This window comes from Trematomus bernacchii, unplaced genomic scaffold (assembly GCF_902827165.1).
Source record: "Trematomus bernacchii unplaced genomic scaffold, fTreBer1.1, whole genome shotgun sequence".
Classification (NCBI taxonomy): Eukaryota; Metazoa; Chordata; class Actinopteri; order Perciformes; family Nototheniidae; genus Trematomus; species Trematomus bernacchii.
Window position 1 is genome coordinate 6060899 of NW_022987342.1, and position 72089 is coordinate 6132987.

Below are 72089 nucleotides of genomic sequence, written 5' to 3' on the forward strand. Positions count from 1 at the left end.
ACCCTTCCTTTCGGTATTTCATGCCAAAGCCCATGATTTCAAATGCGAGGTAAGGAAACATTACAAATTGCTAAAAAAAAATGTTGAACACCTAACCTTTTTTTTGTTGATTTGAAAAGCATATATATTTGTTTTTAACCAGGTGAAATGGAGTGGGGCGTATCTGGAGGGGGCTGGCTTAACACTCGGAGAGGAGGTGGAACAGTGCAATGCCTTTCTCTCTAGGATTGCTGTAACAACCAAACACATGACAAAAGCAGGTGAGATGACAACATAATGCTCTTATAACATCCTAAGCACAATAGGTAATTGGAATCATGTAAAAATCATATTGTATGTGTTTGCAGGACGCACAGACATGCTTACTCTCATGGTCATGCGCTGGAACCAGCAAAAATTCAGAAACTTGGCAACCTCACTGTGTCACCGATATCAGAAGGTAAGGACATCAGCAATGTGTTTTAAGATGCTATATGTTTTGGCATTATTCGAAGCTGTGGGCTGAAATAATTGTTCTTGTTGGCTCTGATTGTTTGTCATTGTAGACCACCAAAGTTCTGCAAAACCAGTTGCAGAACCTGGAGACCATGAAAGTGCAAATGGTAGTGACAGAGAGCAAATTGGAAGACTGGGTCAATGATGTCAAGGAGTGGGCAGAAGGTAAGGGAGGCATGAGGCGCAGTGGACTAGTGCGTTGGTGTTGGGATCAGGGGAGCACAGGTTCAAACCCCACTGCAGTCAGCATGTCGTGGTGTCCCTGGGCAAGACACTTCACCCCAAATTGCTCCTGTGGGGATTGCCCACAGTATTGAGTATGTAAGTCGCTTTGGATAAAAGTGTCTAACAAGTAACATGTCATGTACTGAGGAAATGATTAACATATATCACTTTAGAAAAAGTAAAGCCCTTCTGCAATTTTGATTGAGGCTCTATACCTAGACCAGTTTGGTTGAAGTCAAGGTATTTCAGAAACGTTCTAATATTAAATCTTATTAACTCACTTATTTCTTTCTTAGCCGCAAAAACAACAACCACCTCAAATGATGCTGATGCCTTGGCCAGCAGAATTGAGGTGCTGGTGGCTAGTATCAAGAGACGATCCCAGCGTCTTTATAAAGACACAGATGGCAGCAAAGGTCGTGTCAGGATCCAACGCAAGATCAGGACAGAGAAGGGGATCCTGACTTCTGTTGTGGAAACTTACAACCGAATGGTTGTAAGTACAGAAACTCTGTGCTTGGAAACCATTCTGTCTGGCGAGACAGCTTGGCCATGGCAGGAACCACACAGTGGTATGTACATTAGTCTGTTGACTACTTCCAACAAATCTGACACATAACCCATAATGTATCAAATGTCAATCTGTAACCCCATAGGACTCTATTCATTTTAATTTCACATACACATGACTTAAGTCTTTCATTAAAGAATATAAATAATAACTAAAGAATAACAATCTGTGTTCAGGCTTACAAATTCAAAGACCTGGTGATGCGATGAAGACTGGTTTTACTACCCGATAAATGCAACAAGTCAAATTTGTCAGGAAGCGAATGTATTAATATTGTGTGCAGTAATATTTCCAATGCAAAACTTACCAACTGTTTTCTTTTTCTTTTTTTGTGGCCCCTCCTTTTTGGGTGAAGATGTCTGTGGTGGTGGCATGTTTGTTGAGGCTGAGGATGGAGAAGAAGAGGGCAAGGTGGGGCAAGTCATGAGATTCAGAACAATGAACTCTGGCTGCTCTGCTCTGCACTGAAGCTCTGTGGCTGCTCTGCGCTGGAGCTCTGTGGCTGCTCTGCGCTGGAGCTCTGTGGCTGCTCTGCGCTGGAGCTCTGTGGCTGCTCTGCGCTGGAGCTCTGTGGCTGCTCAGCGGTCTGTGATTGTTCTGCTGGGGGAGTGTCAGGTACAGACATCAGAAATATTTATTAAATAAAAACGGATAGGCACACACAAGTGGGGTCTAAAATAAACAAGAAAATACTCTTACCCTTAGTTAAAAGGATTTCATACACCCTCCGCATCTTATCCAAAATGGCTTTGGTCACAAAAGAAGCAGCGAAATGGGTCATGACATCTGCTACCCACTTATTTGGAGATTTCTTGTCTCTATGCCCATAAAATAAAATTGGCTTGAAGCCCAGAGCCTCAAGTTTCAACACCTGAAATGAAAAGAAAACAGTTGCAACACATTAGTTCAAACCACTACATTAGTACTGTAGAAAGCTACTTAAAAGGTAGGGTAGGTAAGTTTGAGAAACCGGCTCGAGATCGCTAGAATTTGAAAATACATAACCGGAGAAAATCTGCCGCTTCCTTATAGAGCCCCTCCTCCAACACACACAAACGCGCACATGACCAATGAGGGCACGAGATAAGTTTGTGCACAGATGGAAGGCTGACAGGCAGGTAGGCCATCCAGTTATTTTAGCCGGGCCGGCTAAAATGATTGGTCGTACTTTTTACAGTATTACGGCTTCCACAGATGACATTTTTTTATGGATTTTTTGTCAAAGCACTTAAGATATTCATTGCTATCGGGATGTTAAAGGTAGGGTAGGTAAGTTTGAGAAACCGGCTCGAGATACACTTTTTGTTATATTCCATGGAATGCTCTATAAGGAAGTGGCAGATTTTCTCCGGTTGTGTATTTTCAAATTCTAGCGATCTCGAGCCGGTTTCTCAAACTTACTTACCCTACTTTTAAGAGCATTCCATGGAATATAACAAAAAGTGTATCTCGAGCCGGTTTCTCAAACTTACCTACCCTACCTTTAATTTCAAGGACAGCTAATTTAGTGGGAATGCTGATACAGCATTCCAACTATATGTTATGCTACGGACAAAATTCTTCTTATTATTATTCCGTCCAATTATTTTGTCCGTCTTCTCCTCCCACATTCAACATCGCAGAAACTCCGTTCAAACATCAAAACGTTCAGTTCGGTCGGGAATCAACTGCTATTACTTTTATCATTCATAACTTTCATAATTCCAGAGATACAGCCCATAATTCATCAAATTTTCATCAAATTTTTAACATTGAAGTCAATGGAGAAATTCTTCAGACTTCAACAAATCTTCATGCGAATTCAACTGCTAACTGTTCATTCATACTTTCACTCAGAAACCTCATTCCAACTTTAAAATGTTACACATCTTTCTGACATTATTCGTGTAACACAACTTTTAAATCTGATTCTTACTTTTAGAGATATTAAACATTGTTCAGACCTTGTTAAAGAGGTTTTCTTCAGATTTTAACATTAACTAGAGTGCGTGATGTCACAGCTAGAGGGTAAGAAATCTTGAAATGTGCCTTCATATATTTTTTTAAAACTGCCATAATTCCCAAACCCTACATTCTTGAGACATAATTTTTCATGATAAACGTAGGAAAACATCTCGTAGCTTGAAAAATGACAAATAATTAAGCAAAATAATTAAACAAAAGGCCTCTTGAGGGCATGAAGTGACAAAAACGTTCAACATGTCTCCATTAAAGCCCATTGTAATTTCAGGCAGATATTTCCTCACAGCAGCAGCCGCACACCTTTCTTAAACTGCCAAAAAGGCCACATTATTAACCCGAAAGTACACAAAAATTACACTTCAGATACTCAACTTCCTTGACATGCTTCACGATTTGAAATTTCACAGATATCTGTTATCGTTCTTCCACAAAACGTTCACATGTAAGAGGTTCATCTCTCATTCAGAACAATGAAACCTTTGAAGTCTAGGCACCTCGTTAGCTCAACGATGAACACCTGTGCAATGGAACACGATGATGTCATCACTCCAACTGACAGCAGTCAGTTCTAACTGTTCATTTCATACTCACACACACACACTCTCTCTCTCTCTCTGTTAAAAAAGTGCTCAAAATTCACATGTGTGCTAACAGTCCAGCCGTGAAGACATCTACGAGACAGTTTTGAGATTTCTTCAAATGCCGTTGCCATGGCAACACACTGCTCGCCATGAAGCATGATGTCGCTGTAAGTCCAATGGACACGGTCCGATCGTCCCCCAATCTTCACTTGTATATCACCGGTCCATGCCTCAACAGCTCTACGCCAAATCTGAGATCTTACCATATGCCGTTTCCATGGAAACGCATCCCTCGCCATAAGAGACGATGTCGCTATAACTCCTATGAAGATGTTCAAAAAGTGCTAAAACTTCCCATGTGTGCTAACAGTCCAGCCGTGAAGACATCTACGGGACAGTTTTGAGATTTCTTCAAATGCCGTTGCCATAGCGACAGACCACTCGCCATGAAGCACGATGTCGCTGTAAGTCCAATGGACACGGTCCGATCGCCCCCCAATCTTCACTTGTATATCACCGGTCCATGCCTCAACAGCTCTACGCCAAATCTGAGATCTCACCATATGCCGTTTCCATGTTCGCCATAAAAGACGATGTCGCTATAACTCCTATGAAAATGTTCAAAAAGTGCTAAAACTTCACATGTGTACTAACAGTCCAGCCCTGAAGACATCTACGGGACAGTTTTGAGATTTCTTCAAATGCCGTTGGCATGGCGACAGATCATTCACCATCAAGTTAGTTCAAAGGTTTGCAGTTCAAATATTCTGCTGCTTTTCCAAGCCTTTTTACTTTCTTTTCTTCTCTCATCACACATTCAAGCCCCCAGTGTTCATGTATCATTTCAATCTAAATTCTTCACTTTCTTCTTACACATTACTTTTCAGCATAAAGCATTCCCACTAGCAATTTCTTCAGGAATTGCATTCTCTAGTTGAATATGATGTTAGATATTTAGCGACAAATTGTTTGATTTCGATAAACCATAGAAACAACAACATTTGATCTTGCATTGTATAAGACCAATGGTCATAAAGATGTAAGGGAAGAGGTGCCTCTGCTGTTCCTGCCATCGCCATCCGGACTCAGGACTAAGGATTATTATTTGATAGGAAACACTGACTATTGTTGCTCTTTAACATAATACATAGGTAGAAATGGCTTCTACCTGGGGTTGGACTTTTGACTAAAAACCCTGATATCAATATTGTAGGAGCCGAAATGCTTATTTAGACGGAGTTAATTATTTAAATAATATTTATTTGTTCAAATCAAGTCAAAGATGTAAAAAGTATCCCTGCAGGATGACAGAAACTGATGAAAATGAGACTGTGTTTTTATTGAAAAGCCTGATCATATTGTCTTATGATATGTTAAACAAATAAAGCTTCATTTCAGTTAGCAGACATTAATGAGCTATGAGCATTTTTGACTTACTGCAATACGGGCAGAATCAATGATGCGGTTAACGTTTCGATTTCTAACCACTCCTTGCCCCCATTTGCCGTCCAGGGTCGCTGCCTTTTTTATGATTTTCGTCTTTGTTGACAGGGTCCCGTAACAGACAGTGCACGTTTTGATGCTTGCCTTATTAAGAGTCTGGCAAGTAGGGCACGGCCGTAACTTCGGTCGAGTCATATCTCCAAGACAGACAAACAGTAATATATACAAAAACAGAAAAGCAAAAGTGGACAAAGAGATTGACAAAACAGGAGTAAGCACAGATAGCGAGAGAGAATATGCAAAAGTGAGAGAGAGAGGGACAGAGAGAGATACACAGACAGCAACACAGGTAAGGACAAGGCACACTGAAAAGGATGGTTTGACAAAACAAATGTCGCTCTTAAAAGTGCCCTTGGGTGGGTGATTGAATGGCAGATCACAGGGGTATATCAACTTCAAAAGACCTGTGTGGAAAGAAGAGAAACAATATTTAGAAAATTAGCCAAGGTACCTTTTACACTATCTTTTGTGTTCAACCTGGATGTGTAGTTTCATAAATTGTCATTTATTTTTGTATCTTAAATGTATGCATGCCTCTTAATTAAAGTTAAATGTCTGTAAATGTCCCCTCTGTGGGATAAGTAAAGGTAAAGTATGATTATATTTGACAAATAAAAGTAACACTATATTTGAAGGGCTGTGCATAAGATACACATCTGTCATAAACATGTAGGAATAATCATTTGGACTGCTCTTATTGGGTGTCATTCAGTCAATTCACTCAGTCATACCATATTAAAATGTAAAATTCTACGAGCTAATAGCTAATGAATAATAGCTAATGGCTAGTAGCCGTTAGCTAGTATAGTCCAGTAAGTTGTATTTTAATGTCTTAAAAGGATTCCCAAACTCACAAAACGACTACCTTGCTCTTCTTAAGGTGCTTACAATACTTGCTGACTGGACTTAATAACAGTTTTGGTGTATATTTAATGGTTTTCGTCGTCTCTGATTATACACAAATGATTAATGAAGCTCTTACATTCATCAATGGACTTTAAGTGCGACGCGACACACACGTTGTTATTAAAGAGAGGCGAAGTCCCTCCCCTTCCGGGTTCCTCCACCTTATTCGGAAAAAGTATGCATTGAAGTCAATGGAGAGAGAAAGATTATCTTTCGATCCCGTTTGAATTGTGCCACGAATTACACATATGTTTGTCAATCTTAAATAATAATTTCCATGTCAAAAAAGTCACAGTTTGTCGTAAAACTGTTGAAATATAAGACTATGAAAAATACGCAACTAGAAAGACTACAAATCCCAGAATCCCGCATGCTGCCTCTTATGAACCGACTGACTCCTGTACAGCTCTCAACATGCCCAGACTTGTAGTGATTTTCACCTCTTTTAATACTTTTAATACCACATTACGTCACACGTTTGATGCGCGCCCGTGATTGAAAATCTCTTTATTTAAAAAATACGGGGAATACGGAGGGGTCTCCCTGCTCCCTGTGCGCAGAGGCGACCTAGTTTCACCTACCGGGGTGGCATGGGGTGGCAACTGCCACCCTAAAAATAGCCTTGCCACCCCAGTTGGCTCATCGGACATTTATGAGAGAAAGTCTCTAATGCAGCACAAGACGCACGTCTTGTAACCCCTGCCCCGGCCCTGGCGCGAGCGTGGAAATATGATTGGCGGCGATTTCATTTGAACGGTACGGCGCAAAACGAGAAGCATTCGGACCCAAGTACTGAAGGAATGAGGTATTTGCGGTCTACAATGACAGAGAAGAGACTGTCAAGTTTGGCTGTACTCAGCATTGAATCAAAACACACTAAAGCTGTTGATCTCAGTTTGTGAGGCGTTTTGCTGAACAAAATGCCGCATTCAGCTGTAATAGACATGTCAACTTGATGCTCTGCTCACGGATGAGCATACAAAACTGTTAAGATGATGACCTTACGTGTGTAAATATATGTTTTTCTTTGTGGGGGTCTGCCCCCAAAAAACTGTTTAAAGTCAAATAAGATGGTGTGTAAAACTACACTGCCCAGCCAAAAAAAAGTAACCACTTTGATTTAACTAGGCCAGTAGGTAAGGACATTCCACTGGATAATAACTGAAGTATAAAATAATGCATGACTGAAGTGATGGAGACCATGTTTGAAGGCAAACAAAAAGAGGAAATAACAGGTCAAATCAAGCAAATCCCCCTCTCAGATTCCACAGCAACCAGAAGAACATAAATACTGGCTGGTGATTTGATTAATCAGTTTTTTGATGGAATAAAAAATGCATAGTGCATTTCCTTAGCTGTGGATGAGTCCACTGACACCACTGACAATGCTCAGTTGCTGGTGTTTGTGAGTTTTTATGATGAGGCAAAGGGGGAGTTTGTTGAATATGTGTTGGGCCTGACGAACATCAGTGGACACACAAGGGGGCAAGACATTTATAAAGCAATAATGGGAATGCTGAATGAAAGAGGGTGCAGCTGCCTTTATTCATAACTGTGCAGCTCACACTGCGACTCTGAGGGATCAAGCACAGACACAATAACAATGAAAACTGCTGCATACAGATTATTTTTGTTTTTGCAACCTCGTGTTAAGAATCTTGTTGCAATTGTTTAAAAGTTTGAATGACCGTAATAAACGGACCTTTGTCTTATTGAAAACATTTTGTTGGACCTTTAAGATTTGTATTTGAGTACCCCTGGTTTAAAGCATAATAAAGACAATATATAGAGAGTATAATGTTATAATGTCCTAAAAAACACATCGTTTTTCTAGAACAGATTACAAATCGCCTGAAAATGGTACAAACAAGTGGCAACATGTTTGACGAAGGTGTTGCGCTGGAAACTTAAGCTCGCTCCATTGCGGAGATATTCCCACGAGAGTGCGGAAAACTTAAATTAATTCACCCCCCGTTGACAGGGGTCGCCAGTCTCTGGCACTGTTATTTTGGGGGTCGCGGGCTGAAAAGTTTGGGAACCCCTGTTCTAGTAGAGCGGAGTGTTTAGGAGAGGCCTAAAATCTCCCTTTAGAGCTCTCTCTGATACACACAAAAACACTGTCTACTAAATGAAAACGTGTTATGCATGTGAGTAATATGTTAGAGTGAAGCGAAATGAGTTTAGATAAGATTAGAGTTAAGATAAGGTAAGTTAAACCTTTAATGGTATATTTAGACGTAAGAGCAGCAATAGCAATGAGCAGTGACGTGCGGTGAGGGTCATGGCTGGTGAGGTACTGACTCTTTCAGAGTCAGATTTACAAATATTATATTTTGACCTTAATCGAAATATTCGGTTATTTTCAAAAGCTTTTTTAGTCTGATGCTTCGATTCATTTTAAACAGACCGTTCAACAAAAGGATACCCAAAATCTAAATATTGGATTCTTCTTTCTTAGTAAGATCCCATGTTCATTACAATTGTGGTCTTACCTTGACTTGAAGATGAAGTCCATGCTATCCTTCTGGACAACAATCTCCATTACTTTTTTGTAAAAGTCCTCCTTATCTTCCTGTAGTTTCAAAACAAAAGTCTAGTTTGTTGTTTGCGGTAGAATAACAGTAGCAACAAGAACCTGTGGGCTCACGTGCGCCCCCTTCAGTGCGGCAGAGGTTATGGCTGCCTCTCCTGGTGCTTTTTTCATTGCCGTTGTATGATGAGACCAGCGAGCCTAAATATCATATATACGTGAAATAAGTTATTTAGAGACTATGGATGACGAGGATAAATGTAATAAAGGGATCTACAAACATTACATTGGTGACCTACAGTGAGATGGTAACAGGCATGCGCTTAGGGCCCGCTTTCCAGCCAGTTTCTGTGGGGTGACGCATTCTGAGGTGAGGCAGAGCTCATCTGTGCCTCACCTCACCCCACAGTAAGCAAATGAGCCTGGCTTGAGCGCGCTCACAAAATAAGTGCTACATTAGTGCCCGCGCTCCAGCCAGTTACTGTGGGCTTACGTGAGGCAGAGCTCGTCCCTGCCTCAATCCTCATCGCTCCCATGTAGTTGTAGCGGAGCTCGGCCAATTTGCTGATTTTGACTATAAAAAGCGATTGGAATCATACAGAAATCACACTTACAACACAGATCAGTGGAGACATTTTATTATTATTACTATTTAATTTTTCTTTAGTTGTTTTTCTGTTACATTGGAGTATGACAGGTGAGGCTCTGCCTCCCCTGACTGCACGTCGCTGGCAATGAGAGACAAAGAAACACCAGTATACATTTCAATAACAACAAAAACCGTCAGGATCTAAAACTGTTAGAACATATACAGATGTGAATACTTATCCATTTGATAACTATATATAATGTGTGAACTGTGAGTCCAGGTGGAATAAACCAACATAATAAAGGGGCATTCTGTGAAGCCAAAACTAGTTGCTAAAAGGTGGTAAAACGGTGTTTGTTTGATTTTTTGACTATGAGAAACGGCTCTATGTTATACAAAATTAACACATGCACCTTTTAAAGATATGACCCTTTGAGGCATAATATTAACTGAAATATTGAAGGTGTGGAAATTAGATTTTGACACATAAAAAACAAAAAATGAATACCCCGATTTTAATTGCATTTTACTAGTGCATTTAAGCATCATGACACAACTGTAACAAACAATTGTAACATTTTTCACAGTACTGCCACTGCAGACCTTGGGGAAATGTCTGATATGCTTTACCCATTCTTGATTAGATAGAAAAAATGATTAAGAATGAATGGCTTTTTTAATGTAATGTAAGTACTCATTACAATTCAAATAATCAAATGAATTAAAACCATATATACCAAATACCATAAACCTTTATCCGGAATCCTCATGTGCAAAGAGAGCCATAACATCTCTCACAGGCGCCCACAAAAACTTTGAAATATCGAAACTTTAATAATAAAATAATTCAAAATGAGAAGCCTTTTTATTAGTGCATAATTCAGGCTCATTGATTATTTATCGAAGCGGCTGGGGGCTGACTGCAGTCTGAAAGGTTATACAGCTATATTCCTGCTACAGAAATAACCCAGAATAAAGAGGGACGGTGGAGCTTTAAATGAATCCACCATGGGTCTGAGCAGGATGGACTCTCTGTCTTTCTATCATGTCTCCTCATTTACAGGCGCCTGTGTTTCCTCTGCGCTGAATACAAACCTTTATAGTTTGTCTTCTCCTGCCTCTACAGCAGTATCGTTGTCCCCTCTACATTTTACTGCACTCCCTGTTCTGCTATCAATTTTGTCTTAGTCGTTTCTATGACTGATCGAACCCACAGAAATGATTTAATTACAGTGCACTGATATTACATTACATTACATGTCACTTGTTATATGCTTCTATCCAAAGTGACTTTCATATATTCAATACTGTGGGCATTCCCCAAAGGAGTAATTTGGGTTGAAGTGTCTCTCCCCTGATCCGAAGATCAGCACACTATTCCACTGAGCCACAGCCTGGAGTTAATATAACAATAAAATTACGCTAAGAACGTAAAATAAAGGGGAAAGTCTCTATTTTAAAGTAATCTTAGATTTCCTTGAAATACATGTAACTAAATGAATACCTTTAAACTAGTGTTTATATTTGTTCTTCATTCATTTATTATTGGAAGCTATATTCATCATCATTGTTTAGTGATTCACATCACTCCAGTTCTGAGGTCTTTACACTGGCTTCCTGTCTGTCAGAGAATTAACTTCAAAATACAGCTGGTGGTCTATAAAGCACTGAATGGTTAATACATTTCTGATCTTCTTGAACCATCCAGAACTCTCAGGTCTTCTGGGAGAGTCAAAACTAAACATGGAGAAGCAGCGTTCAGGAATTATGCTTCATTTATCTGGGGCAAACCCCCCAGAAACTACAGGTCCGCTGCAACTCTTACTGTATTTACCACTGCTTTCGATTAAATCAAACTCTTTTCCATATCTAACACTGCACTGTAACTTTTATTCTTGTCTTTTATACCTGTCTTTTTCTATTTTAGCTTGTTTTATTTTATTCTTTTGACTTTATAATGACTGTTTTAGTATTTAAATGTCATTTTATAATGTGTTTCTGCTGCACTATTTCTTAATGCTCTTAAAGCTATTCAGTTTTTGTAAAGCACTTTGAATTTCCTTATGTCGAGAGGTGCTATATAAATAAACCTGAAGAATAACCTTTTATGCAACTAAAATGATTGTCTTTAAGCTCAACCATCTGTAATGTCACCTCTAAATAAAACCGCAGCCATAGAAAACCAGATGCCATATACAGTAGATGCATTCAAGTCAAGGATCACATTGACATTACTTGCTGCAGGAACCAAAAAGACAAATATTTCGAACACAAAAAAAGCCTTCAGTCACCTTCGTCCCCAAAACCAAAAAGAGACAGCCTTCAGCTACCTCTGTCCTCGCACAATTTTGATCATGTTTGTCCCTGCAGTGTCTCTTTTCAGCAAACACTGAAATGTTGAAAGCAGATTGTACATCGAGAAATCAAATCCACTGCCTGTCCAAGGACGTGATTATGATATTGATCACTATAATTGTTTTGAAATTAGATATGTTTCATATTTCTCTGGTGATTTTAATTTTTGTACATATAAATGATTCATACATGTTTATAATGGATCCACACAGCTGTTATTGCCGGTCAGAGGGTTTCCCTCTCCTGTAAGTTACCTCCAGAGGGAGTTTCTATTCCACCCAAGCACAAAATACAAATATGAACCTTAACATTTGAAACGTCTGCAAAAAATACACCATTCAAAACCCTGGCAGTTTCACACGCCTTTATTTACAGGCTGAACAGTGGTTGTATATATCGTTCTCAGTTTAATCAAATACAAATATTGCAATGATTTGCAATTATTATTTTTTTCCATGCTAGCTGCATGGTTCCATACGGTCTATTAGTCAGTCTGTCTATCCACCCCTTCTGTCCAGGCAAATACTGTACATCTTAGCATCTATTGAATGTTTATTTTTACATTTGACATGTATTGGGTTGAGGTGTGTGGCGCAGTGGGATGTGCGTATGTGTTCGGATCAGGGGGTCACAGGTTCAAACCCCACTGCAGTCAGCATGTCGTTATGTCTGGGCAAGACACTTCACCCCAAATTGCTCCAGTGGGGATTGTCCACAGTATTGAGTATGTAAGTCGCTTTGGATAAAAGCGTCTAACAAGTAACATGTAATGTATGGGCCCTAGAGGAAAAAACCTACTAACTTAGTTTTTTCATCTATTGCCATCACCAGACTTTAGACTTTCACTTTGTCCAATATTTTGTTTATGTCCAAATGTATGCAGAACAAAATATATAACCACCAGCTTTACCCATATATTCCTACCTTCCTTAAATGATAAAATATGTTTTGTACCAATGATGAAGGTAAAGAAAGAGCACGGCTAAGCTTTTTTGGTACTGGGCTTTATAATTAGGACCTCATTTTAAAACTGCAAAATATAAAACTAGTTTTTAGTCAAAGGAAACCATGTTTTTCTCGAAGCAGACAGAACGATAGAGAAGAAAATATGTTCTCTTGTATTAACAACTCGATGGTTCAGCAAAGAGCAGGCTCACACTTCAAAGAGCCAACAGTGGAATCCCTCATGGACACACCATGGAGCTGAGCAACCGTAGTACATTTAATGTTTTCTGCTTTAAAACACAGCAGGCACACTAAAAAGAATAGCAGGTGCCAACTGAGAGATGAAGACGTCTAATTTACCGTAATACAACACATTAACATTTCATTTACACCTGCAGAAATTACAGTACTCAATACTGAAGATACAGTAAGTAACTTAAACTAAGAATCTGGTGAAATGGTCTTATAAGTGCTGTCAATTGACTTATACATTTAATCGCACAATGACAGTCTGTTATTTGTCGTGATTATTCACAAGTTTTAAATACTTATAATTCAGGGGGAAACAAATGTATTATAACATGATTTTTGAAATATTGTCATGAAGCCCAACAGTTTGGCGACACTAAGCTAAGGCATCGTCAAAGCCGCTGTTACTGAGAGCCGCTGTGATGGCCCTCTGTATAATGTTCACTACACCGGGCGTATTATCTCTGCTGCAATTGTACTGCAGGCACTATCATTGGTGAGCTTTCCGGCTTCATCCCACTCCTGTGCAACTCAAGTAGCTAGCGAATGGTTCAAAAATAAATGCAAAATTACTTTCCTCTGTTTTCAGCACACCTAAAGCAAATGAGGGTGGGTCATTTGTCATCTATCAGGTGTGCTGTTACACTGAGTGTAATATTACATGTAGGCTGGAATTGCGGGAGGAAGTAAGGTTCAAATTTCGTAACGTGATCAATTTGACGTTTTTTTTTATGTGCCTGCTGCTCCTGGTACTAGGATGGGTTAAATGCAGAGGTCAAATGTCACTGTGTGCTGTGTGCATGTACCATTAAAGAGAGTTTCATTTTTTTTTTTTTTAAGGTTTCCAGATTGCGATACTAAACGTTCGGATTTTCTTTGTTCTGGACTCTGTCCCGCAGTTCCACAAAAGATAAATAAAAGGTACTGTAGCACAGGCAGTATGAGAAAATAAAGCACTTTATGAACATTAGGCAGAAAATACAAATATGAACATGACATTTATAAATATAAGGTCTAGAGAACTAGAGAACTTCTGCTGTTAAAAAAATCACACATACTACATAGTACGTGATAAAAGACAATAACATATTGTATGTACTTATGTACATATGCACATTTTGCATACACTGATACAAAGACAGCCAACACATTCTCACTCCCAACTCGTCACATATTGACGATCGGTCAGGGCCTTCACGTCACCTTATTACGCACTGGGTACCCCTCGAGCGTCAGTTTTCAACGGGCAGGGCGTCCCGTAGCAACCTGGTCTCACTAAAATACGTGAAATGAACACGACTCCTTAACACTAGTGTTAATTTCGTCAGCTATTTTTTTATTTTGTTTTAGTCTTAGTCCTGTGTTAAATTTCCTTTTTAGTTTTAGTCATATTTAGTCACCTTCATCCTGTTTTTATTTAGTCAAGTTTTAGTCGACTAAAAGTCTGAGCATTTTAGTCTTATTTTAGTCGACTAAAAGTCTGAGCATTTTAGTCTTATTTTAGTCAAAGAAAACTAATTATTTATTATTATTAAGTCTACTTTTTGTCAATGAAAACTGTTGAGTCTTTTTTAGTCATCAGATTATATAGAACATTTCAGTCAAACTAGTCTAGCCAAAACCAATAATTTGTCATTTTAGTCAAATTTATTTCACAATAAGATTATATCTTGTCCTTATTTGATGATAAACACAGGTTGAATGATTAAGAAAGCAGCTTTGCAGAGAGTATCTGGTCAGGTTTGTGGTGTTTTTACCAGCTGTGTTATGGCCACATTGCTTCCCTTCTGATAAAACAATGCATTCGCTTTTTTTCTCCGCCTCATTGTAGCGAAAATGGGCCCAAATATCACATTGTTTCTTTCTCCCAAGCAGTGGTGGCTTTAGACTTTTTCGTTGTCAGTCATTTTGACGGACAGGATCGTAACATTTCCGTCATAATCCATTATTACCCGTCGAGTGCACAATTTATCACTCACTCGCGCTGACGGGGGGGTATTCGGTTAACGCGAGTGCGACCACTGCTCCCAAGCCCTGTTGTTGCCATTTTATTTTCTGTTGAATAAGGTTAGTTAGACCATGAGTTAGACCAGAGTCTTCCTGACAGTTCATATTGTGCCGCTGCCCGGTGTAATTGAAATGTACCGCCGCGTGCAGCACAGACACACAGCTGCTGCCCAGCCGCAGCACCGGAAATGGAACTGCTGGGAGAAAAACTGACTATCAGAGATGTAACGTTATCTTGGATAATATTTAGTCTCCTCATTTTTCGTCAACGAAAGTAAAGAGAGATTTTGGCATAGTTTTTATTTAGTAAACTACAGTCTCGTCATCGTCTCGTTTTCGTCATGGAAAAAAAGGTCGTTGACGAACATATTTCGTCACAGTTTTAGTCAACGAAATTAACACTACTTAACACCGCATTACGTGGTGGGGACACGGAATCTGCTAAATTACGTGTCGGCACCACGGAAACAACCCCAATGTAAAGTGAATGAGGATCCTTTTTCGTGGTTGACACACACATTTCTGCAACGTCCCGCAGTGAGTGTTGTTTTCTACTCTATAAAACGTTTTTAAAATCTACTTTATTATGGAGGTTATTCCCTATCTTTATTCAAGAGCGTGTTCTTTCAATTTGAGAGCATAATGTATTGATTTCACGTTCAGATTTTGTATTTTTTCAGTCAAACCCTGTCCTTGCGCTTAGATTCGCTCTGCTTCTGCTCAAACTGTACGCTTGCACTCAGATATATTGCTGCTTGCACATATTTCCTGTTTTCCAGTTTAAAACCTTCTCCTCGCACTCAGGCTGCTTCTGTGCGCTGACTGCTCTCAGATTTCTGCTCTGCGCCTAGATTTTTTTCGGTGCAAAAACCATTTCAAAATCCCTCAACCAATAGGAGGCCAGGTGAAGTGTCTGGAATCTGTGGAATCTCAGTTTGCTAATCGATATCTTGTTTGTGCAGATACGATAAGTAATAAGGGTATTTTACCTTGAGTTCTGTGCTAATTGCGTTAGCATTTTTTCGCTCATGGCTAATTCAGAGCCTTTGTTATTACCCTTTTGTTTCGTTTAGCTAAACATGGTTAATATTGTCTGAAAGCTGAGTTTCTTCCCGTTAAGTGAGTATGACACATTCATAGTTTATTAAATGTTAAGAAGCCCTCAGACGCTGTTTCTTGCAAGATGTTGCGTTATGCTCCCACCCGCGGGCCGTGGGGTTTAACTGGTTAATGGACATTAGCAGGAATGAGTGTATGTAATGGTCCAGCCTGCTTTGCGGGACCGTTAATCTCCTACCAGAAGGTAAGAGCTGGAACTCTGCAAGTGTTAACGTTGACAGCCTTTGTTATTATATCTATGCATCTCATGTCACACATACCCTTAACAAAACTCAGTAAATATATAATGCCTTGCAAATACATTTAAAAGTGTTTCTGCAATTTGGTGGGATTTGTTTATTGCCTAACTAGTTCCAAGACAATCTATTTTTCCACTCTTTCCAACAGGTTACAGAGGAACTAAAAGAACCAACAGTATCCTTCACTCCAAAAAGGAAACAGAAGGGAGCAGGCATAAAGTCAAGCTTTTAAGATCTATTTCAGCTGCATACATTAAAGTCTATTGAACAAGATAGACTACAATCCCTGCAAACACACAAAACCTTTTTTAGGATTACATGACGGTTGGGTTTGTTTTGTTGAGGAGAACAGCAAATGTAATCGGAGTGACAGGGTGGCGCATGGGTGCTGGGAGGGTTTATAGGCCACGCTCATCAGGAACCTGTATGGGGCACTCACTGGGGAATCATTCAGCTGGCACAGAGTTCTGTCTCTAGCTTTCACGCAAATTTGATAAAAACCTGCTGACGGTAACGCTTTTTGACAGGGTGAAAAGTAGGAGCATGCTGGGAATGCAATGGCAATGGTTTAAAAGATGTGATGAGCAGAGAGGAATATGACAGGATGTTTTTTCCTGTTTTTGTTAGATGTAAGGCTGAGGCAGAATTTGTTAGCATCTCTAGAAAGACCTATTGAAGTCCTGTCATAGGGCCGATAGAAGGATAATTGTTATATGAAGTGTGAAATTTGAGAGGTTAAAAGGGGCTGACACAAGAGAAATTGATAGGGAGAGTTTGAGGAGACGGATATCATCTTTATTTAACGGTGAACCAGTATAAAAATGGCCATACATAAAAAATGTACAGCAGAACAGCTTTTACCTCGGCAACAAATCTGTCCGCAAAATGTCCCCCAACACTCACACAGATGTTAAGCCAATGACAAGACAACGCTGTGTTTTCTCTTAAGAAATCAGAAAAGGGGTAAAAAATAAGTCAGTGGAGCGTTGAAATCGTCCTTGCTGATCAGCTCTTGCGATAAGCCTTTTTCTTTTATTCAGAATCCTCTTCTTTTACTGCCTCTTCCCTTCCCTGCCATTTCAAAGCCAATTCAACCAAGCTTGTCTTACCAATCTCGGCTGGAGACAAAGAAAAGATAGAAGGATGACTTTAAATTGAGCAGAGAAACAAAGAGACAAATGGTTACCCACAGATATGTCAGGTAATGGATTCTTGTAGGAATCGCTGTGGGAATCTGATACATGAATTTCACATGATAGTAAAGCTATCTTCAGGAATTCACAGACAGCTAGTCATTGAATGTCTTAATTTAATCAAAGTAGTTACTTCAAAGCTGCAGTAATAAACGTGTTTTATGTTTAACATGAAAGATGATTGAATTACCTGCACTGAGAATTATGATCCGATACTTCAGTAATCCTCAACGCAACTAAGCTTTGTAGCCTCATTTAGCATACTAATCCAATGTGTCTGTGTCACTTTGTAATGATTACTGATAATCCATCGTCAAATTTATGGCAAAAACTGAGTTTTCATATATAGCTATTATGATAGCTACGAGAGTGTATGACAGCTTCCGGTTTTGGGCATTCTGGCTGCGCATCACTCTATTCACCAATGGGTAATGTTTAGATGGATTTTAGGAACTTCCCCTCGATTCTATTGGCTCTAACGGTTAAAAAGAGTTGTCAATCATCAAAATCGACCGATGGGTGCAGAGATATGGAAAATCCACCCAAATGAGCCCAGAAGTGTTTTTTTTTTTCTTAATCTCTCTAAAAAGGTCAAATGTCACTTGTTTTGCATCAATCTTGATACAGGGTACTTATTATATGTTATAGTTTGGATTCCTAAAGCTTTTAGTTTACTATCCCATCATTCAAGGGTGGTTTTCACTATAAGTAATATTTTCTTTTTGGACGGAAACTATGATTTAAATGTATTTACTATGTTCAATCTGAATTTACTTTAAAATAAAAAAGATTCTATATTGATTCTGACTTTTCTACATCCTTCTCACAGGTTTATCATTGCTTTGAGAAAAAATATTATTAATTTACCCCTTTTAGAAGTGAAGTTATATTAATTTGTTCTGGGAATGTCATTTTCGAGCCTGAGACCTGAAAAACAGGCTCAGGGTTTAACAGGTTAAATTATAATGCCTGCATTGCCTGGTGTCTTGAACAACCCCAGAGGACAGTGGTTGTTTTATTGTAAAAGTCGTTAACATATACAACAGATACAGCTTGAAAATAAATGTTTACTTGTTATAAAATGGATAATGCTGCTTATGTGATTTTAGGACGTTTGTCAAATAAGGTTTTAACTTTTAGCATTCTTACACTACAGTGAAACATACAGAGGGCTATATTATATGCCACCTACTAGCATTAGCAATGGAATTTAGCCATTATAAATGCAATTTTTACATCAGGCTTTGCTTGACAAGTCAAACTGTTCTTCTGCGAAAAAGGACTAGGAATGCGGACTGTAACATTAACCTAAAGTAATGCTATAAACAGGGGTGCACATAACTGGTACGCAGGTACGCATGCGCGGCAACAATCTGAAATGCGTACTGTCACTTGTGTCACAAACAGAAATGGGGTCGTTACTAAAAAAAAGTAATATATTACATATTACATATTACTTTAAAAAAAAGTAATATATTACACTACTTCGTTACTCTCTACATAAAGTAACTCGTTACTTTACTCGTTACTTTACTCGCAGGGCCGGCCCGCCCCTCCCTACAGGCAGATCACGCAGACTGCTAAAGTTTCAAATGTTCTCTTTAGTTCAGTTTTCATTGTCGCATAAGACTGATCCAGATAGCTCTGACCATGGCTGTCCTCTGTCTCCTGCTATCTGTATTTTGCGCAGTATCAACCCAGTCTCACGGCATTTCGTGTTATAGTCACGTTATTTAATCTATTGATTCGTGTGCACCACCACGATTATCCCCTTATTTTCGTGTCACACAGAACGATTTTAAAAGCAATGTATTTCTATTGGTAATGTGTTTCGTGCCTGCAACACGTCTTTTTCTCGGTCTGGTCGTGGAAGACCGGAAGCTGTGTGGTTCATAAAAACATGTTCTTACTCAATATCAAGCCACGATTATTGCTTTTATTTAAAATCGTATCATTTCGGACTTTTGTTGCCGTCTGTGAGGAAAAGAAATGGGGCTCAGAGCCTCAGGATACTGAAATCTGTATTTTTAAAATCTTTTTTTCCTTCTAATTTGTTATTCTTTTCAAAATAACACACTGTTATTTACTCAACAATAACACACAATTATCCTTGTTTTTATTTATTGGTTTAATTCGATAATCTCGGGCTTTTTTGACGTCCGTCAGGAACTGAATTTCAAAATAAAGTCCGAAACAATACCAGAAACAGATTTAGGACTTTTCAATAATCCTCAGCGGTAATTGGATGTTTTAGCCGCAATGCACGTAGGGATATGGTGTTTATGCACACGTTTCTTTCGTGTCAGAAAGCACGATTTTCAAAGTAATGCATTTTAAGTGGAAGAATTGTTCGTGTCTCCTCTTCGTGTGTCGGGAAGCCGGAAGCTGTATTATTTTCTAATGTTTATTTTTTTTAACCATAACGGGTACTTTACATAACATTGAGTCAAACTTATCCTTGTTTTAATCCTTGTTTTATTTATGTTAAATTGTTGTTGTCGGTTAATTTTCCATTTTATTTATTAAGGTTTAAGATATCATTAGTCTTTTATTTTATTATTATCATGCTAGATGTTTACACTTTTCTGCATTTTATAAGGCAATATATACTTTTTTGTTTTTGTCTGTAGGCTACTTAGGTTATTAAAGAGTTATTGTGTCAAAATATAGGAAATGTATTAATATTTTATTGTATAATCGGTACAGGAAATGACATAATTCAGAGCACCACCTATTGGCCAAAGACCGCTGCCACCGGCATTGCATCCATCCTCTGACAAAGTAAGTTGTGTCACTAAAGTCTGATGCATGATTTAATAATTGGGGCTTTTTTTTAAGCCTTTACTCGCATGGTTCATCATACATAATGAACTGTTCTAAGTCTGAGAAATGCTTTCGCCATAATCAGCAAAGCAACATTAATGTGAAATTATTCTTGCGGGCGGCTAGCTAGCTAGCTCACGTTCAACGTAAGCTTAATCTAGTTTAGCTACATTTATATCAGCTCAAGTGGTGTGTGGAAAATATTTGTCTTAATTACGGCTACATACTTCGGTGTTAAAGTGTGAGTTATACGTTATCTTAATCGCTTTTGTTTTACACATGACAGTACTAACGCTGCCGAGCGGACATTTAACATATGTTTGGGGGGGAGGGGCATAGTCCATGTGCACGTCCATGTGCTTGTTACGCGTCTGAAACAGGAAACACGTAAATGAACTCACTCAGTCTGTCTAAAGTAGTTAAACCGTCACAATGTGCATTTAAAAAAGCTAGTTTCACTACATAATTCACTTTTTCTGTTCTCTCCTGCAGCTCCTGTACCCACACCACAAACCCATACACTGATCTACACCATCATAAAACCAACGGCACTTTTAAGAGCCAAACTCAACCTATCTCTCTGTCTATCTACCTAGCTTTCTTATAGTTATTGTCTCTATCTTTTTCTATCATTCATTATCTATTTCTTCATCTATCTATCTCAATCTTACAATCTGTCTCACTATCTCTGTCTGTCTCATACAGCAGCTGTTTGTTTGCATATCTGTTGTGTCTGTCTGGCTGGCTGGCTGGCTGTGTTGCAATGGCAACAAAACACAACCCAGACCCCAATAATCCCACATCCAAAGAAGGGAAACGCATGGCTCTTGAGCTGAAGCATGAACACATGCTAGCTGAAGCTAAGGGGGTTTCCATTTCGCCTGTTTTGGGGAGTTTATATCCAGTTTACTTCGGGCTTTTTTGCTTCGTATGTCGCGGGCGGGAGATTCATGTGATTGGTTGCTCGCAAAAAATCCTCAAGCTTCAGATACGCCCACCTCCAAGATTTTTTTAACGCTGCTGTGTAGACGTACCGTTAAAGTTTCCCATTCTGTTCACAGAAAAGAATATGGAGAGACTCTCTGACATTCTTTCCTCATGTCCTCCTCCTGAGCCTCAAAGAAGCTCTGCCTCATCCTGGTCTTTTCGGCAGCAGAAAGCCTCAGGGCGCTGGAAAGAAGCGAGACCACACCACCTACAATGCCTTCTAGAAAAAGAGGCTGTTGGTCATCCCCTGTGTGGCCTCTGCCACGAGCCGGCTGTTATTAGGTGAGATAACATTTACCTTTATTTAAATTACTTTACCTAATTGTAATTTTTCAGTATTAATGCTCAGTGCTCTGCTATTTCAGCTAGCATGCATGACTTTTGGGATGTTAGAAAACTGGATACCTAGAGAAAACCCACATGAAAATGAAAGTAATTCTAGGATATTATAATCATTTTGTATTTCCTCCCAAGGTGTAGAGAGTGTCTCCCCGAGGAGTGGTTCTGTGGAGACTGTGATGTACTTCATCACAAGAAACAGCCACTCCACAACAGGGACAGTTTAATGAATGGGTTTTTTAAACCAATTAGTCCAACAACGTGTGTTGTTAGAGTGGAAGGTGGATATGACACCCATGACCAAGGTATGCTCTCTCAAACTTGCATTTTGATGTTCACATGTCTCTTCGGCCAGCAGATAATGGTAATTAGTGCTTTTTTTTTTTTTTTGACAGCTTGCATATTGCCAACTGTGAAGGCACCCAACTGCTCCTGTAAAAGCAAAAACTTCACTGTGGTACCAGGCAAACCAGTGATTTTAATTACCATCAATGGTAAACAAATATAAATATATATTTGGATTTCTATTGAATTGTTGTTATATTTTTACTGTTGTGGGCTGAGGCATTGTGCTTCCAATTGGAGTAAAACCTTCATGTAATATCTGTTAATCTTTGACTATTTGTAGATGGAACTGTTGTAAAATGTGTCTTAATTATGTTTATTTACTTGTTCCAAGGGCGTTATGACTTGCATCTGCCACTATATGTCTGTCAAACTTGCCAGCAGCAGTGGACCCCCGACTTGAAAGTCCTCCTTAAGAGTGGATACTGGCCAGCTTCGGTCAGTATTTCCACACTTTACACCTTGGACCTCATGAGCTCCTTTGAAGAGCTCAAGGTCATCTCTCCGGGATTCTCCAGACAGGCCTTTGCAAAGCTGCTGGAGCATCGCACAAAGTGTGGAGGAAGAGTAAGTATAAATATTCGTTACCATATTATACATTATAACATTTCCGAAAATAGACAAAATCACAGCAATTATGTAATTATCTTCCAGTCTGGACCTGTCAACGGAGATGCACTGCAGCGCAGCTTTCTGGAGTTCTCCTATGCCTCGTATGAGGAAGACCAGCTCTGCTGTGGTGCTCCTTTCATCTGCCCTGCCTGCACGCCGGAGATGTTGGCTGTTTCTGCCGATGGAAACAGGAAGCTCTATCGCTTTCGGCGAAGTGGAAGGTGCTGTTTTTACAATGTTGTTATTTAACTTTTTTGATTACTGTTTATATTTCATGGATATATTTGCTAATCTTTTTTTCCTTAGTTCTGATGGCAGCGCCTTTTTTAATGGGCTCTTTGTAGCAGAAGACAGCGCGGTGGCTGCATTTGTCGACAAAATACAGAGATCACTGAAAAATGCAAGTTTTTATTCGTCATTTTACCTTATAGGTATATCACAAAAATAGCCATGTATATCCGACCTAGACTTTCTTCAAATTCAGCTACTTCTCCTTACCATCTACTCCAAAATCAGATAATTAGAACAAATGGTGTAGATTGTGATTCCATTGCTTTTAACTGATTTGTCATGATGTAATGCATGTCTTAGACCCAGGGAAGAGGCACATGTGGGGACTCCCAGTGGACAGCAGCGAGGGAGACGTCAAGGAGGGCTTCTAAGCTGGATGAAGAAGGGATGGAGGTGGCTGTATGTCGCCATGGGTTTCTTTTGAAGGCCTTAAATATGTACAGGGGGGAGATATTCGCCTACCCCCTGTATCTTCAAAAGGAACTCATGCCAGCCAAAGCCAAGTTCTTCGCCATGGATGTGGCTTGCAAGTACTGGCCGTACATGGAGAAAGCTGCAAGTGTCCTTCCTGCTCTCCAGGAGCTGACCACCATGAAGCCATTCCTCAGTGTAATGCATGCTCGAGCCCATGCTACCAAATGCGAGGTATGTGAAATATTTTTGTATCACGTACATTTATATGTTTTATATTTATAATACTGAAGTAGTAAATATCTAAGATATACTGTTTAGTATAGTAGTATGTAGCCTCTTTGCACAACAATTCCAGCAACCTTTTACCATCAGATTATATGGAGTGGGAAGAACCAGGAGGGAGCAGGGATGACCGCCGGGGAAGAGGTGGAGCAGGTCAACAGCTACCTGTCCCGTTGTGCCCTGACAACCAAATACATGTCCAAAGCTGGTGAGTGGAAGGTTTTGCCCTATTATTGCATACTTTTTTAGATGACACATCATAACCTCATTATTGCTTTCAAAAGCACGACTGGACATGCTCACAGTGCATGCTATGGGATGGAACAGGAAAAAAGGTGACTCCCTTCATCAGGCACTTTCCACAAGATATGTGAAGGTGAGCCTCCTATTAAAGGTGTTGTGTCCTTTGTCATTTGCACATGGCTTGTTGTTAATCATAGCAAGTTTTAATCTTGATAAATGTCCATCGTCTACTGTTTATCAGACTAGTAAGAGGCTCCTGGAAGAGACTGCAAGTCTTGAGGAACTCAAGACGGAGCTACATTGTGTCTCAGATGACATGGTGTCGACGTGGATTTCCGACGTGAAGGAATGGGCATCTGGTAAGCACGACGAGATAACACCAGCTACATATCATTGTCCATGACTGTTTGAATTTACAGATTTGATCCTAAAGAGCAGCCAATGATATAAGGCTGATTTTTCATGCCACGTAATGGGACCCTCACTGGATTTCAGTAGACGGGGACATAATCTTCAAGCAATAGCAAGCCAACTATGTGTCCATGTTTATCTCTGATATGTTCCAGTTTCCATAGTTGTACCATCAATTTGTGTTAAAAGGTGTTACACAACTTTGTTTCTCAAAACCGTTACGTGTTGTGTAACAGTACATTTTACTGGCACTATTATTTCTACAGGAACATCAGAAACATCGGGTACTTCTGAAGACATCCTTCAAACAGCACTGCAGCAAAGCATTGAGGGGCTTTACCTAAGTGTGAGGCAGCGGAAGCAATCCCTTTACCGACAGAATGGTATAACAATATAATGTTTTAGGTTGCAGATTCAACCTACTGAATTATATATATTTTTTGCACTTGCAAATATAGTTTGTCACATATCCCTATCCCTCTACCTCATGTATTTTTCAGACAGCAGCAAGCTCCGCCATCGACTTCGAAGGGAGCTTGCAGACGACAAAAAGCGCCTTAACCAGGAGATACTGAAGTACAACCAGCTGGTACACGACTCTGCCAGAGGCATAGATGTTGCTGCGGTGGAGCATTCCCTCTCTGGAGGGAGCATCATGTCCGCGCTGTGGCCGTGGGAAGTTCATGGCATGGGTCAGTTTTCAGATATTTCATAATAATTAATTTGAAGTTCTGTTCTATGAAGGTATACCTTGCTGAGTTATGCACATATCATGTAGAGTGTTAAAACATTCATTTAGTTTAAGGGTATATCTTAAGTTTTCTTATTGTGTATACATTTGATTATTTTGAAAGTACATGTTTGGAGTTTTAAACATATTGTTATGCTATAATGAAAATGTGACTCATGTATACATAACTGTGATTGGATTTTAGCTAACTTTACAGCCAAGAAAAAGATACTGGATCAAGTGATGCTTACACGGAGACTGCAAGAGGAGAAAGGCATCCTATTGTTGGAGATGGCGCAGCATTGCACATGGTTGCAGAACATGGTAGTTGCTCTAAAAAATAAGGTGGCTGAGGAAGGTAAGTTGAAAGCAAAACTTAACCTACCTTGTAAAGTATGAGTTTTAAAGGAAAAAAGTCAGCCCAAATCATTCTTGGTCACAGAAATTGGATGGAGTATAATGGCCTTTGCCCATTCGACCCGGCCATTTTACATAATGAAGTCCCTTGACAGTGACAATCATCTTTATGTACATGGGAGAGAATATACTCCATTGAAGTGCTCTGGCCTTGTGAAGCAATCTTACTGTATAGTATGTCCATATAACAATATTTTGTGTATTTTCAGATGTAGACAAGGGGAATGTAGGACTTGGGTGCACCCTAAGAAGGAAGCATGCTGAGGCGTCGGAGAGGTTGCAGGTGGTACTGCAGCAGTACAAGACTGCTTTAGGTCCTGATGCTTCTTTCCTTCAACATGAAGAGGAAAGTCAAAGTGGCCTAAGCAGTCCAGACACCAGTGAGGATGAAGAAGGAAACATCATTTAGGTAATTTACTTAGGAATTAATGTACAGTATCTTTGTTGATTTAGCCTCAACCTAGACATGTTGCTGTTACTTTTGTAGTCATTAATGCTAAACATACATTGTGTATTCAAAAACCTCAAATTTGGGTTCTGATCTGCCCCTCTTTTTTGTTTCTCTGTATTTCCCCAGATTGCTGCTGCTCTCAAGCACGAATATCCGCCAAGACTTGATGTGCTATCAGAAATGTAAATACTTTACTGACTTTATATTTAGAGATTGTATTCATACTCCTCAATGGAAGATCACCCTTGAATATGTTGACCATATGACTTTTCCCTATGCCGCAGCATCAGGCCAAACATTTCACTTGTACACAACTTAAATGTTATTGAACAAAATGCTCAGCGTCCCTGGAATGCATCCTGAGCAATGAACCATTCACTTTTGATCCTTTTTGAAACACTAGAATGTAAATTCCTAAATGTCCAAGTATATCTTGCTGGTCACCAAACACCTTGGTGAGCACATCATTGTCCAAGAGCAGGAGGTCTTTCCCTTTTTTCCCAGAACGGGATGCCTATGCATTATTATTTTCGATCTCTTATAGGATTTACCTGTCATTAACTTTATATGACTGCACCTGTTACACTGCAGGCCAATAACAGCTTTGCTCTGAAGTAAAAAGATATGATTCTACACTGTATTTTAGTGAACATGTATTGTTTGAACTGTTTTAGGTAATCACAAACGGGTTTTGATAATCACTTAGAAAAAGAATGTTATTCTCACTTTTAAATTCACTGGCTTAGAGATTCTGTGTGTCACACACCAACATCCTTCTTATCATCCCTAAAAGCCAGATGCGGTTGTTAAGTCATTAAAGACATCGTTAAATAGGTGGAGAAAAGTTTAAATGTCTGAAGGAGGATAGTTTAGGTGAAAAGATCCCCTGGGAAAGGAATGTAGAGTAAGATAAGGTAGAGATAAACATTGACTTTTGACCTTAGGGGACTTTGGAATTTCAAGTCCTGGTGAGAACTATTGACCTCACCAGAAGCGAATCCAGCCAATCAGGACACTTGGGGGAGGTGATCAGCTTAAACAGCTCCTCCCCAGGGGTTCTCTAATTCGCTTGGGAGAAAAGTGGGAAGGAAGAATCGACAAATCTCCGCCCCAAAAATAGATAGAAATACTGATGTTTTTGAGTGTAAAATGCTTTTGGGTTTGGTGAGTTGGTTTGATCCCGATATCTGTGTCCGAATCGCATCACAAACCTGAAGTCCAATTTCTTTTTGGTTTGATGAGTTGGTTTGATCCCGATGCATTTATCCGAATCGCATCACAAATCTGAAAGCCCGGAGTACCCGGAGTACTCTGTATAACTTGTATACTTGTTCTATTTCCTACCAGTAAACTCAGAAAATTGTTATAACTTTTGATTCCGGTGTTTTCAATTCCTTTCTGATTTAATAGAGGCCAGCCTCATTCAACGAACGGCGCGTAGCAGAAGTGTTCTACTCCAACAAGTGGTGACCAATTGTTCATTTTTGTTTGTTTTGCGTTACTTGCTTTAATTGCTTTGTCAGTTATATTTCCTTTTTGATCTCCAGCTATTAACCTGATTGATTGAAGTACTTCAATCAACATGTACAATGCACAGTCTTTTAGGATGTATAATTAGGGACATTGAGATAAACAACAAATAGTTTATTTGGTGAATCACCTCATTGTTGTTCTCAAAACCAAATAATACATTGTTATAAATTGTTATATTTGATTTACACATAGAATGTACATGTTTAATATACATAGTTAAATCCTAAAAAAATGGTTGTGTTGTATGATTTCTTAATACTGTATGTTATAACCTTTTGCATAACTTGATTTTATGTTCTGTTGTCCATGCTTTTCATGTTAGACTAACCCCACGCTCTAGAGTCAACATACACCCTTATGGTGGCCTTTTACTTGTATTGTGGTGAAACACATAAGTAAATCATTGCCAGAGAGGACCATTTTATTGTTTTAAAAACAATGTTATTGATGTGGTTGATTGATGAATAAATATAAATTAAGCATACTTCTGTGGTACTTTTTGTTGTTTACATCACACTGCATTATAATGCGTTCGGAAATAAATTCATTTAGAAGTAACAATATGGGTTAGCACTTGAATATTTTTGTAAAGAGATGATCCTCATCTGGAACACTGGTTGTTAGTTTAAGATAAGATAGAACTTTATTGATCCCAATTTGGGAAATCTTTGCATTGCAGCAGCATTAAAACACATGGCATTATACAATAAAAAGACAAGAAATAAAGAAGAAAATATACATGTTGAATTTACAAATGAGCAATAACAAGATATAAAGCAAGGTATTATATTTACATAAGTATGTGACAGATGGAATATTAAATATTACACTGAATATGTCAAATGTACAGTGAAGAGAGAAGCTATGGAGCAGAGAGTTCTCTTCCAGCCAGAGGTGATTTGTTGTACAGAGTTATTGCAGTGGGCAGGAATGTTTTCCTGTATCGGTTTCTGTGACAGCGGAGCTGCAGCAGTCTGTTGGAGAAGGAGCTCCTGTCTGTCCAGGTGGAGAGGGGTGGGGTGGGGTTATCTGTCTGTCCAGCTGCAGGTGGAGAGGATGGGTGGGGTTACCCATGATGGAACCAGAATAAGGTTTGTTGGCTTACACGCCTTTCATCGTAGTGGAAAATATTGTCATATGGAATATTTTTGGATAGTTTCACCATTGAAATGCGTTTGATAACACTAGGTGCTCTAGTGCCAAAGTTGTGGCCCTAAAAAAATATCAACTATTCATTTGTATGGCACCCAGAGCTTCCACATTTGAGGGAATATGTTTTTTGATTTAAAATATCATCACTGTCATAAGCAATGGTTACATTAAAACCCTCCTATTGTATTCGTTTCCCCCCCCTTACTTTGGTGTTCGCGGTCAAATTTGACCGGTCCTGTTTTAACTGCTATTACATTAACACAAAAACCGTTAATCATCACCAAATGTAATTTAACACCCTTTCAAACTGTAAATATTGTATCAGACTACTGGTATACATGAACAACTGCAGTAACTATACAAAGAATAGACACTGAACATGTATTGGGTGTGCCAGGGGGATGGGCACATAAGAGCGGGAAATGTTTCAAATTGGTGTGTGTGTGTGTGTGTGTGTGTGTGTGTTTGATCTGATCCGGATGGTTACTAATTCCTTGTCTTTATGGCGGGAACACCATGGGTGTTTCAAAGTTGACTAAATCATCCAAAGTTCAATGAAAGTATGATCAGCAATTTAATATGTTCAAATGTCTACTGTGGAGGATATCATAAAGCCTTAATGCAATCGAATGTAAAACAAAAAAGTTATGATTGATGAAAGTAGTAAATCGGTCAAATTTGAACCAAACACAACAGGAGGGTTAAAAGCATAACTATGCTACATACTGTAGGCTACTGTGCTTAGAATGGACTGTTATTTCATATTAAAAAAAGAAACTATTTTTCTTTTACTTTCTTTTTTACAAGTGTGCATGCGCTACAGTCGTGCTGCCATAAAAGACCCCCTGATCACCTCGCAGCTGTCCAGCATGAAATGAGGTCATATGAGGTCATGTATGAGGCGGCTGTTGTTGGGGAATTACTTTAACTTGAATTTGATTTGTATTTCTTTGCTGGATTATTGACCTCTTCTCTCTCTGAGAGGAACAGGCAGCAGCCCCAGGGCTGTCACACGGTTCTGTACAATATGTAAACTCTCCCTCCGTCTCTTTCGGGCCTATAACAGCGATGCCCAGGAAACCATGGAAATAAGCCTCCATTCTTTGAGATAATAACAGCATAGTGGATATATCAGGGTCAGAATACCTGAGGCGAGATCTATGGCTTCTCCTTGCCTGACCAGACCTCTCTCTAGGTCGTCCTCAGACGAGCCCTCCATCGTCGCTTCCAGTCATCCCGGTTCTCCATACATCTGGCCAGTTCATTGGTACTTTGTGCTCCTGCGTCATTCTTGAGTACGTCCAGGTGACCTCAGACCTAGTGAGAACCAGATTCCACTATGAGAGAACCAGATTCCACTATGAGAGAACCAGATTCCACTATGAGAGAACCAGATTCCACTATGAGAGAACCAGATTCCACTATGAGAGACATCACTTGCCTCCTCATGTTGATAGATGTACATGCAGTGGTGTAACTATCGACGGTGCAGCCGGTGCAACGCACCGGGGCCCAGGGCCGGCCAGGGGCCCAATGGCATTGGCGGGTTCACGCAGTCTTCAAAGTAACCAAGCAACCTAAATGAATTAGGTCCAAAACAATATTTGCACCGGTGCCAATCATAACCTTGTTATGCCACTGTGTACATGTATATTTGTTGAGAAGGTTAAATGAGCCGGGCAGGGAGAGAATCTTCAGAGTTGATGGTGGCGGAGAGCTGGGCACAAAGCTCTAAACTCAAACAAACAGTGTTTGTGCTTCTGTCATTTGTCAAATCTCCAGCACACTTTTTATCTCATTATTTCTACTTTTCTATCTCAAAAGATTATGACTTTTTTTATCTCATAATTATGACTTTTCATTGGGAAAGTCTTTTTTATTGGGGAAACAGGCTTCTATAAATAATAATGTGCAATTACATATACATTTTATTTTACTTATAGAATAAGAAAAATAAACATAAGAATAGTCTACTGAAGATAAAAGCATGGACAAGTTTTTCCAAATCCTGCTGTGACATTAGTCTTTTAATCCTAGATATGTTCTTTAGGTGATAGTAGGCTGATTTAGTAATTGTTTTAATGTGACTGTTGAAACTCAGGTCAGAGTCCATGACTACACCTACATTTCTGGCTTTATATGTTTTTTTTAACACTAGCCTCGTCTCAATACCCCTCCTCGACTCCTCCTTTCCCTCACTCGCGTCCCTTCCTTGCGTCTTAGCTCCGCCTCCGTAAGATGCGAGCGAGAGACACGAGGAGGAGACGCGAGGACAGAGGAGTCCTCAGGTATTAATTGGGATGTCCTCGTTCACTCAAACGTCACTCTTAAACGACGTCTGTTAATGATGACATGTGCACAGCTGTATCCCCTCTCATTGGGTTTAACTGAATAACCCTTCAACATTTCAATAACATTTTAATTATAATAATGTGAAAGCCTTTACTCTGAAAATGTGTGTCCTGTAGATCCCCACATTCACCAGAAACCAACATTCAGGACTGTGAATTTTAAATAATTTAACTCCTGAATATTTTAACACAAAACAAAACAAATAATTTGTATTTATCAAGATCTAGCCATTTATGAAATAGCTTTCTTAATAGCTATGTTTTAGTGACGTTCAAGATCATTAAACATGACTTAAATTGTTAGTATAACCTTAAGAAATGAATTGCACATAATAATTCCCACGGAGCTGTGAGCACTTATACATTTATGTGACGCTTTTCCACTCATTCTTCCAGTTCTCCGTTTTCCTGTGTTGAAATCGACCAGCTGTGAAGGTGGGGGCGGGGCTTTTATACGCAAGTAGTGAAAACACTTCCGCGTAGTCTGCTCTCGTGTATCCTCCCTTTCGTCTCCTCCCGCACCCCTCCTCCCTCACCCCTCCTCGACTCCTCCGTGTGCATTTCAGCTATTGGGACGTCCTTCAAAATGGCGTGTCTTGATCGATTTCCGGGTCAAGTCCCGGAGGAGGGGAAGAGAGGAGTCGAGGAGGGGTATTGGGATGAGGCTATTGTATGTTGAGTTGGCACCTCAGCTCAAAACATACAAAAACACAGAAGAATAGAAAGTTAACCCATTGAAATGATATGAGAGCAGCGCTACAAACTACAATTCCCATTAGATACGCGCCTAAACATCGTTACGAGGTACACAGAGCTGACATATTTGTAGTTCTTCCGGCGTGTATGCGTGGACTCGTTCGACTTGTCTTGCGCTGACGGCCGTATAGGCTCCATTCCCTTTCAGAAAGCCGTCAATCGGGCGCGATCCGAAACCAAACCGTGTTTAAAAAAATATACAATACAAATGTGCACTTTTGCCTCCTTTGCAACGGCAGTATCGTTTGTCTAGTACTTCCGGGTGGCGATCTGACTTCGGGTACCGTATCTGTGACGTGACAAAGGGTCGCCATGACAACGTGGGGATGAGATGTGGATAACTTTCCAGATGAAGACCATCCTGATACTCGAGTTGTGGTTTTCAATAAGTGAAAAAAAAAATTCAAAGTAATCACTACCATTTTAATATCTCAAGCATTTAAATATGTCCCCAAAAGCTTTCAAATGTAGTAGCAAAACCACAGTGATCCAGATCAGGATCATTTTAATTAGGCCTATAATTAAATGATATGCAAGCCTACCTCCAAAGCGTTATACTTCGGAAGTTAAACAAATTAGATAAGGCAGTGGATGGCAACGTACCAGATTTCACACATGAATATGCTTAATATAGGTTATGGTGTTCCTATCACTGACAATGAAATCATGTAGTATTTCAACTGTAATTTCCTAAAAAGTCAAATGCATTTTGGTGGAGGTTTTCATCTTATTTCTAATAGAAACATATTCAATATGACTCAAATGGAGCATATAAATAAGAGAATAAACGTGCAAAAACAAAACTGGAGTTCAAATAACAGTTTTTATGTGTATGCATTATCCCGGAGAATTCTTCGGCTGCCAGGAATGAGCCCACTCCTTGCCACTGAAAACAGAATGGAATAATGTTAGTTACAGGTACTGGTTTCGTCTTTCCGAAAAGCATAAAACATGTGTGAAGCAAACATCTTATAACTGAATTTATATAAGTAAATGTTTCATTTTCCATTTATTAACGACCACCACCATTTAGAAAAAGTGAACATAGAAATGAAAACACATTTTCAAACAAACAATAAAAACAAACCAAAATACATACATTAACAACAATGAAGTTAAACAATCATTTGTTCCTACACTACTTCAGCTGCTTCAGAATAACAGCAGTGAAATATATAAGAGGACTCGTGGTAGATCTGGATGTTTTGCATTTGTTAAATATCATGTGTTTGTTCTCCAACATGGGACTACATCAGATGACATGAAGCCAAGTAACTGGAAGATATATACCATACTGGACAGGGCTCCCACTCCACCAACATTTCTGCTTTTCCCTATCAAGAGAAGAAAACAAATCTCTAATTTCGGAAAGACCAAACGCATATTAGCTATTTAGCAAACAATTGTGGTGGAAATCACATAAATCATAAAGCACACCCTATGCATTACTTTTATTCCTGTCTAACCTTTCTCATTCTTTCTCTTATTACACTCCTGATGGGGAAAGTTTCTAGGCGAGTGTGGTAGGAGCAATCTGTGAACATCAAAGCAGGTTCCACATACAGTATTAGTCATATTAGAAATAAAATAAATACAACTATGAACACTTAAGTAGCAACCAGACTTGCACGATGAATAGTGATCACACTGTTATCACTGGTCAAAAGTTACTGTATACATCATTGAAATGGAACCAAGCTGCTCTCAGTCCTAAAATGGGATGCTTGTTTGAATGGCCACACCACTGCAGAGCCTGAGATGACCAAAGAAAATACTGCACTGCTGCTTCCTTTACTGCCTAGCATTCTCATCACCACCTTATCAACTATGACTGTATGTATTTTAGTCTAATTAGACAATTAAAGCCCTTTGGATTTTTGGATAATGATTTTTGGATAATGTATCAGTTATAGTTATTAGTCACAATATAGCGTTGTTAACTCACTGAAGAAGCATCAATCACTGCGTTTACATGCACTTTGCTAAAGTACATGTCGATAGATTTATTAGAATACCAATCAATTCAACTCATGCACATGTTTATAATCAGTCAAAATACTTAATACTGTTAACATACCTGACTTTTTCTTTTTGCGTCTAGGACCAAGTACTGTGTCCCTCACGGACCCTGTCCTGACAGCTGTGGGTTGAAGAAGAAATATTACTATATACATACAGTATACCAAGTTAAGCTTAAACTCAAGTTTCAAAATACATCCCACAAATGCAGCATCACATGATGCAATCGGTGTTAGGTACAGATATTTTTTTGTTATTGAGATTTAATTGAGGTTGATCTATGAAGTCTAGGTGTTTTGTTGTCTTGCCTATATAATTGACTCCATACTTTATGTGTAAGGAATAGTTTGATAAATATTAACATGTTGTGCTGTAACGTTAAATGAATTTAACTTTGATTCAAAAACCTAAGTTTATTCCCCGTATGTTCATTATGGGACAGTGTCATATCTAAATGCAGTTCTTGAGTATAAAGTTTAAATATGCTGCATGACGTTGTTGCATGAGTTGCTTCGAAGTTTACCCCCATGGTCAGGGATTGCTTTAGGTAGACCACAATATTAATGATATCAACCTCTCGTACAATATATGGACAAGAGCCAAATCAATTTGATGTAATCGACCTACTGCCCAACGCTACAATGTAAGACCCTTTCTGTGTGTAAACAAAATGACATAGGAGTTTTATTTTGTGCAAATGTATAGTAAGCCTGCTGTTGCTTTGTATTTTTGTGTGAAAAAGGTATAACCATATAGTAACCACATGTTTGTTCAGGAATGAAAGACTGTATTTTTCTAAATGTTTAATATTTATTTATATCGAAGTACCTAAGGATATACACATACCCAAGTATCCCATTTTCCTTTCATATTTATGAAGTTGTAGGTGAAATTGTTATTTAGATTAAGCTATTGTTGTTATTATTAACCTATTGGAACAATCATTATTCCCAAAAATGCAAGAAGTGCAATTAGGTGTTTTGAGATATTGTAGAAGCATGACTTGTCAACAAGTTACCTACAATAATCTTTTAGGAAGATATCGGAAAACACTCTTGACTTTTATAAATATAAAAGATGCAAATCTCAGAGAACAAATGTCACTGTGTGTGCTGTGTGCTCTGCATGTGTGACCATTAAAGAGGGTTTCATCCCTCCGATTCGATCTATCTATTTTATTACCTGGACCCTCCGTGGTGGTAGCCTGTCTCACATCATCCCGCTGGGGCTGCTCCTCCTGCCCCACCTCTTTGGTGGTACACTGCTTCACGGGGGGGGTCTTCAGCACCTCCACCTGCACAGTGCTTGTCTCTGTCTCTGACGTCCCTGCCTCCTGCCAGTTGTTTTCTGGTTCAGATGGGTCACAGGGTGTGAGGTTCAGCGTGACTGTCTCTTCCTCAGGATCTTCCGCAACCGCCTGGCCAGTGGAGTCCTGTGTCCAACCTGTGCAAGTTAAACAAATGTTGGTCTTGACTTGCTTAAGACAAAGAGGTTAACTCATATATCTAGAAATAAGAAATACAGCGTGTTCAGGTATGTTTCCAGACAGGGTAAAAAATATACTCGTCATGTCATAGGACTGTGTGCAGTCAAAGTTAATAGCAGTAATAGTGGTATTTATCCAGTCAACCATTTATGGTTTTGTTTTTGCGATATTATTCTTCCGATTTGTGTCTACATTCCATGTGATGTGACATGTCAATTTGTCGGTAGACAACATATAGACGTGTGCATGTATGTTCCCTTACATTATTTACATCCACACATTTTGTTCAGAATTTATAAGACTGACGCAAACGTGTTTTGCATAAGTGCAATCAAATAAGTAGCAAGTCGCTTTGGATAAAAACGTCTGCTAAATGTAATGTAAAGGGACCTCTGGATGCACTGGATAACTGCTTTTGTTTACAACCCGAGAAACATGACCTTAATACAGAACTGCCAAACTGAATATGTGGTCAACTGGGATCGTCTTCATGTATTGTGCTCTTACCATTAACCTCAAAACATTTCTCCCTTTTGGGCGTTGATAAAGGAAACAGTTTAGGAACGGTTTGCTAAAAGGAAATTGCTTAAGGGATGGCTCAAGCCTAAAACTACATTTCAGTCATCAAACCCAACTACCTTGACATTAACAACTTTACAACTTTCAATTTGTATACAATGAATGCGCAAGTGGTAGCAAAATACCCCAAAATGGTTTTTCAAATTCAAGTAAACTTGCCTACCTATTTCCTGATAAATAACAGTTAAATGTCCACAAGTCCCCTCTGCAGAGTAAGCCATGTCTCATTAGGCTACATACTCAGTGTTTAAAAATGTATTTATTGTATGTAGTTTGCTAAAATAATAAACAGTCAAACGTTGTCCATATCCCTAAATATTTTGCAATTACTTTCAACTTTTGTAATACTTCTCAGCTAAAAATAGTGACAGTTAACAGGTAGAAAGGATGTGTGTTAGTTGTCTCACAAAAATATAGTTTGCCAAACCCAAATAAATGGCTCGAATGACTGCTTTCTGGCTGTATCAAAGGATAAATACTGGATCAAGTTGTTGTCCCACAAGATTTGGATGGATTGAAAACAGTCGCTGTAAGTTGTTGTTAACTTAACTGACATTATTAAATGAGTTGATCCAAACTCATTCCATATAACTGTGTTGGTTATAAGGAAATGTTAAGCTCTCCAACGTTTATACTGTCAGGGAGGTAAGGACTCGTTGACTGAACATGTTTTAGGGGTGAACCATCCCTAGAAGAGTTTAACATTGATACAAACATTTTGTGTACACAATACTGTGAACTGTGAAGACATAGTGCAAGCATCTCACCTTCACAAAGGTACTCGTAAAAAGTGCCTATCTTGTCAAGGTAATCCTGGGCATAGGCGGTCAGTGTGCAGCGAGGGGTTAGGATTGCACATTTGACGTCCTTCTTCCTGGTCTCCTTGCCAAGAAGCAGCACTGGTTTAAAGCCAATGGCATGGAGTTTCTCAAGCTGTAATGACAAAATAATATATTTACTGTTTAAAGAAATGGAAAGGAAACAACTATATAACTACAACATTACTGATGACAGCATCTAGTTGTATGCCATTCATAAACCTAGATGCTGAGTTTAGCTTTTGCAGAATCATGTATTTACCAGGAAGGGTTACACAGTAGAAGCAGAAAAATATTTTATAGACAAACACAAAATACAAATAAATCAGTATCCTGAGTCCCAGTTCAAACCCTGATAATCTTAAAGTTAAAGTACAATAAGATGCAAATGTGTGACCACTCAACAATTAACAGTTAACACTTGTGTACACAATGAGTATTGCATAATTAAAAATGTAACACAATCCAAGCATAGCTTGACACTGTTGAAATTGAAATTGCGTGCTGCAATGTAAAACGTTCCCGTATGTTGTGGATGCAGTCGTAAGAGTAATATAGAGTAGTAACATACAATGATGTAGTCTTATTAAAGGTGGGGTAGGTAAGTTTGAGAAACCGGCTCGAGATACACTTTTTGTTATATTCCATGGAATGCTCTTAACATCCCGATAGCAATGAATATCTGAAGTGCTTTGACAAAAAATCCATAAAAAAATATCATCTGTGGAAGCCGTAGTACTGTAAAAAGCACGACCAATCATTTTAGCCGGCCCGGCTAAAGTAACTGGATGGCCTACCTGCCTGTCAGCCTTCCATCTGTGCACAAACTTATCTCGTGCCCTCATTGGTCATGTGCGCGTTCGTGTGTGTTGGAGGAGGGGCTCTATAAGGAAGTGGCAGATTTTCTCCGGTTGTGTATTTTCAAATTCTAGTGATCTCGAGCTGGTTTCTCAAACGTACCTACCCTACCTTTAAGGTCTAAAAGTGTGTACATGAGCAAGAATGGAACACAACATGGAAGTGAAGGAAGTGCTCTGTTTATTTAAATGTGAAAGTTCAATTAAAATAGTGTCCCTTGGCTGTGAAAGTTAAGATAAGAGTAGTTTTAAAATTGAAAGAAAAGAGAATATTAAATAATACCTTTGCAATAATATCTATATTTGAAGTTGATATCAAAGTGTATATTGGTTAATAAGATACAAACATCATTAAGAAATAAATGTATATAAAAACAACATTCAACTTTATCCTGGCCCAATATATTGGCAAACAGTCGGGGGTCCGTCTGTGTCAGTTCTTTGGTGTCAGCTTGGTGTGTCCGGGCATTAACATACAGTAAAAAGTGTACATACCAAGACAATGGCTTCATCCTTGATGGAAGCAATGTTGTGGTTCTTCTTCCGCCCAGACACCCAATCCTCTCGCTTCTCATCAAACTTCTTGAGCTTCTTCTCAAGGCGCAGCTTTTTTGGCTGCTCCTTAAGGCAATGTGCACAGATCTTCTGCGCACAAAATAAAATGTTCTGACAGAAGGGACATGTCTTTTTTGTAGACCCACCTGGCATGATTAACACAGGATTACAAACAGACAGACTGACAAACACAGGAAAGTAGAGAAGTACACAGAATAGATAGAAGATTCGGAGACAGTTTCTTCCCGCGGGCAGTGAGACTGTTAAACAATTGAACTGTTGAAACAACATCAAACATTCAACTGCTACTCAGTAGTATGTATCTAATACCTAATATATATATATCATTCCAATAACTTGTATATAGACTCATACTGCACTATTCCACATCATAACTTTATTTCATTTTTATAACTATTATTATTTTTGTATTGCTCTTGCTCTTATTGTTATTATGTTATGTTATTATGTTGCATTGTTGGAGAAGCCTGTGACATAAGATTTTCAACTGCATAATTACTCTGTAGCTATGTCAGATTGACAATAAAGAACCTTGAACCTTGAAGGGTGAATAAAGAAATAGATGATAGATATAAGAGAGCTAGATAGGGAGATAGGGAGAGTTTGGCTCTTAAAAGTGCCGTTGGTTTTATGATGGTGTAGATCAGTGTATGGGTTTGTGGTGTGGGTACAGGAGCTGCAGGAGAGAACAGAAAAAGTGAATTATGTAGTGAAACTAGCTTTTTTAAATGCACATTGTGACGGTTTAACTACTTTAGACAGACTGAGTGAGTTCATTTACGTGTTTCCTGTTTCAGACGCGTAACAAGCACATGGACGTGCACATGGACGTGCACATGGACTATGCCCCTCCCCCCCAAACATATATTAAAATGTCGGCTCGGCAGCGTTAGTACTGTCATGTGTAAAACAAAAGCGATTAAGATAACGTATAACTCACACTTTAACACCGAAGTATGTAGCCGTAATTAAGACAAATATTTTCCACACACCACTTATGAGCTGATATAAATGTAGCTAAACTAGATTAAGCTTATGTTGAACGTGAGCTAGCTAGCTAGCCGCCCGCAAGAATAATTTCACATTAATGTTGCTTTGCTGATTATGGCGAAAGCATTTCTCAGACTTAGAACAGTTCATTATGTATGATGAACCATGCGAGAAAAGGCTTAAAAAAAAGCCCCAATTATTAAATCATGCATCAGACTTTAGTGACACAACTTACTTTGTCAGAGGATGGATGCAATGCCGGTGGCAGCGGTCTTTGGCCAATAGGTGGTGCTCTGAATTATGTCATTTCCTGTACCGATTATACAATAAAATATTAATACATTTCCTATATTTTGACACAATAACTCTTTAATAACCTAAGTAGCCTACAGACAAAAACAAAAAAGTATATATTGCCTTATAAAATGCAGAAAAGTGTAAACATCTATCATGATAATAATAATAAAAAGACTTAAACCTTAATAAATAAAATGGAAAATTAACCGACAACAAGAATTTAACATAAATAAAACAAGGATTAAAACAAGGATAAGTTTGACTCAATGTTGTGTAAAGTACCCGTTATGGTTAAAAAAAATAAACATTAGAAAATAATACAGCTTCCGGCTTCCCGAGACACGAAGAGGAGACACAAACAATTCTTCCACTTAAAATGCATTACTTTGAAAATCGTGCTTTCTGACACGAAAGAAACGTGTGCATAAACACCATATCCCTACGTGCATTGCGGCTAAAACATCCAATTACCGCTGAGGATTATTGAAAAATCCTAAATCTGTTTCTGGTATTGTTTCAGACTTTATTTTGAAATTCAGTTCCTGACGGACGTCAAAAAAGCCCGAGATTATCGTATTAAACCAATAAATAAAAACAAGGATAATTGTGTGTTATTGTTGAGTAAATAACAGTGTGTTATTTTGAAAAGAATAACAAATTAGAAGAAAAAAAAGATTTTAAAAATACAGATTTCAGTATCCTGAGGCTCTGAGTCCCATTTCTTTTCCTCACAGACGGCAACAAAAGTCCGAAATGATACGATTTTAAATAAAAGCAATAATCGTGGCTTGATATTGAGTAAGAACATGTTTTTATGAACCACACAGCTTCCGGTCTTCCACGACCAGACCGAGAAAAAGACGTGTTGCAGGCACGAAACACATTACCAATAGAAATACATTGCTTTTAAAATCGTTCTGTGTGACACGAAAATAAGGGGATAATCGTGGTGGTGCACACGAATCAATAGATTAAATAACGTGACTATAACACGAAATGCCGTGAGACTGGGTTGGCAGTATATCTCTGAACGATGCGATCGTGATTCCACTGTGCAAATGGGCAACATTACCTCTACTATGAAGGATGCTACAAGCCTGTCCATCTCTGCTTTGGTTACCGGTCCTCCAAATTCTAATTTATGCCGCTTCGGAGTCAGCGGTGGCGCACTCACAACATCCTCACTCTGGGTTCGGGGGTCCTTAGCTATTAGCTTCACCTTAGCATGTGTTCTTTGCAGGTGTTTGTTGAGGTTTGACGTGGTGTTTACAGCAGTGGATAACAGCTTCTGGCCTGGACACAGTTTGCACCTCACCGTCACATTCCTGTCTATTCTTCGGACGAACTCAAAATAATGGGCATACCTCCACCCCTCGAAAGTTATCGCTGACTCAGCCATGTTTATGCAGCACTGCACGCGGAGATGTGGACGCGCAAGTCGGGCAGATTACGTACATATAAACCTGCGGCAGAAACCCCTCTTGTCTGTCAGTGTGATTATGACTGATTTTATAAAAGTAACGAAGTAACGCGTGTCGGGGCAATGTTAGTAACTGTAGTGTGATTACTGAATTATAAAAGTAACGCGTTACACTACTCCGTTACCGACAAAAGTAATATTATGACAGTAACGCGTTACACCCAACTCTGGTCACAAAGCGCATTTGCGTACCGACGTACTTGTGAAGCTTTTCCAGAAGGCGGTTAGATCACCGGACGACAGTGTCGGTCTCCGTGTGCACAGACAGGGCTGCTGTTAACGTCGGTCTGTACAACAGCCCTGCGCTAAAACAGCTGATCACAACGTTCACACGCTCTGTGGTCACGAAGCTCTGTACTCCACTACCCCCCCCCCCCCCGTTGACATTCGCGATACAGAGGGCTTCATGGGAACTTTGAGGGGAGCCAGAAGTTGGAGTACCAAACACTGACTCCAGTACCTCACAGAGAAAGTTGTGTGCACCCCTGGCTATAAATGAACTACATTACGTTCGCATGATTATACTGTACGTCAGTTGAACCTGCCATTTAATGTCAAGTTGAGATCAGAAAGATGAAGTCCACCTTTCTGAAGGGCCAGTAGCAAGGGTTCATACAGTTCGCTGCACTTTTTAATTCAGAGTTATTAAAGCAGGTTGATTTGGGGTGGGGGGGGGGGGGGTGAATGAAGGCTGTCGGTTGGTGGATAAAGGGCCTGAGGTCGGCCTTCCTGATGTTTTGATGTCCTTTCTTCCTAAGAGGCTGGACAGATAACAGTGCAGGGCAGCCACCATGCTTATCAGTGGCTAAGGGCATAAGCAGAAGTCTCTCGGGGTGAAAGATAACCGTTGGTTTCCAATGGATCGTAATGAGTGTGACCACAACTGAACCCTAAAGCATGCTGGGCTAAATCTGAAGGGTGGACATACGTGTTTCAGGAAAGTTAAAATCACATGGAAGTGAAGAGGTGCGAAAGAGATTGTGTAGCCCTATAGCAGGGGTGCCCATTAGGTCGATGGCGAGTGAGAGCTGTCATCGTCCCTTTACAAGCTTCAAACATGTATTTATCGTGTGATTTTGCAAATAAAAGTTTCATATTCTGAAAGCCAAGACTTTGTTTTTTTAAAATCAAACAAAACACCCGAACCCCGAAAAACTATTTTTTTTCCCGAGCCAGATCTCTTCAAAGACGACTGTTCCGTTCGCATCTGGAGAAGGCTGACTGCGACCATTCTGAGTTGTTGCTACACACTGATGTGAGATGGCTTAGTAGGGGGAAATTCCTGCAGAGATTTCGAGAGCTCTGTCTGGAGATAAAAGAGTTTCTCCTTGTCACTAAACATGCAGAATACAAACAACTAAACGACGATCAGTGGCTGCTAGACTTGGCATTTTTAACCGATCTGACCAACATGTTGAATGACCTTAATTTAGAGCTGCAAGGAAAAGACAAAACCGTGGTCAATATGATAAGCTCAGTTAATGCGTTCAAACGAAAATGGCAACATTTGTCCTCAAAGCTGCAGCGCCATGATTTGGGGAACTTCCAAAACCTCGCGTCAGAGCTGGAGACGCAAAGGAAGGCTTGTGCGCAACTGGACATTGCACGTTACACAGAGCAGATTTGGACAATTGTGTCAGAGTTCAAAAGACGCTTTCAAGACTTTGCTTTGCTCGAGCCAGTCGCTACATTTATGTGCTACCCATTTCGGGAAGATGTTGAGGTCGATTCACTCGCATCAAAAATTGCAACGCTGTTTCACCTGAACTCGTCTGGAGTGGAGGATGAGATATTGACACTAAAAGCTGACATTCAGCTGAAGGCCAGGGCTCATGGACAGTAGTTCTGGAACTTACTCACAGAGGGAAAGTACCCAAACATGAGAACATGTGCTACCTTCTTGACTGCATTATTCGGCTCCACTTATTTGTGTGAGTCAGCCTTTTCCCACATGAAGATGATTAAGTCCAAAAACCGTTCCACCATGACTGACGATCATTTGGAAGACTGCTTGAGGATGGCTACCAGCAGCTACTGCCCGGACTATGCAACCCTGGCAGATTCCTGCCAGTGCAGGTCATCAGAGTAAGGTAATGACCAAACATGTACTGAGTTGTATTGTGCCATACGGGTTCATGCAGTTATGCAAGGTACACCAAGATAAGGTATAGTCAGTATAAATATAAATAAATATATGTTTAGCATTTTTAATGTAGGTAGATCGCGGTGACTTGGTCATTTTAAAAGTAGCTCCCAAGCTGAAAAACAGTGGGCACCCCTGCCCTATAGGGACCAGTACATTTTAATTCCATCATCAAACTCAAAACGTCTTGCTTATTATGCAACACAGTCTCACGGCATTTCGTGTTATAGTCACAAAATTAATCTATTGATTCGTGTTCACCAACACGATTATGCCATTTTCTTCGTGTCACACAGAACAATTTTAAAAGGAATGTAAATAATAACAAATTAGAAGGAAAAACAGATTTTAAAAAATACAGATTTCAGTATTCTGACACAGAACGATTTTAGTAGCAATGTATTTCTATTGGCAGTATGTTTCGTGCCTGCACCAAATAATAACAAATTAGAAGGAAAAAAAGATGACAAAAAATACAGATTTCAGTACTCTGAGGCTCTGAGCCCCATTTCTTTTCCTCGCGGACGGCAAAAAAACTCCAACATTATACAATTTAAAATAAAAGGGTTAGGCTTAGGGTAAGATATTGAGTAAGAAAATGTTTTTATGAACCACACAGCTTCTGGTATTCCAAGACCCGACTGGACAAAACGACGTGGTGCAGGCACGAACCATACTACCAATAGAAATACATTGCTTTTAAAATCGTTCTGTGTGACACGAAAAAAAATCGTGTTGGTGAACACGAATCAATAGATTAAATTAATTCCGTGACTATAACACGAAATGCCGTGAGACTGGGTTGTATTATCAGGCTCCAGTGACTGCCTGCAGGGTTTGGTGTCAACTGCTGTACTGAAGCTGACTTTACAATGACCACCAATTGAAAACCTAACATTTATGTCACATGGAATTACTGTGTTTCAGTGGTCCTTTGGGATAACCTCATTTTTATTTTAGCTGCAATTTTCAGATTTTTGACATCCTTTTTGTACCTGTTCAGTTCACATTATCATTTTAGTTTTTTGATAGTCTACATTTTGCATGTTGATTATTCTGTAGTTTTGAAAACGATGTATTTCTGTCTCAGGAGAAGTATCTCTAGTCGAAGGCTCTCCCTGTTGTTTCTCACCATGAAACGATGGGGAAAAGCTTTGTGAATAAGTGGTTGATGATCGATGGATGTATGGATAAATGTGGGGTTTCTTTGTGTGCTGCATGGGTCTAAGGAATGAGGATGTTTAATAATGCACAGTTTGTAAAGTCCACTGAGACAAATGTGTAATTTGGGCTATATAAATACCATTTGGTGGATTGATTGATTCTACAAACCTTTTGTCATGTTATTCCTTCCAAAGTGGTGGCTGTTTTGTTGCGGTGCCCCACTCTCACTGACTGGATGATGGATGTACAGTGGACAACTTATTATGAGTAGTGTCACTCACTCCATTTGGACTGGAACTCATTTTTTGGTTTCAGTGATGTGCTCAGTCAGACAGATCATAATTGCTTTTTAATTATCATGGCCTGCAGTTCGAAAGCTAAAACATGGCAGGCATGGGAAACAAGGTGTGACAATTTTACCCTTCACATCACCAGCACACAGACAAAGACACACTGTATATTTTCTTTATTTAAGGCCTTTCAACATAAAAGTTCAAACGTATGGCAAATTAGTCACATTACCAGATTTGACTCTCACTGCCTCCCGTAATTCCAGCGCAGATGTTTAACATGATTCGCATGGAAGTAAAAAGGCAAAGAAAGCGGGGAACTGGCACAAGATACATGTATTGCACTTACTGGAGACCATTCAACCACAAAGTGCAGGGTTACGGCTGTAGGAACAGATAGTGCTTGCAGTATGATAGTGGCAGCAATAATACTACCTTACAAGAATAAGTCCTTTGTAGATCACATCATACAGAGGGTAATCACAGCGGCATTCCAGGACAGCAGCTTTGTCCATGCTTTGGACAAATGACAGAACATTGTCAAATGTCATGCTAATAATTCAGAAGTCATCAAAATTAAGCTAAGATGTTTTAAAAAAGTAAAACAATCCTGTGATTTGGGTTGTGCTGGGGCCTATTATTTTATATGAGGAGTACATTTTATGCACGACAAAAATAGACTTTTTTTGTTCCATATAAAGACATAGCGCAAAACGAAACCATGATTGGTAATTGTTCTGTATGTCCTTAGTAACATTTTTATAATTAAATTACAATACATTTTTTTTAATAAAAACACAATCCCACAACCTCGGCACAAATATTATCCTTATAGAATATAACAGGACAACTCTCTCTTCCCAGTGTGCCTTAATCCATCGCTTCAGACCTCTGGTGCTGGGGGCCCCACAATGTCTCCACATGTTCGGCTGAATGTTGTCTCTCATTCACTTTCATACATACACCTTTTTTCTCCCTTGTTTCGAAATGGAACTATGGATACACATGGCGCTGGATTGAACAAACCAAGGGTTGAATTTGCACGTGTGCATGCATGCATATGGTGATGAATATGTCAATTACATGCCATTATTTTATGTATAGACCCATGGTAAGAAAAGGTTGAAATGGAGAAATTAAATATATGAGTGATGTTCAGTTCTTTCACAGCACCTGATGACAGAATTATTTTTTAATCACAAAGAACTACCACAGTGGCCTTTTCAAATGGTAAGCCCATTTGATAATACATTCAGAATAGGGCTTTTAAGTCCAGATATTAAAGTGTTTCTCTACACAGGAAAGTACAATTATTAGATAACACCAAGTTGTTTCCAAACTGCGTAGGTGGCTATACGTGTATATATTGGACATGTACGTGTTTACATTTGTATTCACATTGCTCTATCTTGTGGATTGGGAAATGAAATTGGCCAAGTCCAAACATCTAGAGTCATTACTTAAGTTGTTTTTTGGCTTCTAACTCATCACAATGCATCAGCTGTTTGTGTGTAACCCAAAAAAAAGCTCAATACAATAGTCTTCAAAAATGAAAGCCAGATTTTTGCCATGGCTCCATTATGTTTCATATGTAATATTGGCCTCTTTTTGAGATTTCAACGTGTTGCTCTCTTCTTCAAGCAGCATTGGGTTTATGAGAAAGCTTTCCTCTTACACAAAGGACACCATTCACTGGATTAAATGGAGCTTGCTTCTTGGCAAGTGCAGTGCTCATATCACAGTAAACTGATTTTATATCCATGGTATTTCATCTTGTGTTGTGTCGCCGCTCTCCAGAGGTGGGAGTAAGTCCTACATGTGCAAGTCATGAGCAAGTCTCAAGTCTTGACCTACAAGTATCAAGCAAGTCCCAAGTCACTGTGGTGAGAGTCAAGCAAGTCAAGTCAAGTCAAGTCATTGCTCAGGTCAAGTCAAGTCAAGTCAAGTCATACAAAATTCTGATGAATAAGCCCAGTTTCCACATTTAAATCAGTTAAAAGACAGTGGTTATGAAAATGGATTTAACCCACACTATGATCTTCATTACATTCACAGTTAATCATTTGAAATCTAATTTAGACCGATGACAATCATATTAGATTAATATTAACCCTAGAACTGCAGACAATATAGCTAGGACTCAATCAAAAAGTCTGTTCAAAAAGGCAGAATTCCAGGTAAGAAAATCGTATATGGCATTTGCCATTACACATATTTAATTTAAATGTCTGTTAACACTAGAACCGCCAACAGTGTCAGCACCTATATAGATATCATTTTCAAATCATTTAATTTGTTCCTCTTCATAATTTCCTTATAAACTAAGTAGGACGATTTAAAACTCAGTTAATTGGGTTAATTTAGAAATTGCTTCAGTTTATCATCATAACAGATCAAAAAGTTCAGATTCATTTTACAATAAATCAAAGAATGATGCACTTCTACAAACAAACACAACATAATTAAAACATTTAAACAAACTACTAAAAGTAGATGAACTACATGATTCAACAGTTTACAGTAACTTCTGATAATAACACAGGGGAAATAAACGAGGCATCTCTTTTCCTCTCTCTCTCTCCCTCTCCTGACAGCCCGTCAGTATCAGGGTTAGTACAAATGAATCCCTTGGAGGTTCTAGTGTTCATTTACCGTTTTGTCTTCTCTTTGCTTAATCGATTTGAAACCAAGTCTAACGTAGCTTAAACTTAACGTTAGCTTCCTAGCTAACACAACACATCCACGCACCTTTCTCTGTGGGGTTTTTTGTAGTGACGAATGAAGTTGGATGTTGTGGTGGTCGTGTCACTGATCTTTATGCTGCAGACCCTGCATACCGCTGTTCTCTTCTTATTAGCGTCATCGACAACATAATCCTTGAATCCAAACTTGACTATTTGTGGAGTAACGCTAGCCGCTGCCATGTTAACTGACGCTCCTACCGTCTAGTGGGTTGGGTTGCCAGGTTTGCGCGCACAGCGCTATAATCACCCAATCACGTTTAGAAAAAACTAAAGGTAATATCTCACTACAAAAACAAACGCAAATATTTAATTTTAAAAAGTCAAGTCCATTCAAGTCATCTGTCTCAAGCTTAAGTCAAGTCTCAAGTCATGAATACCAAGTCAAAGTCAAGTCAAGTCTTTTATCAATGTTAGTCAAGCAAGTCTCAAGTCCAAAAATATGCAAGTCATGTGACTCGAGTCCCCACCTCTGCCCCTCTCTGAACAACATCCTGGTTATATCTCACACAGGCTCCGCCCTCTACTGGACTCTATGGGTACTACTCTCATCAATGATACGCGAGCGTTCACACACTGAAGTTGTATAAACGTAGCCGGCCAACCTACCTGAATGCGCGTGCAGCTCATATAAGGCGGCTACGCCTCCTGACTGTCATCCTTTTCTCTTCAGCGAGCAGGACAACCCTGACAGAGAAAAGTAAAACGTTTGAAAGAAGAAGAAATAAGTTATCGTACCTTCATGGAGTTGCCACTTCTAGAGACCCGGGCCTGTCCTTCGTGCCCTGGCTTACCACACCACCTCTGCTTCGAGTGTTTGGGGACCAGGATATGGCCGAGGCGGTGCCATTCACGTTCGCCATTCCAGCGGGCGGATGGCTTTGTTTGCCGGAGAGGAGGATGACGAGGACTTCTCGTTGTCGAGCACTTCCGGTCTGTCTGCCAGGACTTCCCCCTGGTGATGACCATGGCGGCGGAGCGTGTAGGGCTACCGCTCCCCCCACCACTGCCGCTGAAACCGGTGAGCCGCCTCCGCCAGGGGTTCTACCGCCAGGTCCGTCCGGCGCAGCCATCCTTCGTTTCGCCCACGTTGCCAGATATCTGGCAGTGTGTGGAGGGGTCGTGGTGGGGATCCTCAGGGTGCAGGGCCGCACGGACACAGCGTGTCCCGGCGTGCCCCCCCTTGATGAGAGCCTGGCAGCCCATCTGCTCCCACAGGCAGCAGGATGGGAGGGTAAGAAGCCTCTGCCCCTGCTGCCTCGTGACCGAGAGACGCTGGAATATTTCGATAAAATATTCCGGCTCGGAGCACAGATGGCGGCAGCGCTCCCTCTCTGCAGCGGTGTGAGCCGCGGTCTGTGTGAACGCCGCTCCGCAGTTTAATGCAGGGCCGTAGCTACGTTTTTAACGGGCCTAAGATGATATTTAAGATGATTCACTTTTAATTAATGAACTGCTTGTTTCATTGCTTGAGAAGCTTGTGGACATAGTACAGTTTTAGGGACACAAAAGTTAGGGGGGCAAGGCTCTACAGTGGGGGGACAGCCGCCCCTGCCTCAAGATGGATCAATTTAATGTCAGCTTTGTCTCTGAGAGTCCCACTCATGTCAACACTAACAGGTACATTGCTTCTTGGGGTTCGCTACGTTTTCTAGACTTCTCATTTAAACCTCATGCACCCTTGCCTTTTTAAATGGAGGCATTCAACACATACAGCAGAAGCTAAAAGTTAAAGCGTATTTTGATGATTTTGAGGTAGTTTGAAAGAAATCCAGCTGTTACTTTTGAAGCACAAGTAATTTGTAGTTAATAAAAAAAAAAATTCAGTTGAGGAAATTGGACAGGTTGTAATCATCCAGATTATAATGGTTTGAAAGAAATCTAGCCAGGAACAGCCCGCTGTCTGCTAGTATGTGAAATAAAATCATATTTCTGATTTGGATTTTCTGAACAAGAGATAAAAAAAAAAGGCATTTCAGATTTGTCTCCCATAATTGTTTCATTTGCAGGCTGTAGGGAGTGATTTACTTTGGCAGAATGTCTTCAGATACAGAATTCTAAATATTTTTGGATCAAGGGGAACACTTGAAGGCTTTCTTTCGTTAGCCGTTTCATTATAGAATCAACCAGGGCAAGATGTTCAAACTTTACATCACTTTGTAGAGAGGATAGGTAATATGCAACACGCTTTTGGTTCTTGTATTCAAGTTGTGATTTGCATTCCAATTGTCAAAAATAAATTGTCCTATGTCTTTTCCTGACCACGTTGTCTTAGCCTCCGTTAAAAATGTCATAAGGTTAAGGTAAGATGACAAGGAGAATTCATCAGTCAACTACAAGAATCCGAATGCACTTACTCTGGATGAAGCAATTATGATGCGCCAGAGGATGATATTGATGTCTGCTGTGAGGAAACTACAATTGTCCATATGTGACCCGAAATCAGTCGCATTGACCCGAAGACACATTTTGAGTTGTATACATTGTTGGAAAGAGGAGATTCCTAGCTTTCTACTGATATCAGGATTGTTGTTGTACTCCAAATATTAAGCAAAATATGTCACATTATATAATGACTGTCACCGAGTCATCATTTTGAGAAAAAGGCCTTCAAAGTTTCCTCTTCTCTGGAATCCATCGATCTGATTGATTATTAGCGGAGCAAATGATCAAGGTAGTACGGAGGGAAAATATTTTCGTTTGGATTACTGGTCTGGGGGAAGCTCGCGAGTGTGTGTGTGTATGTGTGTGTGTGTGTTTGTGTATTTTTGCGTTTGTGTATATTGTGTTTGTTTCCCGGGGAAAACACTCACGAGAAACACCGGCTGTTGTTATGCCTGCTGTGACGTTAAGTTACTCCGTTCTCCGCATGTAATTATGCCGTTACAAGCTTCAAAGTTGTATTTATCATCTGAATTTGCCGAAGCAAGTTTAATATTCTGAAATCCAAGACTTTGTTTATTTAAAATCAAACAAAACACCTGAACCCCGAAAAACAATTTTTTTACGCAAATCCACGTTTATTTTGAAATGAGCCATTGCGACTTCCGACTGATATCGATAGAGCGGGTCACATATACTGCAGTACTGCAAACACAGTGAAGTTTTGTCTGCATCTAACCCATCCGAATATTAGGGGCAGTGTCTGGGGAGTAGTATGGTGGTCTTGTGCCTTGCTCAAGGGTTCCTTTGCAGAGCCCAGGAGCGCACTTGCAAACTCTTAAAGTACCAGTCCACACTCTTAAACCATAATACCTGTATAAGTGATGACATTCTTATTACCCTCAGTTCTAGTTTGAATTTAAGTGCTAATTACCAAATGTTAACACCCTAAACTAACATGGTCAAAAAGGTACACATTATAGAAGCTATCCTGCTCGGATTTTCTGTATGTGACAATGCTAACGTTAACACTGCTGTGCCAAAGTACAGCCTCACAGGGCTGCTGACAAATGCTATAAAATATAAGTGCTGTTGAATGACAGTGTCCGTCTTCAACCTCAAAACTTCGAATGACAAATTGATACGGAACAAAAAAAGCTGGACATGATTTTCTGCTCGTTATTTCTCCCATGTAACCTTGCCATAAAGGGGAAAGGCAGAATGTCTGTCAGTCAGTCACTTGGTGTATTGATCGGTCAGTCAGTCACTCAGCCAGACATAAGGAACAGCAGAGATGGTGAATTGAATAAGAATAAAAAAGATCCATGCGGAGATATCACCACACATGTAGGAGGGAACGACGTCAGGTACACTTGGACTCTCATTAAATAATTACAGCCCGTGGTCAAAAAGCTGTGGAAAATGTGACAAGGTCGCTGTGCTTGTCAGTGGAGGACACTCAAAGAAAAGTGGTAGTCAAGCTCAGCCTTCTTTTCGAACTATCAAAGACGTCTTATAAAAAAATGAGGAAACTAGAGAGGGAATCAAAAAAGACTTTGATTTATACTGTATCAGAACTCTTCCTGTGATATAGCATTTTGTGACATGAAAGCCTCTCGCAGTGATGCTTCTGTTTTCCCTAACAGTCGCTGCAGTGCATTAATATTGGCAGCCGCCATTGGCAGCTCGGAAGGCTACAATCTGATTGGAACAGCGTTTTAATGGGGATCAAATGGAACAAGCTCAAACAAACATACATTAGGCTGTGAGTTAATGAGCTTGGCTGCACAATATAAATGACCAGCACAAGGCTTTGGTATCCTTCACTCTCTATGGTGCAGCTGTACTGTCTACCATGAGAAATGCAGCTTGTTGACAAGAGGCAGCATGCAAAATGTAAAGTGTGGGTGAGACTGTGAATGAGTGAGCAGGTGAGTGAATGAGTAGAATTCAAATATGTGTATCCCATAGGTCTTTGGCTTTATCAAAATGTGTCTTTAAGGGACAGAGCTTCAGTGCTCACATCCTGTATATGATAGGAAGTGGGAGCATTTGGAAAATGAGATCAAGTGGTGTTTATAGGTTTAACTTACTTTAATAATTAACAAAATCTCAAATATTTGCTTTTTAATTGTGATAGATTTTTATTTAAATTAAACTTTTATTAAATGCTTTAAACGTTTAAAAAAAAGTGCCTCAAACTTGCTGTATAAATAAACGTGCCTTGCTTTTTATTTCTAACCGAGTATGGTTGCAGCTCAATTTATTAATTTCTCAAGTGTCTCCTGCCTTCTGATCGAATAAATATTCCCGATTTAGGTTACCAGTCGCCTACAAGTCCATTGGCAACATGCTTGCTAAGTAACACAACTTTAAAGCAACCAAATCACAGGTCTGAACTATTTGAAAAAACACCCTGCCCTGATATTATATCAGTAAGAAATAGAGTTTATTACACTCACTTAAATGATAGACATAATGAATAATTTGTCACATCAGTGACTGACTGGCTGCTGTGCTAATTGGCACAATCGCAGGTACCTGACAGGATGAGTGACTAAGTAACAAGCAACACTTTGTGGATGGCAGCTCACATCCTCTTGATATGAAAAGGTGTTCCTGATGTGCATGAAAGATCAAACTTGATTCTAATGTTGCTTGAGTTCTTGCTCAGTGACTTTTTTATTTGTGCTTAAATACAACCTCCTTTTGTACACAGTGTCAGCCACATGCTTGTAATACAGATGTTATTATTTTGTTTTTGTAATAACAGTTTTATTTTGAAAAAACAGCATCCAAAAGGTAAGGCAAGGCAAGTTTATTTATATAGCACCTTTCAACACAAGGCAATTCAAAGTGCTTTACAACAATGAAAGACATTAAGAAAATGGCATTTAAAAACAGTAATTAAAAAGCAAAGATAATAAAATAAATATTAAAAGAAAAAATACATGGATAACAGTTACAGTGCAGTTTAAGATATGAATAGTTCAATTAAAAGCAGCGGCAAAAAGAAAAGTCTTCAGCCTGGATTTAAAAGTAGTCAGAGTTGCAGCGGACCTGCAGGTTTCTGGGAGTTTGTTCCAGATATTTGGAGCATAATAACTGAACGCTGCTTCTCCATGTTTAGTTCTGACTGGGGACAGAAAGTTGACCAGTCCCTGAAGACCTGAGAGATCTGGATGGTTAATAATATAGCAGTAAGTCAGAAATGTATTTTGGGCCTAAACCATTCAAAGCTTTATAAACCAGCAACAATATTTTGAAATCAATTCTTTGACACACAGGAAGCCAGTGTAAAGACTTCAGAACAGGAGTGATGTGATCCACTTTCTTAGTGTTAGTGAGGACTCGAGCAGCGGCGTTCTGAATTAGCTGCAGCTTTCTAATAGATCTTTTAGTGAGTGTGTGTATGTGTGGCGCGAGAGAGAGAGAGAGAGAGAGAACGCGCACACCTTACGTGTATTGTTGTTGTTAGCATCTGGTGCTAGCTAGCTGCGCTAACGGATATAAGGAGCTGTTTCAATGAAAACAGAGGAGCGACATTTCACCGACAACTGCGCCGAGCACTTGACTTTATGCAGGTAGCCAGACAGTGGGACATTGTACGAAAAGTCAGCACACTCAGCACGGATAGTGCGCGCAACATGATTGCAGCGTCCAGGCAGCTCCCGTTCGAGCATATATGCCTTGAGCTGCACATAGCTCCAACGATCCATCACAGTGTCTCCACACACACACACACACACACACACACACACACACACACACACACACACACACACACACACACACACACACACACACACACACACACACACACACACACACACACACACACACACACACACACACACACACACACACACACACACACACACACACACACACACACACACACTTTGTATTGTATTATTGTATGAGAGAGGTTCCAGGTTGAATTGAGGCGAATATTTGTAATGTTCATAGGTTGTGGTGTTTAATATTCATGAGAATATTTGTCATTGTTCAAATGATAATAAACAAAAATTTGCATAAAGCATATTTGTCCACTCATATGTTGATAAGAGTATTAAAAAATATCCCTCTAAGGTACATTTAGAACAGATAAAAAATGTGCGATTAACTATGGACATCATGCGATTAATCGACTGACAGCCCTAGTATTTACCTGTCCTTTAAGTAGGATTCAAACCAATTTAGAACTGTTGCCAAAAGTCCCACCCAGTTTTCTAGTCGGTCTAGTAATATGTGACCCGCTCTATCGAAATCAGTCGGATGTCGCAACGGCTCATTTCAAAATAAACGTGGATTTGCGTAAAAAACTCTTTTTTCGGGGTTCGGGTGTTTTGTTTGATTTTAAATAAACAAAGTCTTGGCTTTCAGAATATGAAACTTTTATTTCCAAAATCACACGATAAATACATTTGTGAAGCTTGTGAAGGGAAGATGACAGGCACCTCTCGCTCGCAATCTGCTCTTCCGTAGCGCAGCCCCCCCTCCCTCCGGCTGAAATTATGAATGTAAGGCATATAGTAATCATAGATAACACGGCAGGTTCCTTTACAGTTTGTTTTCATCTGATTTCAAATAAACAAAGTCTTGGCTTTCAGAATATTAAACTTGTTTCGGCAAATTTAGATGATAAATACAACTGTGAAGCTTGTAACGGCATATTTACAAGCGGAGAACGGAGTCATTTAACGTCACAGCAAGCATAACAACAGCCGGTGTTTCTCGTGAGTGTTTTCCCCGGGAAACAAACACAATACACACAAACGCAAAAATACACAAACACACACACACACATACACACACACACTCGCGAGCTTCCCCCAGACCAGTAATCCAAACGGAAATATTTCCCCTCCGGACTATTTTGATCATTTGCTCCGCTAATAATCAATCAGATCGATGGATTCCAGAGAAGAGGAAACTTTGAAGGCCTTTTTCTCAAAATGATGACTCGGTGACAGTCATTATATAATGTGACATATTTTGCTTAATATTTGGAGTACAAAAACAATCTTGATATCATTAGAAAGCTAGGAATCTCCTCTTTCCAACAGTGTATACAACTCAAAATGTGTCTTCGGGTCAATGCGACTGATTTCGATAGAGCAGGTCACATATGTTGTGGTCAACAGTGTCAAACGCAGCACTGAGATCTAAAAATACTAACACTGAAGTTCTGCCACTGTCTGTGTTTAAGTGGATGTCATTGAAGACCTTTACAAGAGCAGTATCAGTGCTGTGGTTTGGACGAAAGCCTGACTGGAACACATCGAAACAGTTATTTAAATGCAAGAAGTTACTCAACTGTTGAAAAACAACTTTTTCAATGATTTTACCTAGAAATGGCAGGTTTGATATGGGCTTGTAATTGTTCATTACTGAAGCATCTAGATTATTCTTTTTTAAGAGCGGTTTAATGACCGCAGTTTTCAGGGCCTGTGGAAAAACACCTGAGTGAAGAGTGAATTTTTGTTTTTGGTAATGATTTCAGAGAAGAAAGACTGTCGTGCTTTTTTCAATTCCAAATTATAAAAGCAAAGTCTCTCTTTATAGATTTCAAAATGAACCTGGAGATTTGTTTTTCGCCACCTACGTTCAGCTTTTTGACACTCTCTTTTTTCTGTTTTCACGGTCATGGCCTTTCTCCATGGAGATATTTTCTTGCCAGACAACTTCCTTTACCTTAGTTGGAGCAATGGCATCTATACAATTTTAAATTTTTGAATTAAAATGATCTACTAGCTCATTTACTGAGATGTTAGCAGGGGCAAGTGTGGAAGAAAAATTATGAGTAAACATTTACCTTTTTTCTTTTTTCAGTTAAATATCGCTTTGTGGTTACTTCTTTTTGAAAAAAAATCTGAACAGAAATAGAGCTCTCAAAGAAAACACAGGAATGATCAGAGAGTGCAACATCAGTCACCACAACCTCAGAGATATTTAGACCCTTTGAGATAATTAAGTCCAGAGTGTGCCCCTTATTGTGCGTGGGCTCCGTCACATGCTGAGTCAGTCCATAATTATCAAGAACACAAAACAGTTATTTAGCCCCTCTGTCCTGGGGGTTGTCAACATGGATGTTAAAATCACCAACAATGACTAGACGGTCAAAGTCAATACACACTATAGACAGCAGTTCAGTAAAGTCATCAAAAAAGCTTGCACAGTATTTGGGTGGTCTATAGATATTTAGGAACAGAGCTCGAGAGGAGCATTTCAGCTGAAGGGCCACATATTCAAAAGAAGCAAAGTTCCCATAAGATGTCTTCCTGCATTGAAGGGAATCATTGAACAAAATAGCAACTCCACCTCCTTTCTTAAGCATTCTTTCCTGACTCATAAAACTAAAGTTGGGAGGGGTTGATTCGATAAGAACAGCTGCACTGATATTTTGTTCAATCCAAGTTTCCGTTAAAAGCATACAATCGAGATTGTGCTCAGTGATAAAATCATTGATTAAAAACGTTTTTCCTGGCAAAGATCGGACATTTAATAAAGCTAGTTTAAGTTTGTTAAATACACTATCAGTCCAATTTTTTGTGACAAGCTGTGGCTAACATGGAATCACTGCTAAATTTGATAAACTCACACAAACGTTTGAGCGCTTCCTGTTTCTAAGCTGATTCACTGCTCTTAATCTATTACCTATCAACACAGATATCGGCAAAGCTACTGGCACGCAGGGCCCCGGCTTGTCCTGGAAATAGTTGAGTGCCATACGCCCTTGAGCCTGTACCCAGCACATATCAGTTAGAGTTTGCTGCGTTTTGTACATACACATCCTTATCAGGCTTCGGAGACAGCAAATGCTGTCTTGAAGGGGGGGGAGGTGGTGGACGTTTTGGTTTGGATGATTTTGGTAGGCATGGTGATGAAGACGGGGGAGATGGTGCGCGTCTCTGCTTCGGTGACTGTGGTGGGCGTCGTTGATGGATGGGGGTCAAGGACATGCTGCTAACCCTGTGTATCGCCTTCATGTTTTCAGTGAACTCCAGGAAGGAATTGGTGGCAGCCCTGTGTATCTCCTTCATGTGGTCATTGACCTCCAGGGGGGTGGCGAGGATGAAAAGGTGAGCGTAGAGAAGAGAGCGCTGGGGGATGAAGGAAGAGTATCCTCAATGGTGTTGATAGGGGGGGTGAAGGGCGGTGGAGACTCCTCCATTTGTCTCATAGGTCTCCCATAATCAAGACATTCCTCAGGCGGGTGCAGTGATACTTCTTCATGGTTTTCTGCGTGATGTGTCTTTCCCCTGTTTTGATTCCTCTTGTCGCTTGTCCTTGGCAGAGCGAACAGATTGATGACACAGGCAGTTGAATATGTTAGAGATAAACAATTTCACTCCTGACTTGTTCAGGAAAACTCCATCTGCCTTAAAAAGATGTCTGCGGTCCCAGAAAAAGTAAAGATTGTCAATAAAATGGACAGAATGGTCAATACAGGCAGTTGCCTGCCACGTGTTCAGTGCAAACAATCTGCTGAATCTCTCCACTCCTCTTCTGACTGGCGGTAGAGGGCCACTGATGAACACCTCCGCATTTAGAGAGCTGACAGTTTCCAACAGACATTTAAAGTCTTCTTTCAGCACTTCTGACTGTTGTTTCATAACATCATTTGTTCCAATGTGCAGTACCACATTTTCACAGTCGGATGTTCAGCCCCAATATACAGGATCTTCTCAGCCAAGTCAGAGACCATATCCTTGGGAAAACAGAGTACTTTGGTGTTGTTCTTACTACACAGACTTTTTACATCTCTTACAGCAGAGTGACCCGCAATCAGAGTTTCAGGCCCAGTCGTTAGCTTTCCCTCTAGCCTTTTACTTTTGGAGTAGCTATTGGTCCTTACCCTGCTGTGTGAAGAGGACAGGTTATCCAGGTCATCAGAAAGAGATCTCCGGTTCTGGGTCAGCGGAGCGTATCTGTTCTGGATTGGCACACTTGGTGGTTTAGGAGGATTGTTTGTAGTTCTCCCTTTAGCAGCTGTCCACGGCTGTTTCCTAGTATGAATAGGGGTTGAAGAGACGCTCTTCCTGGGTGATAACAATGCAGGCCAGCCGGTCGCATCACAGATGTCAGAGTGCTGGGCTCTGCCTGTTATTCGTCCTCCCAAATCCCATGAAAATGATTTTCTCTGGCTTTGCACCCAGAGAGTTCCAGGGAGGACTACCACTTGTAGATGTATTACCCGGTACTGTTGTGTTCAAAATTCCACGAAAGACAGACAACTTCTAAGTTTAACTATTTATTATAAGAGAGCAAAAGATATATATTCACTTGGCCAAGGACTCCGTCACGTCATAGAAATCACAGGCAGCAAAGCTGTAATCTGTAACCACTATTTCCGGAAAGAGCCCCGAACCTCGTGCGACAATACATTTTATCTCACAGGGCGTTGCCCGTACATTTATGATTGGTTGAGACTAGATGGAGAGTAACCTTGGTTTAGACTTTGGCTCTCTCTTGTTGGTGCACAGACTCAGATAAGGTCTCTTGGCAACACAACCCCCAATCAGCATTTGGCCGGCTGGCGAAGTCCCTCCCTACTCTGTCTCTATTCTAGTCATTTGTTTTCGCTAAAGCTGCTTTGCTTTGGAGTGGAATCCTCCATTTACACTGCTTCCTAGCTATGCGTGGGTGCGAAGCTCCCATACAACTCAAGGCCGGAGCGATGCCGGAGCGATGTCCTGTTCATGAATAACTCTTTGTATTCTTCCAGTTTCTGCTCCTGACCTTGTATTGCAGGCTAAAACTTTCTTATGTGACTTTTCCCTTAGTTTCCTATCCAATCCATCAAACCTTGGGATTGGTGATTTTGTCTATTTATTCCAAAGTCACATCAACATAAAATGAGCACAATAAGCTTATAATGTAATAATAAGAATCAGTCTTTCTAATGTTATATAAAAATTAGGGCTGCATTAATAACGCGTTAACGCAAAAACAACTAATTATTTTAACGCGATTAACGCATGTGTATTTTTTGTCCTCGGCTGCCCCGTAGTTTCAGAGCGCATCGAGTTTAAAATACCATCTACAAGCTGATGCTGACAGCCCCGCTCCTGCCGCCCGCTTGTGGCAGACCACACTTCCACGCTCACCGGCAGGCCCGGACTGGCCATCGGGAGGGTGTGTGTATGTGTGGCGCGAGCGAGGCACACCTTACGTGTTGTTGTAGTTAGCATCTGGTGCTAGCTAGCTGCGCTAACGGATATAAGGAGATGTTTCAATGAAAACAGAGGAGCGACATTTCGCCGACAACTGCGCCGAGCACTTGACTTTATGCAGGTAGCCAGACAGTGGGACATTGTACGAAAAGTCAGCACACTCAGCACGGATAGTGCGCGCAACATGATTGCAGCGTCCAGGCAGCTCCCGTTCGAGCATATATGCTTTGAGCTGCACATATCTCCAACGATCCATCACAGTGTCTCCACATTCTCTCTCACACACACACACACACACACACACACACACACACACACACACACACACACACACACACACACACACACACACACACACACACACACACACACACACACACACACACACACACACACACACACACACACACACACACACACTTTGTATTGTATTGTTGTATGAGAGAGGTTCCAGGTTGAATTGAGGTGAATATTTGTAATGTTCAGAGGTTGTTGTGTTTAATATTCATGAGAATATTTGTCATTGTTCAAATGATAATAAACAAACATATAAAGCATATTTGTCCACTCATATGTTGATAAGAGTATTAAAAACTTGAAAAATATCCCTCTAAGGTACATTTATAACAGATAAAAAATGTTTAATCGCGATTAACTATGGACAATCATGCGATTAATCGCGATTAAATATTTTAATCGACTGACAGCCCTAATAAAAATAGACTCCACAGTACACAGCCCTCCTGTTCCTTGGAATCCTTGTAGCTGCTGAGTTCGCATGCCTTTGTCCATTCTTTTGCAACACTGGTAAAGTGGTGTCATTCCCACAACATAGTCCATTCACTTCCACGTTAACTTCCAACCGTTGCATTTTCATTTCCAACACGGCCATCTTCTGTAGTAGTTTGTGGAAGTCATCTGTAGAGAACGGAGGCATTTTGCTGCTAACTAGCTTAAGCTAAATAGCATGCAGTACCAGGCTTTAGCTGTTGCTAGGCCACGCTACTGTAAGACTGAGGTCGTCGTAAAAATATTGAAATATGGCTAAAACCCTCCATCTATTTACGAAGAATAACTGTCCCAGTGATAAGTTAAAGGGGACCTATCATGCAAAATGCACTTTTGTACGTCTTTTATACATGAATATGTGTCCCCGGTGTTCCAGGGAACTCACCAAGTGTCAGAAAACACAACCCTCTTTATTTTCCTCCATACCCAAATCTCTAAAAAAGGGGCTGCAACGGATCTGATAAAAACTGATCCAGATTTGAACACTGTCCTGACGTCAGGACGGTGGCGCTACGGCTACTGGGCCAACTCTCCACCTATCAGGGGAATGTGGGGTTGGGCCACGGCCGGCCATTGCCGCTCGAAAGCGCTGGAGACGCTGTAGTACATATGCCAGGCCTGTAAGTGGCGCTGTAGTCTGCCACAAAAGCAGCGAAGAAGACTTCCCGCGCATGGTTACCATGGTTACCTTTTTGTTTATTCTCCGCTGTGGCTTTTTTTCTCCCTCCCCGAGGCAAGCGTTTGCTCCTGCTGCTTTAATTCAATGCAATCCCTCCCCGTCGAGGCAAGCACTGTAATTCTCTCCGGTTAGTCCACCAGCAGATGACAAACACCCACCTCTCCGCCTCTTCCAAGGAACGAGGGGACCGTGCGGCAGAGTTTCAGTTAGGTTTTCTTTCACCGGTCAAGATGTCCGTTAAAGTTTAAATCTTCCGGACAAAATTAGAAAAGTGCCGGTCAAAGGTCTTTGTTATTTATTGAGCTTTAAAACAAATGAATAACGACTCTATATAATAATAGGCTATAATAAAACACGGAGGACGGAGATCTATTTTTCTCCCCCTCTTCTGACTTGATCAGCTGCAGCTCACAGAATCAGCCCCCTGCAAAAACAAGGCTGGAGAACAGCAAATAGAGCGAAATGAGGCATGGCTAAAATGCATGATCTGTTTGGTATTTTGAAAACAGAAACGTATAAATATACCTTATATAGGTATGGCCCTACAATATATCATTTAAATATAGCATGATAGGTCCACTTTAATGTCCAGGAGCCGCTGCTCGAAGTTTTCAGAAAAGAAAAATAGGATAATCAGCAAAAAAAAAAGTAAGCAGAGGCAAGAGCAAGCAGAAAAGCGTCTGCACTGTAAGAAAAAGGAAGTTATTCAACCTTCAACCAGTAGCGTGGCGTGTCTGTGGAAAACAGGTTTGTTTTCCACAGACCTTATTTCCAGCTATTTTCCAAAATCCTATGGAGAAATCCCATTTTTGTCGAGGGAACCCGAGCGCAGCTTACTTCCGGGTTTTAGGACGCGTCACTGCACCACTAAGTTGATGCGATTTGATTGGATTGTGAGGCAAGGGAAGCCAGCCGCCTCTGGCGGGGGGAGTCGTACTCGTGAGAGCCGTTCTTTATATCGTTCAATCGTTGGTCCGCACTCACTGCCTGCCAAAATCCACTCGCCTTTTAAAAAGCTTGATTTTGTTCCCCAAACGTATTCTGTGAAGACCTGCCCCTACTCTGTTTGGTAGGTTTCAGCACGAGGAGTGTTGTCGCAAACACTTTTGGATGGTGGCTTACAGCCCCCCTCCGCTACGCGCCGTTCGTTAGATGAGGCTGGTTATATTTAATAAAGAAAGGAATTCAAAACACCGGAATAAAGGTTATAACAATAATCTGATTTTACTGGTAAGAAACAAAACACGTATACAAGTTTACAGAGTACTCCGGACTTTCAATTTCCACTGCTGTGCGATACAGGTATCGGGACCAGCCAGTCAGAAAACAGGAAGCATTTTACATGCAAAAACAACAGTATTCATATTCATATTTTGGGGCGGAGATGTGTTGACTTCTTCCTTCCCATTTTACTCCGAAGCGAATCAGAGAGTCCGTGGGGAGGAGCTGTGTGAGCTGCTCACTCCCCCAGGTGTTTTTACTGGTTGGATTCACTTCTGGTCGGGTCCAATACAGCGAATCAGAGTTCTGAGAAAAAGTATGTTTTCTTCACAGCAGAGCGTGAGATTCGGAAGTTCACAAGGACAGAGTCAATCTTATCTCTGCACCGATATTCACTCCTTTACTTTCCCAAGGAATATTTCACACAAACTATTCTTTCCCAGACAACCAAACATTGTACACAGATATATTGATGCCCAGAAAGGACCTTGAAAAGAATATGTGTGTGTGCTGGTGGGAGGAGGTGTATGTGTGTGTAACAGGATCTCTGGGTAAGTGAGAAGACAATATCTATATATGGGATTACTTAAAACAGTTCAAACAATACATGTTCACTAAAATACAATTCAAAATAATATATGTTTACTTCAATACAGTTTAGAACCATATCTGTTTACTTTAGGAGTGAGATGGAGTGGGTCTTCTTAACGGAATACGAGAGAGAGAAGTCATAACAAGTGGTACAGGACAGGTAGACGACGGGTTTTTCGGATGGAAAATGAGCCAAACGCGAAAACGCAGCAGCATTTGGATGCACTTCAACCAAAACCCAGGCAGTGATAAAGCGCACCATTTGTAAAGGCAAAATATCCTTTAAAGCAGGGTCAACAAATAATCTCCATCGCCACTTAAAAACACAGCATCTAATATTAAGAGTTGCGTGAATTTAATTCAAGGCAAGGCAACTTTATTTACTTAACACATACAGAGGGTAAATTCAAAGTAGTACATTCACTGACATGAATGACATGGATATGGCGCCACCTTGTGTCATGTTTACAATGCAGATTATTGACATTAGGTCTGGCAATACAGTCAATCATTATCCTGGTGATTATTTCGCAGATAAACCTAGTAACCCCTCCCCCTTTAAAAAAACGGCTCTTTTGAACGGCTCTTTGAAAGGAACGGAGCCATAAGATCCGGCTCCCTTCAAAGAGCCATAATTCCCATTACTAGCATGTAGCAGCTGCGTGTGTGTAAACTGCCCCGCCCCCTCGCACACAGACAGGGGAGAGAGATCTCTCGCCTGGATTGGAGAGATCGAAAATACAAAAAATGACATGTTAGAAACGGAGTTGGCGACACTAAAACTGCAATATAATGTTTGTGTAGCAATAATACACATGACATATTTTTTACATGTCTCCAGTACCGATAAAAAGACCGATAACGTCGGAGCTTAACGGTACCACGGTCTTTAATAATTCAGCCCCGGGGCCCGTTTAATACCGGGGCTCGGTACCCATCCCTAGTCTCAGGGCTTCTTAACATTTAACAACCTATTAATGTGTCATACCCACTTAACGGGAAGAAACTCAGCTAACTGACGATACGAACAATTTTTACCGAAACAAATCAAGTCTCACAAGAAGCGTCTAAATGAGCCCTGAGCGAAAAAATGCTAACGCAATTAGCACAGAACTCACGGTAGAAATACTTTATTACTTATCGGATCTGCACAAACAAGATATCAGCTAGCAAGCTGAGATTCCACAGATTCTAGGGGTATAAGTATCATCACTGAGCGATCAAAATTGCGGCAGGGGAAGCAAACCCAGACATCACACAGCTTTACGGAGCAAAAACGGAAAATAAGTCTTACCGTTGCTGTTTTTCTGATCAAAAGTTGTGTTCAATGGCATTAAAACGATAAAAGCGCTGCTGAAGGTTTTTATTTAGTCTCTGTTGAACTATTTGTAATGTGAAGCTCGGTTTGCCTTGATCCGTATGTACGTCAAACTAAAGTGTATAGGTTAAGAATTCCTGTTGCCTGTAGACACAGACAATAGAGTCTTAATATGGAAAGGGGAATGCTTATGTCCGAAATGATGAATGTCTGAAAACATTTTAGATTGATATTTGTTGTTAATATCTATTCAAAAACGGCCATCTCTGCAAAGCTGGGGGGAAATCAAGCAGCAATGGCAACTGTGTTACCCCAGTGTGAACTTAACAGCTCCTATAACTGTTGGATGACTAGATACAGTATGTGTTAAAGGCTCCTTTTACCAGCCTTGGTCCAATTCAATTTCTATAAGATCAATACAGCTTTCACATAGACTATCCTGTTGTGTGTGTTTTCGTTCTCCTCTACTCTGTTCGGCACTAAGCAAGATAAGAAACTTCAAATTACATTCCTCGATTCTGTCCAAATCAAATTAGATTTCCTGGCTGTATTATACCACTAATCCAATCACCGGAGTGCCAAGGCTCACTTCACCCCCAGCCCAAGATAAAGTGCATACGATCAATTGATGTTTTACAAGAGGGAATTATGAATGAAACAATTATGGAACGGTGTCTTTTTCTTGTTAGTGAGAAACACTCCAATGTAACCCTGACCCAGGATGGGACTAACTGTGCTCTCCATGATTTGTGTCTCAGCTCCTAACTGTTCTCTTATATCCAAGAACGGCCCTTTTAAAAGTAGCTGCTGCTCTGGATACCAGACAAGATGAAAAATCAATTTTTAATACTTTTTCGGGTTCAGCTCAAGCACACAGCTTGTCTACAAACTAAATAAGGTTAGCAGTGGGTATTTTTCTCCTCATTGGAAGAAGATCATTCTCCCTTATAAAATGCATGTTCTTGTTTGGCTGCTTTGGCAAAACAAAAAGGGTTTGAACAGCTATTTCCTCTCATCAGGTGACCGCACCAAGGCTATGAATGAACAGGAATGAATGCTGCTTTAAAGGGCCCATGTCATGGCCATTTCCACTGATCATAATTACATTGTTGAGGTATACTAAAATAGATTTATACTGTGCAATTTTCCAAACTCACATTGGTTTCGCATACAGCATCTGTTACGCTCTCCGGGAGCTACAGGAGTGAACTCACAATGCTGAACACCAGGAAGAGGAAACAGAGTTTACGAGGTAAAAAGGTTTATTAACCAAAAACCTATAATGGAGTCAAACGAGGGATTTGATATCCTCTTAACCCAAGGCCAGGGTTTGTCAACAGAGGAGGTGCGGAGATGCACGGAGGAACACTGGCGAGGTGAGCCGAGGATCCAGAGCTGGCGAGAGTTGACCGGTTGGAGCTTGTGTGCGTGGAAGCACGGAGGTACATTGGCGAGGAGAGCCGGGGATCCAGAGCTGGCGAGAGTTGACAGGTTGGAGCTGGTGTGCGTGGAAGCACGGAGGTACACAGACGAGAGGAACGTGGCTGGACGTGGCAGGCAGATGGATTCTAACGGAGAAAACAAAGATTAGAATTAGCAGGAACACTGAGAGTTAGGTTAACTGCTAACTACAAGTACCAAGTCGATTTACCAGCGTGGTGAAACGACGAACTGGTGAATACTGGATGAGGGAACCGGGTATATAAGCAGGTGAAGGTGAGTAGTAGTAGAATCAGAAGTGGGTCAGCCACACCCAGCCAGGGAGACAGACACACAGACAGACAGACAGAACATAACAAACACAACACAAAGAGGAGAAGAAGGAGGGAGATACTGCAAATCCTCACAGCATCTCTGTAAAGTATGTGTATTCAGCAGTATTCACTCTCTCCACTAAACGACTCGTTGGAGCTCTTGCCCCCCCCTCCCTGTGAGCCTAGTGTGCTCCGATTGGTCAGCTCGGCCACTCTGTTCTGATTAGTCAACCACCAGAGAGGCTCCGCCCATGTCTAACAGTGCTTTTTTCGGCTCGCTCTCGGAACATCAGTCTTATAATGGCGTCGGTACAGCCGTATATTTTATACGCTAACTAACCGAACTGTACCTACAACTATTGTTATAGAAGAGTGTGACGGCCCCAGGGCCTTTGTGCAGGTGTGTTGCAGGTCTTACGATGGGGTGGAGCTGAAGAGGCTAATCAGCGCGATCACGGACACCTGGCCGGAGCCGAGGTGCTATTAAGCCCAGCTGCCCGGAGTCACACGGCGGCCCCTGTCTCTCTCCAAAGCGGCTGCAGAAGGACGAACTCGGCGATCCTCTCCCATCGACCACCTATCTCTGCATTTACCACAATAAATGTGCCGTGGTTTTGTAAACTCGTGTATTGTCTTGTCTTTCCGTTGTGGCCTACGAGCCGGTCATAACAAAGAGTAAGTTATTTTTACCTGTAATAAACTACTACTGTTTGATGAGAAATCAAATCATGGTTTGCTATATATGAATGATATGTTATAGGAGCAAATAATTCAGGGAAGAAAGGATAGGCCTACTAAGTATTTCCATTAAACTTTATTTTTAGAAATGTACAAAATGAACATAAATACACGGTATATCATCAATTCCTCCCCGTTGTCGGCATCTTGCCTATCGCAGCCGGGGCTTTTTAGGACGATGCATCAGTGTGGTAGTCCCGTCATGTATTGTCCGGCAGGATCTGGCTGGACGAAATCAAATGCAAATCACAAAATATTAGAGAAACTTAGTTGTTTTAGATTCGTTAGTAGTAGTTGTGGTAGAAGTGTGGATCTATCTAATCCATCTATCTAATGAACACAGTAAGCTTGCCAGCTAATATGCTAACCTAGCTTTCTTGTTTACTTTGGTAGCTAACACGATATGAACGCTAGCTCGGAGGAACGGCAACTATAATGTAGTGTAATAAAACTACTATGAACAAAAGCTAGTGGTTCATATTAGGCTAGCAATAACGTGTTTATAATTGCAATCTTATACGGGTAGTCTGCTACGTTCGGTCATTCATTGTAACTGGCATGAATACATTGTTTTGCGCTAGCATGTATAGCTAGCCTCGTTAGCTATACATGCAGTATGTACATGTACTGTCACAATGTACGGTAAATCACCCGGAGTATGAGTATTCCGTGTGTGACTGCAGACATTCTCCTGCCATGACAAACATGTAAGGCCATCTGCTGACATTGTAGTTGATATATTTAAACGCTAGCAACGTCGTTAGCCCAGTAAGCTGGGCTTGTTTAGTGTAATAAAACCACTATGAACAAAAGCTAGTGATTCCTATTAGGCTAGCAAGAACGTGTTTACAATTGCAATCTTATACGGGTAGTCTGCTACATTCATTGTAGCTGGCATAACAAAAATGTTTTCCCAAGCAAACCCATGTCTAGCTCCGTTGGTTAGCTCGGTAGCATACACGCTACGCCAGCTATAATGTAATTACGTTTCGCGACTGACCGTACGGCAAATCACCCGGAGTATACTGTCTATGAGTATTTCGTGTGTGAATGCAGACATTCTCCTGCTATGAGATACATGTATGCAAGGCCATCTGCTGATATTAGAGTTGATATATGGAAATGCTAGCAACTTAGTTAGCACAGTTAGCACTGTGTCAATGGCTTAGCAGTCCGACACAGTTTACACATTTAAACAGTCTTGTTTGATAAATACACAAATAACAATGCAAACTTACAGGTTGTGTACCCGAATCTTCCCCTGCTCCAAACGGTCCAAACAAACTAGGAATAGCATCGTCCTTCAGTTTCAAATGCTGTGCATATCCGGCCTCAAACTGGGCAATGTTTTGGAAGCTTTCGTCTGTGAAATGCCGCGCACACAGTAACGTTCTTCGAACCTCTGAAGGAACAGTGTTAAAAAGAAATTTCAACCACTGACTTCGTCGTGGTTCTTCCGTCGGTAGGACAAACAGCTCAGATTTCTCCTCCCATTTCAGGAAACAGGTCCTTGGCATTGGCATGACTGGATCGATTGTGAACTGAACCAGAGCTTCCAACAGTAAATGTTAGGCTGGCAGAGGGTGCGGCCAGCGTAGAATTTCATGTTTAACTCCACCACAGCTACAGTTTTCCGATTGATTAGTGTTTCAGGGATTTGGGGGGTCAGAGGTAAAAGCATATTACAAAAAAAAGAACTTGAAGCAATTTTAAATGATGCCCTCGAGCACAGCATTCATTGTGGCAGTGTAAGGTTTTAAAAGACGTTATTCAACACCAACAACAAGACATTGCTTTAATGGCCAACATATTGTCAATTGATTTAAGAGCTCAAATAGAAATGTAGAACTTTATTGAGTTTTTTAATTAGACAAGTTATAGCTGAAAACCAAGCAGAAGTTTACACTGTCTGCTTTCTGTCAGCGTAGAAAGCTGAATATGAAGACAGTGAGCGAAATCAAAGGAAAGGTTTGGCAGGAAGTTTTAGGCGAACACATACTTTTTATACCACAACTGGAGAACTGGAGCAAAAGGAAAAAATATTACAGGACTGAAAATAAATTCTATACAAAGGAAATGGAAATGATAACTCTGTGTTACACTGGATTAAAAATAGAAAGTAAAGAAAGCCCGCTTGGAGTTTTTTTTTCTTCACTTGAAAGCTAATAAGACGAGCACCAGCTCCGCTTTAAAGAGAGTAACCGCTGGTGTTTTTCTTGTGCTTCAGTGTAACACGATGACAGGAAGAGTGTAATTAGATAATAAGGTGCAGTAACAGTTGTCTTTTTGTTGTATTTAGTCAGTGCCCTTTGACACTTGTACAGTGCATTTACCATTAGAGCCTGCAGGACAGTAGTGTGTCATGAGAGATGAACGCAGTGGCGTCGCCTGGCCTGGGCATCCGGGGCTTTAGCCCCGAATGTTTTTTCTGTAGCCCCGGACAATTCTCCCTCAATAATATAATACATTAACCGTGCTTTACGTGAACCTCATCATGACACAAGAGAGGACGGCAACACTGTAATTTCCCGTGTTCAGTGAATGCAACAGAGGCATGACACCAGACCAATCAGAGACTTGCATGGAAATAAACGTGTGCTTGTGTCATTCAAGCTCGGCTCTGTGTGTGTGTGTGGCAATAGCGTATTTTTTAGTGTGATAGAGAGAGAGAGAGGGAGAGAGGGACCGCTGCCAGCAGGGACCTGTTGTTAGCATCTGGTTAGCAAGCTGCACTAACGGACATAAGGAGCTGTTTGTTCCACAAGAAGCTGGAGGAGAGTCCTCTCCTCTCAGACTGAGAGACTCAGGTGAGCTAAAGGACTCTCTGAGTGTTTAGATACTTAACAATTAGTCTAAGTTATCTCAGTGGGTCTCAAACTGTTTGGTCACAAATTATTCAAAAGATTATTTCCGCGGCACACGTTTATATGATCATTATAGTTATAAAAAAAATAAGCGAATAAAGGAAAAACAGTTATGAAATACTATATGGCAGTAAAACAAGAATAGAGTTTAAAAGGGGAGTGATTAGTAAAATATCCATAAAGAAAAAGTACATCTGTTTACAGTTCTGTTTCATATGGGTGCTGAGAGAGGTATCCATAGATCTCTTCATTTTGCTCTCAAAGTGCACCAGATTGATGCTTTTAACTTCAATATTTAAAAAAAAATCTTCCCGGGGGAGCATCCCCCCGGACCCCCCTAGAGGAGGTGAGGTCTGCCCCCCACTCATAAAAAATACCACTTTACCCCTGCCTATATGCCGTGAGCTGATTATCGAGCCTTTATTGTAACAGTCGCGGGTGTACTGTGTGTGTGCGTGTGGGGAGTGTTGCAGTAAAAAATGCCACTAGTGCCGCCGCCACTGTGGGCTAAGCCCCGAATGTTTTCAGGTCCAGGCGACGCCCCTGGATGAATGTGTTTTAAAAGAAAAGGTTCATGCTTTGGCTAGAATATGAACACTGACCTCTCCAACAACATTTATAATCTACAGCTGTTCCGGTGCACTTGGAGTCTCATCAGGTTCACAAAATGCACTTCAGACGATCAGTTAGATTCATAAAGTTTTATTCCTAAAATAATGAAAACCCAGGCCGGTTTCCAGACGACCGGACCAAAGATGTCAACGTGCTTTCTCCTTTTTAAAGCGTAACAGTCCTAACCCCTGCGGTTCCATCTTCAAACTGTAACAGCAATGTTTTGACAACTTGTACTATTTTTAGACTTTCTCCTCCTATATTGGCTTGATTTTCTACTGACTTCAGTCTTTTCTTATGCTACCCCTATGTTGTTTTATTCTTATATTCCCGCGAACATTCTCTACCTACTCCTACCCCTCTGTTGTTATTTTAGTGTCGGGACCCCCTTTCCATCCAGCTATCAGCCTTCCACCATGGGACTTATGTCCTTGCATGAACCCTCCTACACACACAAACACTCACACCTCCCTTCGTCTTTATACAGGACTTAGCAGATGGGCCCACAACTTTCTAACACATGAAGTTACACATGCTCATATCTGATGCAGTCACTTGGCTGACACTGCACATCTTAACAATACTCTTTTATTTTCTAATAAAGAAAATTCTACTCCAACAACGGCTTAGGGTAGTAAAGCTGCATGCTACTATAGTGCACTTTACAAAGCCTTTCTGTTGCTTTGAAGACCGCCTTTTTTAAATGGTTTTCACTCTTTTAGAGACATTGAGACGTCTTCCAGTAGACAGGGAAGTAAATGGATGCTGCTGTCAATGCCACCTGGGTTGCTGGTTGTTCTTCCTCTCTGTGACATCGCTGTGTGTGTGTACAGAAGTGATGTATCCAGCTGACAGAAACATGTTGAAATTGTGAGGAAAAATAAGCGAGCTGAGGATAACCGGTCTGTGTTACAAACCAATAACAGCATATAGCCAGGAGTCATTCGTGATAAATTGCCATATTTAAATGAAGTTGCTTTCTGCCTCATCAACAACACATGTAAAAATGTTTTATGTTCAACACCCTACATGTTACAATTTATGGAGCATGTCATTAGAGCATATGTCGGCAAGTGGCTTGAATTCTAATGGCATCTGTGGGTGTGTGTGTGTGTGTGCTCAATAATAATAAAATAATTCATAAATCCCAGAAACTGTATGCGGGACGAAAGCAGATATAATACATTTAAATTATCATAAAATAAAAACTGTGACCAACAAGCAGACACATACATTCTGAAAATTATAATTCCTTTTTGCCAAACATTCACAAGTTTCTTTTTAAACTAACATACGTCTGTCTGCAACATTCAGTACAAAGTTTCAGGAACATTTATTTGTATTAAGTTACACTGCTAATTGGGTGCCAGATGGAGTTTTTCAGTCATGTGGGTAATAATTCAGACACAAGAAAATAAATTATGCAAAACCAGAAAATATAAAAGGGAATCTGCTTTCTTCATGTGATGATGTCACATGGTTTCATTTTGAAGTTGTCTCTGTTTGTATGATGTTTGTTTTTACTTGCTGTATTTTCCCGCCTGTTTGATTGTCTATCCTGGCCAAGCCCCCAAAAAGTGTTCAGAAACTTTGAAGCAAATCTTTGTAGTGGCCAAAATGTTACGAAGCAAATGATGTGGGCTTCGTAAATAATTGGACAGCCTTCTGGGGAAAACCTAGTCTGATTAAGAGGGACGGCATTCATCCTACTCTGGAAGGTGCAGATCTCATTTCGGCAAACATTTCAGAGCTTTGTGGACCTAATCCATGACAAACTGGAGATGAGACCAGGAGGCGGAGTCGCAGTCTTACACGCTTCTCTGCGCTCTCTCCAATAAAATACCCAATATTAACGGTGTGTGTGTCTGCCCAAGCACAATTTAAAGTAAAACCTAATAGAGGTGTCATACATAATAACCTAATAAAAGTAAATGTAACAACTACTACAGTGCAACAAAACAGGAAGATTAAATGTGGACTCTTAAACATAAGATCTCTAGCATCTAAAGCAATATTGGTAAATGGTTTAATATCAGATTATAATATTGATATATGCTGTCTCACTGAAACTTGGTTGAGACATGAAGAATATGTCAGCATAAATGAAGCCACTCCACCCAGCCATATCAATGCTCATATTGCTTGAGGCACAGGCCGAGGAGGTGGAGTTGCAGCAATCTTTGACTCAAGTTTACTTATCAATACTAAAATTAAATTATACCTCCTTTGAAAGCCTTGTTTTTAGTCTTACGCATCCGACCTGGAAAACTTTGCAGCCAATCTTATTTGGTACAGTGTACCGTACACTAGGTACTTATCAGGCGCGCCGGATTCATTTTAGAAGTGGGGGGGCCAAAAAAGTGCGTGTGTATGGCCCAATCCCAAACCACGCCCTACACCCTACCCCTACACACTCCCCCTCCGTGACGGAGTGAACTCCGTGGAGTGACACATGACATGAGGCTCCCTCCTGTCAGATGGAGTGAGTAAATACAGCGGCAAGCTTTGGGACAAACTCCCCTCTCTCCGGCAGAAACAGGAAATGCCGTAACTGTATGTAACAACGGTTTCAAATCAGCTTCTCTTTGACAAAAAATGTAAATTAATAACTCAAATAAAACTCCAAACATCTTTAATTGTGTTACTTTTTTGTAAAGCTCTTTTAGTTTTAAACCTGATGTCTATAAGCTTCTTAGTTTTTGCAACAGTCTGTGAATATACACAACTTTATAATAAAATGCACACATTTACCTTTTTCTAGACTAAACACAGGTATGATCCTAAGTTAAAAACATATGAGGTTATCATGAGGTTGTTAACATCGCAGTTTATCAGTGGGTTATTGATTCTGCGTCAGTCTTAGGACAGTCATACATTCCTATGAAGTCTTCATGGACAACATAATCAGCTGATACC

At 40.2% G+C, this 72089-nt stretch overlaps 1 protein-coding gene and 2 long non-coding RNA genes across 3 annotated transcripts; 2 read left to right on the forward strand and 1 right to left on the reverse strand.

Annotated features, from left to right (window-relative positions):
- The first annotated feature begins 22065 nt into the window (after positions 1–22065).
- Positions 22066–24931, forward strand: LOC117481267. The gene is made up of 9 exons (XM_034128898.1): positions 22066–22112; positions 22298–22530; positions 22618–22796; positions 22882–22975; positions 23167–23511; positions 23653–23770; positions 23847–23938; positions 24047–24164; positions 24717–24931. Exons 2-9 carry the CDS (start codon positions 22435–22437, stop codon positions 24929–24931), a joined length of 1257 nt encoding a protein of 418 aa, XP_033984789.1. The 5' UTR covers positions 22066–22112; positions 22298–22434.
- Positions 24932–25272: 341 nt separating this feature from the next.
- On the forward strand, positions 25273–26201 carry LOC117483142. Its single transcript, XR_004555958.1, has 3 exons — positions 25273–25304; positions 25573–25772; positions 25941–26201. It is a non-coding gene; the product is annotated as an uncharacterized LOC117483142 (long non-coding RNA).
- Positions 26202–32450: 6249 nt separating this feature from the next.
- LOC117481488 lies at positions 32451–33749 on the reverse strand. The gene is made up of 4 exons (XR_004555780.1): positions 33684–33749; positions 33073–33140; positions 32897–32940; positions 32451–32492 (listed from the first exon to the last, which is right to left on the reverse strand). It is a non-coding gene; the product is annotated as an uncharacterized LOC117481488 (long non-coding RNA).
- Between the last annotated feature and the right edge of the window lie 38340 nt (positions 33750–72089).

Bases quoted from the DNA above. Each gene is read 5' to 3' on its own strand.
- LOC117481267 (XM_034128898.1), top strand. From the start codon at position 22,435: ATGAGCTCCTTTGAAGAGCTCAAGGTCATCTCTCCGGGATTCTCCAGA. The intron at 22,531-22,617 runs GTAAGTATAAAT...ATTATCTTCCAG, and splicing joins GCACAAAGTGTGGAGGAAGA to TCTGGACCTGTCAACGGAGA. The intron at 23,771-23,846 runs GTGAGTGGAAGG...TGCTTTCAAAAG, and splicing joins CAAATACATGTCCAAAGCTG to CACGACTGGACATGCTCACA.